Source organism: Ictalurus punctatus, chromosome 26 (genome assembly GCF_001660625.3).
Source record: "Ictalurus punctatus breed USDA103 chromosome 26, Coco_2.0, whole genome shotgun sequence".
Lineage (NCBI taxonomy): Eukaryota > Metazoa > Chordata > Actinopteri > Siluriformes > Ictaluridae > Ictalurus > Ictalurus punctatus.
Window position 1 is genome coordinate 19,767,315 of NC_030441.2, and position 62,307 is coordinate 19,829,621.

The following is a 62,307-nucleotide window of genomic DNA, read 5'->3' on the forward strand; positions in this document are numbered from 1 at the left end:
TCCTGACTCCTACTGATTCTCTGATTCATTTACATATTGAATGACTGTGAACCGCTTGTATTTGACTCCAAATGAAGACTGTCATCAACTCACTGATTCGTTTAGACAGTGACTCTTTGAATCTCTCATTTCCGACTTCATTTATAGACCCTTTGCACTTCTGGTTTCCAAGTTCACTTTAAAGATAGCGGGTATCATGTGACAGTTTTAATGAGATTTTATTGGTTGAATGTTTATTATGCTATTTGCTTTTATTATTATTACTTTTTTAAATATCCAATAGAAAGTTAATAGTGTACAGTGTTTGTGAATCTGCAGTTTTTCATAAAGCTTATTTTAGTTTCTGATTTGCATCATTATGACTCTCAGTCTCTCTCTCACCACACACACACACACACACACACACACACACACACACACACACACACACACACACTTAGTTTACCAGGTAATTATATTATTCTTTATAATTACCTGACAACACTGAATTATTACCAAAACGGACATTTACACAGATTTACATGATGACATCATCAAGAGAAAACCAGCCAATCACATAAAGCCATTACGTCATCATTGTTTATCCATACGCCAACTGTGGGTTGATGTTTTTATTTATTTATTTTTGATCCTGCTCTGAAACTGAGATGCATATGTATTCTGACTGGTTTGACTTTCAAATGTTAAACCTAGAATTGATCTATCTTTCTCCATTATAACCACGACACGCACCCAGAGCTCCCACTGACCTGACCTGACCCCATTTCATTTACACATCTGCAGAGAAAACACATGTGGCTAATAACACAGCTGCTGTATAAAACTAGCAATGCAGGATGATATCAGAGGAATTTTACTCACACATCATGTGACTGTTAGGAAAAATTATATTCCACTAAAAGTCCAACCTGATATTCCAGAATGTGTAAGGTAAATGATGATGGAATATCTAATCGCAGGAAGTGTCCGAGTTTAAAGAGTTATTTATCGGTTATCAGTTAGATGTGTCTTTGATGTTCATGTGAACCTAAAATAAATAAACATAACGATAACGATGGACTTTCTATTCCAATATTTTCTATTGATGAATGTCTGTGTATCAGAATATCATCGACAATTCCAGTTTTATGTGAAAAAGGTTACGATGTTAAGATCTCACTCGTATAATAAACGGATACGACTTAACTTTAGATTTTGTTTTACTTTTAGCTAACAAATCACTGTAAAACTTCATATATTTCCAGTTGGATGTAAAGTTTTTTTTTTTTAATAATAAGTTTACAACATACAGAGATGAAGACTAATAAAAAATATTACAAGAAAAATAGTAAGGTTTCAACACCACTGTGTGTATAAAGACCTCACACATTTCACTCAAAATCAGTAACTATATCAATAAACAATAACAATAAACAGCAATTAGACCTATTAAATAATGTATTTAGTCTGGTCACTTATAAATCTCCGTTACGGTCTGTTTTTGTTTCTTTGGTGGCATCATTTTCACACAACAAAGAAACATGGACGTTAATAAACGACAAACACCTTTATTAACGATACATTTTTAAAATAATTAAGAAAGAACCAAACTTACTAATTTGTGACTCATACTGTGGTTGGTTTAACATTTAATAAAAGAAAAATCTCGTATTATACACTTAAAAAAAGACAAAAAAACCTTCTCTATTATTATTTCTCTATTTATTTTCTTATTATGGTTTTGACCCCATGTAGTGTGACCTGTTGTTTTGTTTTTTATTTATTAATATTTTTTATTTATTTATTTTTTTGCTCAGGTTGTTTCACCTTGATCCTGTCTGTAGTTGTATAATCAACTCCACACCGCCCCCTGCTGGATCACTCACTTTGACACATTTAACACTCTATCCTGGACAATCTGCAGAATGCAGCTCATTTCATTCAGGGTGAAGTATACAAAAGTGGGACAGTTTTTGGTAGCGTCACCGTGCCACAATGACAAAAGCTTTATACTGCTAACCTTTGATTATTATTTATTTTATATTTTTGTAAAGGCAAAACCTTAGATGTAAATGTATTGAATAAATATTTGATATAGCTTTAATGTGATAATGATAGACATGTGAACACCCTTAGGCGCTGCTTTACACTGAGGAAAAATATTTTTGTTTCAATTTAAGACACAAACACACATAATTGTCCTTTTAAAATAGTGGGTAACTCTGCTCTGACTGAAAAACTGACTAGCTCAGAATAGTAGGATAATCAATAATCATAATCCATAACATTGCCTTTAAACAGTGTCCCTGATGACCTGAAAGCGTGTTAGATAAAATGGAACGGTACTTAAAACACACATTCACAGAATGGGAATTAAATGCGAAGTTTGCAACAATACATTTATATATATATATATATATATATATATATATATATATATATATATATATATATATATATATATATATATATATATAAAATTGACCATCCAAGAATCATTGAATAAACACAGTAAAAGTTTTGTTTGATTTCTGTTCTTTATAGAGGCGTATGTTTAAGAAGTTCTCATTCGTCTGTGGACTTACCAAGTTCTTTCTGACACCAGGTAGATTTTGAAACTAGACCACACCCACAACAGTGTTGTAAGGCACATGAAAACATTTGGGCAATGATAAAGACTCTTGTGGTAATCATTCATGGCTATAAAAATGGATTGGAGCCTGATATTTAAATGGATACGGAAGGATCACTGATTTCCTGTTTGCGGATGAGTCTGAGGGCTCCGAGGAAGAGAGGGAGGAATGTAGAACATAGTTAAGACAATACAAGATGGGGTCAAACAGGTTGAAATGTGGGGGACGAGGTGGGGATTTACATTCTCGGTGGAAAAGACCAAATCGATGCCTTTCACAAGAAAGAACCCCCGGAAGGTGATCATCTGAAACAATATGGAGGTAACTTGGAGAGAGTTGAAAGCGGTGTTTTTTGGGATGGCATTTTGACTCGAGATTAACGCAGAGAGAGGATATATTATACATGTGGAGGATAAGTGTACATAAGTGATCAATGTAAGGATATACAGTCGTGTGAAAAAATAAGTACACCCCATGGAAAGTGTTGACTTTTTGACATATTTGGACAAGCAAACATTTGATCATCTTTGGAACGGTGCCTGTTAATAAAGTCAAACAAAACCACAATGAAAATTGACTTTCTCAATCATTTACTCAATAGAAATATCTATAGATGAATTCATATTCATTTGGGTTCACACTAGGCATTATGGGTAATGGAAGAGTGGACAAACTAGCCAAACATACTGGGGAAAAAAGGAGAGAAGAAAACAGACATGAGTCTCTCAAAGCCAGAAGGAAATTGTTAGTGGAAGCAGCAGTGGGACCGGGAGATAAAAGGAAGACATTTATACTCCATAATGATACACAGCACCCTCCATTAATATTGGCACCCTTGGTAAATATGAGCATTAAAAAAATTCACAGAAATACTCTGCTCTCATGGACATCAAACAATTGAAATACAACTCAGGTTTATATATATTTAAAAAAACAAACAAAAAAAACCACCTTGTTAAATATAGGTGTGTATGTGCAACAATTATTGGCACCCCTATGAATTCATGGTGCCAATATTAATGGAGGGCATTGTAGAATCGGTATTGTGGAAAGTAAGGGAAGAAACAGAAAAGAGGAGACAATCATGACTAGATTGAGAATAATACACAGAATAGTTCACTTCACATTATAAGGAAGCAGCCAGCTGGTTTGTGATCATTGCCAGACGGCAGAATCTGTAGAACATGTGCTGCAGAAAATATAAAGTAGAAAGAAAGGACATGACGGAAGAAATGGAAAGAGTAGGAATAGTACAGCCTCATACCCACAACGAAGGTCCGCTGTTTTTCAAACAACAAGCCATGGATCAACAATGACATTAAAGCCCTCCTAAGCAGGAAAAAAGAGGGTACTCATGGCAGGAGACAGTGAGGAGGTCAGGTCAGTCCAAAATGAGCTGGGGGGTGTGGCTGAGGAAAGCAAAAAACAGCTACTGGGAGAGGCTAGCTGGAAAAAAACTGTGCAAGCTGGAAAAAAAACTGTGCCAAAGAGGTATGGGACAGCATGAACAGGATTACTGGACTTAAAAATTCCAGACCAGCCATGGAGGGCAGCCTGGAACATGCAGAAGAGCTAAACCGGTTTTTCAACAGGTTTGACTCAGCCCCCCACCCCTGAGAGCTGAGAAACATATCAGAGCCTAGAATCTATAAGGTTTATATTCTGTGATACTACATTATTTTATTTCACCATTGCTTCAACTTCTTCTGACAATCCTAAAGACAAAAAATCAGAACATAACAACAGAAACAATATGTTCCTTCGGTTGACTGTTAGGGTCCAATACATGTGCAACCTGGAAAAAAAAATACAAATAAGCATAAACTATCATCATGTTTTAAGATTTTTAGCATGGCCAGAATCAAATGACTACCATTCTCTGAAGATGTTCTGGTAATGGTTGGCACACACTGCTTTATTTGGAAGCATGTCCTCCACTGCCAAGAAGGGCTTGTGGCTTGTAGTCACAGCGTGACATGTGTGCTCTTCAAAAGATAAAAAGGGGAAAAAACCAACAACATGAATTATCACATCATCTCAATCAAAGATGACTAAACTTCCAACCACTACAGGGTCTTCACACCTAAAATTTGGCTGCATACTAAACCTACACCAACTAGAACATGATTAGCCGGTTAAGGTACTTGGCACTTAAATTTAAGCGCGGACACAAAAATAAACCTTCAAAACCCCACCCAAATCGTGTAGGGCGACACGCGTCATCCACACCCTACACTCAGTCAGTCGCTCTTTTGCTTTACGGCGGAGTACAACACAGAAAACGGCTCTCCTTTGTCGGAAGACTTTAAACAAGGTACTGTTCTTTATTATTGAACCCTCTAGAATAGCTCTTTTTCACTGCATGATTTGATTATTTTACATTTATGTAGTGTCATTTATTTATTATTTACTCAAGAGCTGTGTTTTACTGTTTAGTGGTGGATGCATGTAGAAATTTAATTAACTGTGGTTTTCTTTTAAACTGCAGAGTCTAATGTCACTAGATATTAAGTCTTATCTGAAAAATGTACAAGTAAAAGGATTAGATTTCATGCTGATTTATAGGGGCTCTGTGGAAACCGTTGCGTCATCTTCAAATTAATCAGAAGACAACACGTTAATGTTTTGTTCAGATCATATAGAACTTATAGTATAGTATTTATACATTAGAAAGACTATTGGCATAAGGCACGGTTTTGAAGCTGTTATTTTATTTTATATTTATTTCTTTTAACTGTTCAGCCATGAGGCTGAACTCTGAGCATTCCCGCGCTTTCACGTGTCTGTCCGCTATGTCACTTCCGCAAGTCGCAGTGAACTAGGCGCGAATTCTTCACAGCGCCATCTTTGGTTCGGGTTTAGGGCGCGGTCCTAACCGAACTGTTACAACAAAAACTCAGCCGTTAACTTGTCCCCCCCCCCCCCGGAACCCAAAATTTATTACAATAATTGTAAACGTTTGTCTGGACACATGATATTTAAACTGGTATCTTATTGTAGTATTAAAGAAAAATAGATTAAAGAAAAAAAAATCAGGTTTTACATTATCTGAATCTCAATTAAACAATTTGAAACAGTTATCATTTTCTCTACATGTTTTAGAGCATTAAATGATTTTATCTGACTAAAATAAACAGTATATATATTAAAAAAACTTTGTCTGACTTATTTTTGCTGTTAACAGTCACACTGTCTGTGGTGGTACAAATCATAATAGGTATGATTCGCCTTTGTAGTATTCTATAGTAGGAGAGTGATTTTAGTTTCTAACCAGTGTAACTGTAATTCTGTAAAAAAAAAAAAAAAAACCTGTAAAAATATAGAGCAGTGGTTTTCAAAGTGGGGGCCAATAGGTACATGATTTATTTATATATATGCATGCATTACTGTAACATGTTATTTGTAACAATACATTAAAATCACATTTGCTATTATTATTATTGCTAAACTGACAAAACATCGACGTAAAAAAGGGGGATATATTCAGAAGTCTGTATTTTTTATGCGTTTTAAAGACATCTTGCAAAATGGTGGCCTCAGTCAAATGTTAATGCCATTTGGGGGGCCTTGACCTGGAAAAGTTTGGGAACTTCTGATATTGAGCCTGCACAAAGAAATGTGTATCTGAGATGTAATCCTCAACACATCGCAAGAGGGCAAGTGAGACAGTAACACAGTCTACACTCAAAAACCTGGTTTTCTTTATAAAAATAAGTTTTCTTCCGTACACTAATTTTCTTTTAAAAATCAATTTCATATTCTAAGCGTATTAATATAATTTTGATGCATTCTAAGCTAAACGTGTTTCTTCAGATTAATTTAAAGACTTCATTTCCAGTGTCTCAATGAAGTGATTGTTAGAGCACGTGTCATAAGACTTCAACATCTCCCACAAAACAACAGAACATAGGTCTTACTGACACTTACTCCCGAATTCTGCTTGTACTGCACGATGCCATCCTGTTAAGTTTAATGTAACATTCATTGGGTTTACGTGTAATAAAACAAGATTTAAACACTAACCTGTGCCGTTCCAGTAGAACGAAGGAGGGTGTGTTAACTCTTTGAGGTCGAGAGCATCGCCGATGATATTCAGCATGGTCAGGTGAACATCTCTTGTCTCTTTCTCTTCATAAACTGGTAGGATTTGATCATACCCATTCAACAAAAACACCACCAGAATCTGTAAAGTCTCCACTTTCCAGTTATTCCACTTCCAAATAAGATGAACATTTAATAAAGCAGGTAAATGCCAGAAAATACAGCTTGTCCCTGTACCGAGAAAGTGCTCTGAGTAAAGTGAAACCTCCTCTCCTCCCCCTGTTCACATATTAACAACATGCTAATTGGTGCCTCCCTATGGGAGGAGAGACACCACACCTGTGGACAGGAGAGAATTTCATTGGACATAGGCCTGCTTTTCAGCCTACTTCCTGATTTTTATAATCAGGTCTAAAGCTTGTATAACATTGTTTACAGGAATCATAGCATTCTTAATCCTGAGGCTACAGAGGAAGCACACTCGTTAAGCTTGATTATATAGGTTTAATATTTGTGCTATATAAGCTTAAATCTGCAACTTTTATTGTTCTAATAATCATGTTTATTTCATCGCTGCAACAAATGTGCCTGTCATGGTTTCATTTTGTATGTGTAAAATTATTCCAATAAAGTGATTAAATTGGATAAAACTGTGGTTGGTCATTATTGTAAACTGTATGAAAGTAGTATAATCTATCATTTATATTTATGAGTTTTTAAAAAAAAAAAAAAATAATGAAAAGGAACACAGTTGACATGGTGTTGATACTTCGTTGATACTGTGTTGTATTTCACATATTAACAGTATGATTATTTTTCACTGCTATAGTGGTAAAGTAAATCATAAGAGGTGTTCTCAATAATCCTCAATTAAAATACTGCTATACCCATCTAGTGATTCTGGTCCTCTCTGTAAATGACCTCGTTAGATTACTCTGTGTGGCAATGGTACACTGTATTGTACTAGTTAAATGACTTTCCCAAGCAAGTTTTTAAATGATTAAAACAGTGAAATCACTTTTAAATATTTCATTCTGTTTCCAGAAAGATCCTGCACTTACATCTACATTAAGAACCTAATCTACTGATGGAGGAACAGCATTACTGATGCACTGTACAGAATGAAAAGTTTACATTGGGGAAATGAGATCTCTTGTTAATGAGCACCATACACATCATTCTGTCTCATTACATTAAAGTCACTTGAGAAACCTGAGGAAATTAATCACTGATCTGTTCACTCACTCCTGTTCTGTTGGATCAATTTGTTGTCTTTTTTTTCAGTATTTTAAACTTTGTGTGGTCTGAGTGTGTAAGCTCTCTTCTTGAGGTGTATAAGCCTGTAGTCAAACAGCAGCCTGTCACCACCAAGTTCGTAAAGGTGTGGTCCAGTGAGGCTGAAAAGGCCCTGCAGGACTGGTGCGAGACCACAGACTGGCACCTGTTCCTTGAAGATCACGCAGAGGACATTGAGGGACTCTCCCAGTGTATTACGGACTACATATGCTTCTTTGAGTACAGCCTCATACCCACAACGAAGGTCCGCTGTTTTTCAAACAACAAGCCATGGATCAACAAAGACATTAAAGCCCTCCTAAGCAGGAAATAAGAGAGTACTCATGACAATGAGTAGGTCAGGTCAGTCCAAAATGCGCTAAAGGGGAGGGGCTGAGGAAAGCAAAAAACAGCTACCGGGAGAGGCTAGAGTGCAAGCTGGAAAAAAAACTGTGCCAAAGAGGCATGGGAGGGCATGAACAGGATTACTGGGCTTAAAAATTCCAGGGCAGCCTGGAACATGCAAATGAGCTAAACAGGTTCGATTCAGTCCCCACCCTTGAGAGCTCAAAAGAACAGTCACACACTCCCAATGATGGACAATACAGGAATCATCACAGACACAGGCACCCTAACGACCCCCTCCCCCTCCACCAGCCCATTAATAACATCGAGCCAGGTGAGACGGGAGCTAGCCAAGCTCCGAATCAACAAATCTATGGGCCCAGACAACATCAACCCTAGGCTGCTCAAGGTGTGTGCCACACAGCTTGCAGGTGTGTTTCAACCTCTTCAGTCTTTCCCTAAGGCTGAAAAAGGTGCCCCAACTGTGGAAGACGTCCTGCATTGTTCCGGTACCCAAGAAAAGTCATCCCAAAACCTCAAATGACTACAGACCAATTGTGCTGACCTCACATGTCACGAAGACCTTTGAGAGACTGGTCCTGAGGCACATGAAGCTAGCACCTGAAGCTGATCATAAGTGACTCCCTTGATCCGCTACAGTTTGCATACCAGACCCAAATCAGTGTGGACAACACGATCATCTAGGGCTTACTCACACCTGGAGCAGCCAGGAAGCACATCAAGAATAATGTTTTTCGATTTTTCTAGTGCATTTACACCACTAGATGCGAACATGAGTTCTATCGATGGCACCATCAACCCTGGGGAAGACCGCAATCCTCATAAAAGCAGCTTGCTTTTGTGTATGGTTTGAAGGTAAGTTGGGAAGTCAATGAACTGCCTTATTATGTTTGATGTGGTTACTGCTGTAGTTTAAGACCCTGCTTACTGTGGGCTGTGATGGGCCAAAGTCATCACTGGTGCACTGCTGCATTTTTCCAGTCGCTAAAAAAGGCAGTCATTATTACTTTCATTTCTGCAGTTAGAGCATTGTTTTGTAAAGTGGGAGAATTTACTGAATTTCTTACTAGATCAGTAACAAATATAACACCATGACGATCAAGCCTGTATCATTTTATCAACTCCCCATCATTGTATAATTCCAAGACATTCTTTCTTAGTTGGAAAGTACGTGGTCTCCACCTCTCTGCTGCCGTCTTGTTATGCCTAACTAGGTTAGGATACCTCTCCAGCACTCAAATAATTTAGACCTAGTCTTAACACTTTGGAATCTTTATTAAATCACACTTATTCTTAAGTCTAGGTTTTATGGCCCAGTCTAGGTTATGCCGCACAGAGTAACCAGCTCGCAATTCAGTGTAATTGACCTTTAAAAAAGGGAAGCCAGGAATAACAAACACAATAGGTTTGTTCAAAAAGTTGTGGTATATTGTAAAACACAAATATATATACAATTAACTGTACAAAGAACCAACACCAAGTGTGCCTTCGGGGTGGGCCAAGGCCAAAATAATAAACAAAAGGATTCTTTGTTTGGTAGCTATTTTACATGAAAGGAAAATAACAAAGATAAACAAGTATCCTTCCTTAACTCCCTAACCAAAGACAGAGACAAAAAGAACCTCTCCCCCAAAAGAAATGGCAGCCGCATCCCTAAAGCCGGTGAACCGAGTGCTAAACTTAATCAGTGGTGAATAGAATATACAAATGGGCACAGGGACATCCAAACTCACAGTAAAAAACCAGAACAGCAGTCAGAATACAGCAGCACAGCAAAAACAATCTCTGACCACCAAAGCATGCATAACCACCCCCAACATCATTCTCACTCCTCTTCCTCTTTAAATAGGGTCGTCACTGAGTGTTCTCATCCTGGGAGGTGGAAGCAAGGCAGGCTAGGGCAGGCTGGAGTTCGGATCTGCACACAAAAATATGACACAATACACAGAAACAACTTCCCATCCCAAAGATAGCGGGTTGTAACACTAGGAATAAGACTAAAATTATGTCATTCTTGGAACTGTTTCACAGTTAAGACAAAAATTTTACTCTGAGTGGCTTTATGCATACGACCCCTGAACTGCTTTTACAGTGAGATCTCACTGTTTTGGTGTTATGGATCCTCAGTGAAATGATCTTCCATCTTCACTTAACCATTTGTTTGTATTCCACCTACAGAGGTCTAAACACCTTCTTCTCCAGACAGTATTTACAATAAAAATACTTTCTGTTTCACTGCACTTCATTTTGTATGATATTTTCTTGTTGACCTTTTTTCATTTATTGTTTATGCATTTACTCAGTTCCACATGGGGGTTTGTGCTTTTGTTAATAACTAGACCACTCCAGCACTAGGTTCTAGTGTTTCAGGCTATGAAATCTTACAGATTCTCTGGGTACATTTGATCACTTGTACCTTCAAGTCTGTGAGTTTCTGCACGTTTTGTAAGTCAGGAGACTGCATTTAAATGATGATGGAAATGGTCATGCAAATGTAATTAAAATGATCTCACCTGAAAACCTGCCTTTCTGTTCTACGTCATTCTGTAAAATCAGCCCAGACAAATTATGTGATCTGGCCACGCCTTCAAAAGCTTGTTTCTTTTTCTCTTTTAACAACACCCATCACTACTACAGGACTTTGTGTCTAACTATGAGCGTTGGTGTTTGATGCCTCGGTTCACTAGAACACCTTCACAGTAAAACATCATTTACCTTGTTTCAGGTATTGCTTAATTTTGGAAGATGGCACACCGTAGGCTCCTGGACAATGACTTTCTTCTTTTGCTTTTGCTTCTTCGGTAAGTATAACATAATTGCACACAGTATAATACTACAGTGTAACATGGTATTAACTTTGTTAATTAACTTTAAAACATGTAAAAGTTGGTAAAGGGCAATGACTTAATTATAATAGCAATGCTAATTTGGCATAGGCTACCTATTTGCTACATGTGACAGGACAAACATTTTCCCATTTGATAAAAACTTAGTTGTGAAAAGGGTGGGGGTGTTACCTGAGCTCATGTATGAATAGTAAACAACTCACCTCATGCATATTCAATGAAGATGAGTGTTAGATTACACAAGTAGTAAAGAAGTGAGGACATGACTAACCTTTTATCCATTTATTGATCCAACCAAATGGAGTCAGTGGAACAATTTTACACATTTATTTCCCCAAGACCTTTATGGACGCAGTTTATTAACCAAAAAGCTTTTTTCCAGCTGGAAAACATATGTTTTTACAAGATTTCTGCACATGTTCAAAACTGCAGTTTACATTCTGTGTGATTTTAGAGTAAATTCAAAAGTGCAAATCAACCCAACCTACTTACTATTTTAAGATTATTGTAGCTAACTGTGTGCTAAAAACAAAAATATATAACATTTTGGAATCACTGTATGTAAAGTTAATCAGAATTCAACATATGACACACCATGATATAACCACAACAGTCACTCAGTTTACACCTTTGTCCCCAGAGAGTTAAAGGTGTATGTAATGTGTCCATTTATAACAGGAACAAAACTAATGTGGTTGCTATGCTTGTATTCCTCAGGAAATTATGCTTGGATTACTCCGAAAAGCCAACACTCTGTCTGCCTATGGTAAATATATGGTCAATAATGTTACTAATTATCTCATATTTTTTACTTATCTCACATTTGTTTTATTATTTTAAACATTTTCTTTATCTTTATTAGAACTGCAACAACTAATCGATAAAATTGATAATAATAAGTAAATACTAACGTATTGTCCAAAATGACATACTGCACACTTACACTGTGCACTCTGCACTACTGTCTAGTGAATTTTAGATGTTAATATCGTCTCAAATAGAACACACTAGTTTTTTCCTAACCTGAAAGTTTGCCCTGTCTGATTAATCGATTAATCGAAAAAATAATCGACCAACTAATTGATTATGAAAATAATCATTAGTTGCAGCCTTAATTTTTATTTTCCTCTTTGCAGTGAGCTATGTCTTCAGGCTGAGGAAATTTAATATTGCAGGTCACCTAAAGGGCGGTTTAGAGTACACTGCGAAAGGCTCTCAGGTCAAATTAACCACCAATTTGGGTCTGAACTTCACCAAGAGTGGAAACACAAATGTGAGTAAATATTTTCACAAATGAAATCACACACACACACACACACACACACACACACACACACACACACACACACACACACACACAACAAATCATTAATTTCTCACATAACATTTGAAAAAAAAAAATCACTAAAAAAACCCCCCTAATTTTCTGATTGTGTGTGTGTGTGTGTGACAGATTTGGCCTGTGAATGAACAACAAACACAGGTTAATTTCCTGTTGAAGAACAGCATCCAGTTTAATAGACCTGGGCTTCTGATACAGGTGTGTGGCAATCAGTGTTCCTCAGTATGTCCATGGTTAACAGAAACTATGTTGTAATGTGGCTGCTATGCTTGTATTCCTCAGAAACTTAGGCTTGGAGAACTACGAAAAGGAACCAATCTCATGGCTTCTGGTAAATATTTGACATACATCAATCAGCTGTAAATATCTTTCTAGGATAGGGCTTATTTAACATAGTCTTAATGAACCAGAAAAGTTAATTGTCACTGTCCCTTACAGAAGACATTAGAAATGTTTTTAATCTTATCTGGTAAAATCTGTTAAGAAGATGAGATAAGATTCAAGATTTTTATTTGTTGCATACACAGTTTTATACAGTATATATCTTGCAGTGAAATGAATCAGAGATCATTTCACTCAGCTCAGACGTTTATTCAGCTCAGTGTTTATTTAAAAGTTATTCAGAGATAGCTGTTGAAATGATGTGCCATTTGGCAGTTGGGAAAGTCTAAAAAGTCAAGATAATACATCATTCATTTTGAGACAGTAAGTCAGAATTTTTAAATAAATAAAAATTTTGAGATATGTCAGAATTGTCATGTAATATGTACAAAAATTGAGATAAGTCAGGACATAAATAAAGGATAAAGGATAATAAATAAAGTTGAAATTCTAAGATAATAGAGATTATACATCAAAATGTTGTCATAGTACTTCTGCAACCTGGGAACCGAATTGGACATAATCGGGATTATATGTTATGAACCTACACAAAATATCCTATAGAATGAAGTGGGTAAAAGTCGGTGTAGTTTGCACAATTCACAAATAAAATGTAACTATTGTAATCACATAAATATTCAATCCTATTGCTGTGAAACCTCTAAATTAGTTTTGGTACAGCCAGTTACCTTTTAAAAGCTAGTTAGAACCAATTAGAAGCTAAGGCTAATTTCAAATGAGCTAGTGACATATACATCTTAGATGGGAAAAGCTGTACTAAAAGACAACCATATTTAAACATTTTGGCTATTGCACAGTGTGCTACCTTTAATAAATCTAGATAAAATAGCTTGATGATCTCTTATCAACGAGGCAGTCCTGACTTGAACCAATTGAGATGCTGTGGCAGGACCTTAAACAGGCAGTTCATGCTCAAAAACCCTCCAGTGAGGCTGAACTAAAGCGGTTCTGCAAATAAGAGTGGGCCAAAATTCCACCACAGTGCCATGAAAGTCTGATCTCCAGTTATTGGAAGAGTTTGGTTGCTGCTAAAGGTGGCACAACCAGATTTAACGTTTAAGGGTGCAATTAGTTTTTCACATGGTTAATGCTTCAATTAAAAATAAATAAATAAACTGTATTATGTGTTTACTCAGGTTGCCTTTGTTTTATGTTGTATTTCGCTTGAAGATCTAAAACTATTTAATATGAGATACACACAAAACAGAAGAAATCAGGAGTGTTCCTAATATAGTGGACAGTGGGTGTATTGAGAAAATTGCAAAATACCAATTAAGCCAATCTCAGTTCCAGGTTGTAACACTACAAATGACTGTGAAACCAAGTGTATTAATTGTGTGTTTAACTGTATGTTCCTCTCTGCAGTGAGGTATCAGAAATATGATGTGCCCGTTGAGATAACGTACAGCTACACCACCAAAGAAGCATGGTTCTACAAATTCGATAGCAGAGCAGTTCTAAACTGCACCACCAGTAGCAACACCACTGTGAGTAAAGCAAGCTTTTTAATACGTTCATGATATTTTCCAATGAAATTTCTCATATACACACACACACACACACGACAAATTATGAATTTCTCGCATAACATTCTGAAAAAAATCACAGTAAAAAAAGTTCAATTCCCTGTATTTATGTAAGTATGTGTGTGTGTTTGACAGTTTTGTCCGGTGTATACACAGGATAGTTTCTCTATGGAAGTCAGCATCCTGTTTTCTAAGCTGGGCTACTAAGGTCTGTGCCAATCAACATACCTGTGTAAATATTGCATTGTTCATCTTTGGAACGGTGCCTGTTAATAAAGTAAAACAAAACCACAAGGAAAATTGACTTTCTCAATCATTTACTCAATAGAAATATCTATAGATGAATTCATATTCATTTGGGTTCACACTAGGCATTATGGGTAATGGAAGAGTGGACAAACTAGCCAAACATACTGGGGAAAAAAGGAGAGAAGAAAACAGACATGAGTCTCTCAAAGCCAGAAGGAAATTGTTAGAGTGGAAGCAGCAGTGGGACCGGGAGATAAAAGGAAGACATTTATACTCCATAATGATACACAGCACCCTCCATTAATATTGGCACCCTTGGTAAATATGAGCATTAAAAAAATTCACAGAAATACTCTGCTCTCATGGACATCAAACAATTGAAATACAACTCAGGTTTATATATATATATATATATATATATATATATATATATATATATATATATATATATATATATATATATATATTTTTTTTTTTTTTTTTTTAAAAACATTGTTAAATATAGATGTGTATGTGCAACAATTATTGGCACCCCTATGAATTCATGGTGCCAATATTAATGGAGGGCATTGTAGAATCGGTATTGTGGAAAGTAAGGGAAGAAACAGAAAAGAGGAGACAATCATGACTAGATTGAGAATAATACACGGAATAGTTCACTTCACATTATAAGGAAGCAGCCAACTGGTTTGTGATCATTGCCAGACGGCAGAATCTGTAGAACATGTGCTGCAGAAAATATAAAGTAGAAAGAAAGGACATGACGGAAGAAATGGAAAGAGTAGGAATAGCAGGAATAGGGATAAAGAGTATACTGAAATGTGATGAGAGTGGACAAGGTAGAAGATGCTTGAACAGCTTCCTAATAAGAACAGGATCCATGAAGAAAATATGAGATACTGGACAAATAGAAGTTAACTAACACCAGAAGATGGCAGTAGTGCAAAACCCAAAGAAGAGGAAGAACACCTCCATGAAAAGCAGCTATCTAAAGGTTACACCTAAATAAAATTAAATAGAAATACTAATAAAAGACAGCAGGTAACATTAAGTAACGCGATGTATTACTTGAAAAACAAAAAGACATTCCGCTTTAAATGTATCTATTTTATTTTACAGTACAGGCAAAGCTAAGATCAACCTTAACACAAATTTCTTATGATATAAATCCTCAGTTAATACGAGTTAAAATTCTTCACACTTATTTCTTTGTTGGTTCAAATGACCTTCAGAGACACGCCAGGGTTTAACACACGTCTTGGAGCTGGAGTGTCCGGGGTCACATCACATCCTCACTCCCATTCTCTTACACACTCATTTACAGCTTTCCATCATTAGCAGTGTCGCGCCGCAAAATCAGGAATCTGCTTTTATGAAGCTACAATGAATCAGTCGTTTGATATAAATATCTTTATTTCCAAATAACAAAAAAACACAACAATTCAAATGAAATGAATAACTAATGTTTCCTGCTCTAAGGCATGCTCTCACATATTCATATTCATGTATGTAATGTGTGTTAAGTGGAGAAGTACATGTGTGTAAGATGTCCTGGCTGTACTCTGTGTGTGTGTGTGTGTGTGTGTGTGTCTGTGTGTGTGTGTGTGTCTGTGTGTGTGTGTGTGTGTGTGTGTGTGTGTTGGGTCTAAGTGCCTCTACTGGTAATACAGCTCCAGGTTCATCCCATCGTGGATCTCATCTGATGCTTATCGTCAAGAGATATACAGATAAAAGCATGTCCACTCAAAACGACCCGATTTATCAGATGACATCATCAGGAGAGAAGCAGTCTATCAATTTAAACCTTCATCCACACACTAACTTTTATACTTCATACCTCAATCTTCATACCTCAATCCTGAACGTCAATCCTTTCTCTAACTGAAGTCTGATACACCTTTACAAGTAAGTGTTTTAGGATAAGATTTTTTAAATATCATTTATCATACTGCTACTGAAACCAGCTCAGCCGTCTGACTCGGTAACGACGACGTACAGATCAGTGTGTGAAAGGATACAGTCTGCCAGTGACACATGATCCTTAAAAATGGTGTACCTGCAGCAGGAACACAGGAAGAACAAACATCAGAGAAAGCAACAGGTTTAAACACAGAGTCATGAAGTTCGTTAATAATAAATAACACATTATACACCACAGTTACGATGAATTCGGGACAGTTTTCAAGTATAAACTTGAAGATAGACCATGTGACGTTTCTCAATCTTTTACGGTCCAGTTTCTGAGACCCCATGTCTACTGTACAGTCAGATTCCTGTTCTTCACTGACAGGAGTGGAACCTGATGAGATCTGCTGCTGCTGTAGCCCATCCACCCCAAGCTTCGACATGTTGTTGTGTTCCGAGATGCTTTTCTGCTCACCACAGCAGAGGCTGCGTTACATCACTACCTGTCATATTGATGGACGAGGTTGTGTTTTTTATGTCATTTCTTTTTGTTTTACCAAAAAGTAATTGTGTGGTGATAGTTTGGCCACTCAGGGTGTCCCCCACCTTCTCCGTCCCTCCCACGCACCCAAAAGCCTGTATCTGCATGATTTTACGCATCGTGCTGCTGCCACATGATTGGCTGCCTGGATAACTTCATGAATGAGCAGGTGTACAGGTGTACCTAAAAAAGTGTGTGTGTTTCTCACCATTTCTTCAGGACGATTTTGTCCCACCTGGTTCCCGTCTGAGCAGCGATCAGTTTCTTCAGATCCCCGATTGTGTCCTCTGAACTGCACACACACTGTTAAGGCTCACACATGCGCACACACAATGCTACAAACACACACGTCGTTTCCCACTGCTGCAGGAGCGACAACGTGGGACTGATCGTTAGATGAGGAATCGACGTGGAATTAGAGCGTGTCCCGTTCAGGTGGGAAGCTAAAATGGTGGAAGTTATTAAACAATATTTATATCACATTTTGGAAGGGGGCTGAAATAAACTGATTTCATTCTCTTTGGTTTTTCTCGTTCATTGAGTGAGTTTCTTTCTGCTGCTGTTACACTTTAAAGGATACTTGCATTTGACTCGGACTTTTTTGCCCAGTCGATCATTACACACCACCTCAATCATCTCTGCACTGCTGTCCTGTTACACACACACACACACACACACACACACACACACACACACACACACACACACAGAACATCAGGTTTTTGTGTTGTTTATGTAACGTGTATGGAAGGAGTCTCCAATGTCAGCATTGTGTAAGATTCCGAGGTAAAACTGGAACTTGAAGTTTTCCCACATGTTCAGCAGAGGAGTTTACACTTATTTACTCTCGCTAACAAACAATGACAAGCTGCAATCTCTTTCTCTTATTAAATTCAAGACAGAGAATAAAGAGAGAGAATAAAACGAGGGCTGGTGAGGGAACGACTGTTTATAGCTGCTATAACGTAAGTGACAACACAAACTAAATCACAGGACATTAAACCTAACTATAAATGGATCAGAAGCATTGCGCGGTTCTTTAATAAGTAAAAAATTCTAATAGTTGTCGAACAGCTGTGGTGTAAGAGGAATAAAACACTTGGGAATGTGCCGTTATAGTCTGCTCTTCAATACACCATGCCATCATTGACTGCTTTCCTGTAACAGCACCAGACACACAGTGTTTATTCCTTACTTAACACCACACACACAGTGTTTATTCCTTACTTAACACCACACACACGGTGTTTATTCCTTACTTAACACCACACACACGGTGTTTATTCCTTACTTAACACCACACACACAGTGTTTATTCCTTACTTAACACCACACACACGGTGTTTATTCCTTACTTAACACCACACACACAGTGTTTATTCCTTACTTAACACACCAACACACACAGTGTTTATTCCTTACTTAACACCACACACACCGTGTTTATTCCTTACTTAACACACCAACACACACGAATAGATCTGCAGCTCTTTTCTTATTTCTAAATCTCAGGCAGATAATCAGAGAGATGAGTGATTCAATAATCTTTAGAGTTTTCTCGTAAAGTGTCTGAGCTCCTCATATTAGCTTTCATCTGCAGCTCCTGCTTTATAAAACGGCGTCTCACGTCACTTCCGAACGCATTACTCACCAACTCCACGCAAATAAATCTATACATTAGTACACACATTTATATATAAATAAATAAATAACAATAAAGAAGAAGCTTTCACCAAAACCGGAGATTTGTTCTCGGTAAAATAAACACACTCACGTTTTGGAGACGCTCTGCCGTAAACGAGTATCGTAAAGATAACGAATGAAATATCTAAACCAATCAAATCGCAGGAAACCCAGATTGACGTTCGGAACGCGCTAATAGAATACAGATCTCCTCGATAAAGGGCGGGACTAATGTGGCTGTCGTCAAACGCATTCAAACGTCGTAAAAAGAAGGGGTAAGGGGCGAGAAAACATGAACAGCATCGTTTCTGGTGTAAAGGATAAATAAAACACGTATGTAATATATAATAATGTGACGTAAGACACAATATTTACGTTAAGGAGTCGATTCTTTTATGAAAAACGTACCTTTAAGAGGTTTGAAGGCTTAATGTGTTAATTTAGGCACGAGTCGATATTATTTGAAAGCAGAATGATTTTAATTTCGGTTTTATCCTCATTTATTACACACAATAAAGAGTTTCGTGCTTTCGTTGCAGTATTGGTGTATTTACGTCTTTGTGATGGTTTTTTGAAGCGTTAAAATTAATTGACAGGTGAATTAGCGCCACCTGCGGGACTGCGCTTTACTGGCAGTTTCCAGTAATTATGTTCGAACAAAAATATCAATAGTGTGTATACATTATATTTATATATCACGGGTGACATGTAGAAATATATGAAGTCTTTAACAAAGCACGTTTTGTTAAAATCTGTTAAATATAAAGTGAGTTTTAGCCGATTTTATGAACGTAGACACGCATCACTTTATACACCTCATTGACTTCACGACTACACCTGACCTTTCCAATATGGCAGGCGTGTTGTCGTGACCTAACAGATAGCGCCTGCAATATGGCGGGAGTTTAAGTTCTCTGCCCTCTGGCGGATTGAGGCGGAAGTGCAGCGGAATGAAAACGCCATCAGTGAGGGGAGTGACTGTGACCAGCTGCAGTTAGCATCAATCTACTGTTTTAGAAAAATAAAAATTAAATTAAATAAAATGTCTGACGATGAGAAGTTACCGCCCGGGTGGGAGAAGCGTATGAGCCGGAGTTCAGGTGAGTGTAACATGCAGGTATAAATTACTGCCGTGTTTTTGGCTTTTACAAGGCGCGAGAAAAAAATCAAATAAAATCCGCAAAGCTAGCTATGCTAACTAGCCACTGCAGTGGTTTCCATTCAGGCGTTAGCATCACAGCTAGCTAGTGATAAAGTTTTGAGTAATTATCTTCACTTTTATTTTTTTATCTAAATGTTCGGTGTCTGAACGGCAGATTTTTTTTATTGATAAACAGGGTGAAATAATCGGCGTTGATTCTGAGACATGGAGCTACAGCTAGCAGGCTAACTCCCGCTAAAGTGCAGCAGTTTAATAACTAGCTCATAAGCTAATAATGTTCATAATATCATTTACTGATATATATCTTTTCATCTCTCACTCCATCCTGCTCGAGTTCTTTTTTCCTCTCTTTTTCCCGCCTGTCTCAATTTCTGTCTTGCACTTTATTCTTCTATTATTTTCCCTGCATTCTCTCTCTCTCTCTCTCTCTCTCTCTCTCTCTCTCCCCGAGTCTCTCTCTCTCTCTCTCTCTCTCTCTCTCTCTCTCTCTCTCTCCCCGAGTCTCTCTCTCTCTCTCTCTCTCTCTCTCTCTCTCTCTCTCTCTCTCTCTCTCTCCCCGAGTCTCTCTCTCTCTCTCTCTCTCTCTCTCTCTCTCTCTCCCTCTCTCTCCCTCTGAGTCTCTCTCAGTTCAGAGTTCTTTATTAGCGTGACTGTTATAACGATGTTAAATGAGTAAATTAATAACAACAAATAAAGGAATAGAGAACAATAAATAATAATAAATGTTTATTCTAACAATAATTAGATTAACAGGTGTATTACTGGAAGATATGCAGTGTTTGATTAATTTGTATAAATACACACATGAACTATTATAATAATAGACAGTGTTAGGATTAGATTAGATTAGAGGAGGTGTGTGTATGATGGACTGGATATGAGCTGCACTTCCTGCATGTTCCTCTAAAACACAGTTCAGTTTGTGTTCAGGTCTCAGAGAGAAGTTTTGCCTGGGAATTTATGCTAATGTTCCTGTCTGATGCGCTTATATTTTGGACAGATCAGAGTGAAGAGCAGATCAGGTCAGTGAAGTGAAGAGCAGATCAGGTCAGAGAAGAGCAGATCAGGTCAGAGAAGAGCAGATCAGGTCAGTGAAGTGAAGAGCAGATCAGGTCAGAGAAGAGCAGATCAGGTCAGAGAAGAGCAGATCAGGTCAGTGAAGTGAAGAGCAGGTCAGTGAAGAGCAGATCAGGTCAGTGAAGTGAAGAGCAGATCAGGTCAGTGAAGAGCAGATCAGGTCAGAGAAGAGCAGATCAGGTCAGAGTGAAGAGCAGGTCAGTGAAGTGAAGAGCAGATCAAGATCAGGTCATTCTGAAGATTAGGTCAGAGTGTAGATCAGGTCAGAGTGAAGAGCAGGTCAGTGAAGTGAAGAGCAGGTCAGTGAAGTGAAGAGCAGATCAAGATCAGGTCAGAGTGAAGAGCAGATCAGGTCAGAGTGAAGAGCAGATCAGGTCAGAGTGAAGAGCAGATCAGGTCAGAGAAGAGCAGATCAGGTCAGAGTGAAGAGCAGGTCAGTGAAGTGAAGAGCAGATCAAGATCAGGTCATTCTGAAGATTAGGTCAGAGTGAAGATCAGATCGGGTCAGAGTGAAGAGCAGATCAGGTCAGAGAAGATCAGGTCAGTGAAGTGAAGAGCAGATCAGGTCAGAGTGAAGATCAGGTCAGAGTGAAGATCAGGTCAGAGAAGAGCAGATCAGGTCAGTGAAGTGAAGAGCAGATCAGGTCAGTCTGAAGATCAGGTCAGCGTGAAGAGCAGATCAGGTCAGCGTGAAGAGCAGATCAGGTCAGCGTGAAGAGCAGATCAGGTCAGCGTGAAGAGCAGATCAGGTCAGCGTGAAGAGCAGTTCAGGTCAGTGTGAAGAGCAGTTCAGGTCAGTGTGAAGAGCAGTTCAGGTCAGTGTGAAGAGCAGATCAGGTCAGTGTGAAGAGCAGATCAGGTCAGTGAAGTGAAGAGCAGGTCAGAGTGAAGAGCAGATCGGGTCAGAGTGTTTCTACTTCCTGTTTCTCACAGTGTTTAGAGTCTTTATTCTCTGAGGTTATGGGTGTTAGTGTGTGCTCCTGTTTCAGTTTATAAACTGTGATCACTCGCTCTATATTTACTCAGAATTTATCTTTCTATCAGCGTCGTCTTCTTCAGATCTTCAGATAATTGGATGTGTTTGTTTAGGGGTGTGTACGTGTTTAATTTGTTTTGGGATTTAATTTCTTTTTTATTCTCTCTCTCTCTCTCTCTCTCTCTCTGTCCCTCTTTGATTCCCCCCGCCCCCCCAGTGCTGGGAGATCGGACAGTAAGTTGTCAGCTCAGGTCTAATGCATCCTGAAGACGTGTTGAGATCGGATGTGTTAATTTTTAAATTTTTTAATTGTCCTAATGAAGGAAAACAAAACTGCAGCTGTAACGTATTGTAAATGTTCGGTGGTCTGAAGAACAGAAGCTGAACCGAGTGTGAATCATAAATGACCAGTAGGTGGCAGAGTAACGTGTCGGAGATCCTCGGCACCTCAGCTGTTTAGTAACTTTCGCTAATGGCCAAATTAATAGGTAGGAGAAGACTGAGCCCAGTGTGGGATTATTTTGAGTATTATTACTCTGATATTAAAAACTAAAACAATCAGTAATGATTTTCACAAGATAAAAACAAAACTATTTACCCAACATACAAAAGGAAATAAAAATAAAAAACTAGCAGTATATTTAAAGCTATAATAACCCTGGATCGGATCACTGGACCCGCGTTGGGAGTTGATCTGGGATGTGTGCGGCCACGCCCTGCCTTTACCTAGTCAGGTGTTGATATTTGTAAATAATTAAGATGATGAGGACCTGCGAGAATGAGAAACTCCGCCCGGGTGAAGAATACAGTAGAGCTGAGGACAGAAGGAAAGAAGAGGAACAAAGCTGGAGAAGGTTTAGACTGAGCAGACAGACATTGAATTAAGACATGAGGGGTGTGTTGGTTGAGTGGGTGGAGCCTGCGGGTTCAGCGTGGGTGGAGCCTGCGGGTTCAGCGTGGGTGGAGGGTCTGATGGGTTTTTTAAATTTTAAACTTATGCGTTAAAGGCATCTTAAATATCAAAATATCTCTCATTCTCTCTCCTTCTCTCTCTCAATGCCCGCCCTCTTTTCCAGGCAGGGTGTACTACTTTAACCACAGTACGAATGCGAGTCAGTGGGAGCGGCCGAGTGGGGGCGGTGGTGGGGGGGCGGCGGTGGAAAAGGTGCGCTGCTCTCACCTGCTGGTCAAACACAATCAGTCGCGCCGACCGTCGTCATGGAGACAAGAGAACATCACACGCACCAAAGAGGAAGCTCTGCAGCTTATACATGGTGAGTGCGTGATGAATATTCATGAGTATATGATGTTACTGCAGAGCCAGATTATTGTGTGTTTGTGCTTAACCAATCAGCATTGAGCTGTGTGGCTAGCTCCACCCACAAGTACTGTTAGTTCTGATTTTGAGCAGGAACGAGAACCACCAGCTGTAACCTTTTCAGAGTACGTTTTTGTAATATGTGTGTGTGTGTGTGTGTGTAGGGTATATAGATCAGATAAAGTCCGGTGAGGAGGACTTCGAGACATTGGCGTCTCAGTTCAGTGACTGCAGCTCTGCACGCAACGGAGGAGACCTCGGCATGTTCGGCAGGGGTAACTCTCTCTCTCTCTCTCTCACACACACACACACACACACACACACACACACACACACACACACACCTAATCAATTTTCTACCTGAGGGTGTGGTTTGATGACAGCACTTCCCACTTGACCATGTTAAACAGTGGGGCAGCTTCAAGGACCAATCAGTGATCTGCAAGGCTCATAGCTCCGCCCACACCACGTGTCCCTGTTCGGGCCCCTGCAGGAACCCAGTTCAGTCCAGGAACTTATTTATACTTACACACTGTGGGGCGCTGTTGAGTTTGGGGGACCACGAGGTCGCTTTACGGTTTTGGAACAGAAACGCAAAATAACAACAAAACAAACCGACATTAGAAGGTTTATTCTCACACAGTATTATGCTTTTTAAATTATTCCCCTGTTCTAAACTGTGTGTGTGTGTGTGTGTGTGTGTGTATATGTAACAGGTCAGATGCAGAAGCCTTTTGAAGAAGCCTCATTTGCGCTGAAGGTCGGAGACATGAGCGGTCCGGTGTTTACTGACTCCGGGGTTCACATCATCCTGCGTACAGGATAACTCTCATCCCTTCCTTCATCAATCCCTCCATCCATCCATCTCTCTCTTTCTGTCTCTTGTTCCACTTTACTTAAGTCCATGGACTTCAATCTAACACACACACGCGTGCGCTTTTCCCCTTGAGTTACACACACACACACCACACACACACACACACACACACACCACACAGTCACTTTCAAGTTGTTTACAATAAAGCATCTGTAATAAAAATAAAAATAGTAGAATGAAAGTCACTAGATCAGATTTCATCAAAGCCCTGATTGGATTTTCCTGCTCACCTTCATCACGATGTGTCCTGGACACGACATGTCCAACCTGCAGCCGTGGAGAATGACCAATAAATATGATCACATGATGAACACAGGTTTGTCTTTGAGTTTAAAACGCGCACACACACACACACCCGCATGATAAAACGGCAGTAAACTGTATTAGATGAAGTTATGTCTTGTTCTATATAAACACAGGACGGTGTTTTCCCGCCCCGCTCACCTGTTCACGCACCTGTTCATTTTAGGAGCGCTGCATTTTAACAGCGGCGTTATCGCTCAGAAATGTACAGAAAGAGCGGTCTTCTCCTTCCTTCTTCCCCTCCCTCCTTAAAATCAAAACCGCAGATGAGCCAATCGACGTGACTCCGGAACGAATGACAGTCACGTAGGTGTATCGGACTTCCTGATATTTTCGACTTGGGGCCGAGATTGAAATCCTGCACCTCGGTGCCATGGTGTTCTCGAAACTGTCCAGTCGGTGTTTATAGATTTCACCGACTCGTGATGATTGATCTAACGTAAATAAATAAACTTATTTAAAGTAGTGAAGTGATGTTTTATTTACTGTTGATGATGTGAGTGGCCATGCCTCAGCACCTCTGATGTCCCTCGTCCTCGGTCATATGCTGAACTCAGGGTCGAGGACACTAAGCCCCGCCCCCTTTCCCAGCTTTTCATCTGACAGAAATGTTTTCCCTGGTGCTCTGGTATCAGCTTGATTTTCCTTCTGGAAACGTCCTGACAACACTTTCTGTCTCTGTTTAATATGAAAACAAAAAAGTCTATAAGTGTGTGTGTTCGCTTCAGCTAACGTTAAACACACACACAGCTAAACTGATTTATTAGGAATGTGACAAAAAAATTATTTGCAAAATGGCAGTTTGAGTAAAACGAAACAGTAATAATGTCAATAGATTTTTTCCACAGTGTTTCAGAGTGAGTTTTATTTTTTGAACATTTATGGAAGGAGTCTCCAGTGTCAGTGCTTTTTAACAGTAACGCTGTTACTATCTTAACTTTTCTGATATGGAAAAGTCTACATTTTTGCAGCTTTTTTTTTTTTTGCCACCCAACGTGTGCCCTGATTAAAAACATGATTAAAAAGATTTTCTGTAAATCTACAACACACTGGTGGCTTAGAAACAAAAAGTCTGTGTGTGAAAGCAGCTTTACGTTGTGTTAACGCTTTAATAAACTGCACAGGCTCTCAAGTGGTACGACTGTCCAGCGCATACTGTCTCATTGGCGCCACAGCTGTCTATACCTGCTGTGATGATGTGGTGAGAAGGACAGGGTTAAGCTCGGATGGTTTCTAATACTCTTCTGGGTGTCAGAGGAGACATGTCACCCTCGCAGCTCGGTGGGATTCATGGTGAACTAACTGCTGGATGTTACTGATGAAACTGGGAGAAAAGTGGGTTTGGACGCATGTTCTGTTCTGGTTCTGTGATTCCGGTTAGAGAACATGTTGACATTGTTCTTTCACAAGAAGTGTATAATACTGGTGATTTCACTGGCTGTGTTTCCACATCCCTCTTCCTTACCGTCAATCGACTGACTTTCTTCCAACATTTGCAGTGTCGCAATCACGGAGTTTCCAGTAAAATCTGAGTGTACACCATGTTTTTTTCCCCTTCTTATTCCTTAGATATCATTTATTATAGCTGTGTTTAACAGCTTAAAGTCAGAGTACCAAAAAATAAAGGTACAAGACTATCTGATTATGTGTGTGTAGTCACAGAAGATAAACATGACTACGGAGAAATCCAAGAATGTGTTAAATTATCCACCCGGCCGCTGAGGTCATGAAATGGTACGGGAATTTCTTCAGGAATTTGCACACACACACACACACACACACATGTTAGAAGGAGTTCTGGAGTCCAGCGGGGTTTAAAAGTGTGAGAGGATGAACCAAGAATCAGAGAAACACTGCAGGTAAGTTATATTTTTGTACTCATTTCTCCGTGGATCTATGAGGTCCTGAAATTGGCTTTAGGAACAAAATGTAGTTCTTTTTGAAATCCATGAATTTTTCTATGAAAATTGATCTGCTTCTGCAGATATGTTTACAAATATGCCCATGTTTTCATACTGAACAAACATTAAACTTGCTTGAAATCGTTCTTTTATTCGTTGTCTAGGTCTAGAAGTTGAACCTCTGCTTCAGATTCAAGCTAAAATGATTGTAAGTCATAGTAGTGTGAGTTAATGGGACTTTCTTTCTTTTTTATGTATATAATTTAATACATTCTTTCAGTTCACTATTTGTTGGATATTATTATTATTATATTATTTGGGTGATACTTTGCTAAGAAATCACACATTGTGGCCATAAACCTGGACGACTGGTCTTGTCTTTTAATCTTGAAGAGCTTTCTATATGTAGTTCTGCCCCTCAGAAGTCTATCAATATTTTCCTTTAATGTTTTATACATGTAAACCATATCATTGTGTGTTGTATCTCTTTTCCCCAGGGTGCTGTGGTTTCAGTGATTTCAGTGTTCTGGACGCTCCTGCTCCCTCTGCTGGTTGGAAGTACTCCTATTTCTCAGGAGCTTTTTCCGACAGACTGCTCTGATGTATACGCTAACGGACAAACACTCAGTGGCGTGTACACAATCTACCCTACAGCGGACACACCTGTCCAGGTGTACTGCGACATGGGATGTTTGGAAAGCAAAACAGAGGATGGAAACTGGACGGTATGTTAGAGATATTGGTTTTGGTGTCTTTTCTGGTGAGAGGTCATACTGCCTTTTGCTTCTGCTAAAGTTTTGAACATTACCTTCACACCAGGTGTTTCAGAGGAGAATGGATGGCAGTGTGAATTTCTACAGACCATGGGGACACTACAAGAAAGGGTTTGGGAACAAGTACGGAGAATACTGGCTAGGTGAGAAGCTACAGCAGTGAGTTGTTCTTTGGCTGTGAGAGAAATAATAAACAGATTCACTGTATTCTGAGCCGAAATGTTGGATAAATAAATACGAACACTAAAAGTGCAAGAGATGAAACACACACACACACACACACACACACACACACACACACACACGCGTGTCTGTTGAAATTGAATTTGGTCACATTTGAAATGGACCCTGATGAAGCAATTGTTGGTATTAATTTTACACTTACTATACACTGACTGAGGTATTAATACTGTCTTATACGTCATGTGTGTATTGCTCACATCCTGACAGGATTGGAGAATCTCTACCAGCTCACACGGAACAGGAAATACGAGCTGAGGGTGGACCTGCAGGACTTTGATGGAGTTTCAGTTTACGCTCAGTATTCGTATTTCTCTGTCGAATCCGAAGCTGAAGGCTACAAACTCCACGTTAGCGGTTTTATCAATGGAGGCGCAGGTGAGAATGAGTAATCATAAACAGACTCAAATGGCAATGCTGGTTACATCCTTTATAACTCTTAAAATTACATCCATGTAATGAAAATATTCATTTCTGGGACAATTTTGTAAGGCTTTTTAATGAATCTGGTAATTGTGTCCACAATCTGCAGGTGATTCTCTGGAGTTCATCAATGGTCAGAAATTCTCCACCTTTGATAAAGACCAGGACTTGAATGAGGAGGGAAACTGCGCTAAATCCTACCTTGGGGCTTTTTGGTACAACAAGTGCCACCATGCTAACCCTAACGGGATATACCTGTGGGGACGTGACGCTACTCACTTTGCCATTGGAAATGTGTGGCATCATTGGAAAGGCTACGATTATGGTTTGAAGTTCATCACTATGAAGATCAGACCTGTGTCGTAGACTCTTGCGCCCACGTGACACAACGATGAGTTTGATAGAGTCTGATACTGTCTTGTCATCTGTCGTGATAAAATATTGTCACTGTATTTTTTTTACCATATGATTTTGCAGAATTATATAAATTAAATATATATATATATATATATATATATATATATATATATATATATATATATGTTTCTTTACTTGCTGGAGTCTGTGTCTTTCTTAAAGTTGTAGGAAAATAAGAATAAAAAAATAAGGAACATACTGAAATACAATTTCTTGCATGTAGTTATGTGGACAGCATGTTGATTCCGCTTGTGGATAACGGCCCGGATGGTGCTTACTGGAGGATTCAGAAGTTTTGAAATACGTCTGTATCCGATTCCATCAATATGTTTCACAACAATACGGTTGTGAAGGTCTTGGGAGAGCTCTTTGCTTTTACCCATCATGAGAGGTTTCTTGTGTGACACCTTGGTAACGAAAAGCCTTTTTATAGACCGTCAATGTACTGACCCAGCTGATATTCATTTACACAGATAGGGGGTGTAATTACTTACGGATTTCAGCTGGTTCCTTGCCTTACCTTGCCATGGAGAACTGCGATTTCTTAGCATGTTCAATACTTTTTTCCCGTGTCATTCCACTTTATTACACATAATTTTATTTATGGACTTTAATGTTGTGAATTCTTTATATTTCCAGATTTCTTGAGCTAATACTGATATCTGGTGAAAATTTCATGTGAATAACATTTGAAATAAATATATATATCCATTAACATTGGAAATATATTTACTGAAAAAAATGTTGATTCAATTCAATTCAATTCAATTTTATTTGTATAGCGCTTTTTACAATAGACATTGTCTCAAAGCAGCTTTACAGAAATATCAACACGGTATACAGATATTAAAGGTGTGAATTTATCCCAACTGAGCAAGCCACTGAGTGGCGACGGTGGCAAGGAAAAACTCCCTAAGATGTTTTAAGAGGAAGAAACCTTGAGAGGAACCCGACTCAGAAGGAACCCATCCTCCTCTGGGTAACAACAGTTAGTGTGAAAAAGTTCATTATGGATTTATATGAAGTCTGTATGGCGTTAGGAGCAGCCGTAGTCCCAGCAGTCTGGAATTAAAGAAGAAAACGTTGACACGTTGAACGTTGACACGTTCAATACTTATTTGACAGCATCGCTGTGTGGATGGGTGGATTTACTTTACTGATCCATGAGAGGAAATTTGGGAGTGTGTCGATAAGTCCAGCAGATCTTTATTGTGTATATAGGTTCCTCTGCACTTGAACTACGTCCTTTCATTTGAAAACTGTAATAAATAAACATTAATAAATCTAATGTCTAGTATAACACCTTGATACTGTTTTAGTGGTCAGTACAGTGAATCCGGAAAGTATTCACAGCGCTTCACTTTCTCCACATTTTACTGTGTTACAGTCTTATTCCAAAAATGGATTCAATTCATTATTTTCCTCAAAATTCTACAAACAACACCCCATAATGACAACGTGAAAGAAGTTCGTTTGAAATCTTTACAAATTTATTAAAAATAAAGAACAAAAAAAGCACATGTACATAAGTATTCACACCCTTTGCTCAACACTTTGTTGAAGCAGCTTTGGCACCGATTACAGCCTCAAGTCTTTTTGAGAATGATGCTACAGGCTTGGCACTCCTATTTTTGGGCAGTTTCTCCCATTCTTCTTTGCAGGACCTCTCAAGCTCCATCAGGTCGGATGGGGAGCGTCGGTGCACAGCCATTTTCAGATCTCTCCAGAGATGTTCAATCGGGTTCAAGTCTGGGCTCTGGCTGGGACACTCAAGGACATTCACAGAGTCGTCCTGTAGACACTCCTTCGTTATCTTGGCTGTGTGATTAGGGTCGTTGTCCTGTTGGAAGATGAACCTTCGCCCCAGTCTGAGGTCCAGAGCGCTCTGGAGCAGGTTTTCATCAAGGACGTCTCTGTACATTGCTGCATTCACCTTTCCCTCAATCCTGACTAGTCTCCCAGTTCCTGCCGCTGAAAAACATCCCCACAGCGTGATGCTTCCACCACCATGCTTCACTGTAGGAATGGTATTGGCCAGGTGATGAGTGGTGCCTGGTTTCCTCCAGACATGACGCTTGTCATTTAGGCCAAAGAGTTCAATCTTTGTTTCATCAGACCAGAGAATTTTGTTTCTCATGGTCTGAGAGTCCTTCAGGTGCCTTTTGGCAAACTCCAGGCGGGCTGTCATGTACCTTTCACTGAGGAGTGTCTTCCGTCTGGCCACTCTACCATACAGGCCTGATTGGTGGAGTGCTGCAGAGATGGTTGTTCTTCTGGAAGGTTCTCCTCTCTCCACAGACACACTCTGGAGCTCTGTCAGAGTGACCATCGGGTTTTTGGTCACCTCCCTGACTAAGGCCTTTCTCCCCCGATCGCTCAGTTTGGCCGGGTGGTCAGCTCTAGGAAGAGTCCTGGTGGTTCCAGACTTCTTCCATTTACGGATGATTGAGTCCACTGTGATCATTGGGACCTTCAATGCTGCAGAAATGTTTCTGTACCCTTCCCCAGATCAGTGCCTCGATACAGTCCTGTCTCGGAGGTCTACAGACAGTTCCTTGGACTCCATGGCTTGGTTTGTGCTCTGACATGCAGTGTTAACTGTGGGACCTTATACAGACAGGTGTGTGCCTTTCCGAATCATGTCCAATCAACTGAATTTATCACAGGTGCACTCTGATCACGTTGTAGAAACATCTAAGGATGATCAGTGGAAACAGGATGCACCTGAGCTCAATTTTGAGTGTCATGGCAAAGGGTGTGAATACTTCTATACATGTGCTTTTTTGTTTTTTTATTTTTAATAAATTTGTAAAGATTTGAAACAAACTTCTTTCACGTGGTCATTATGGGGTGTTGTTTGTAGAATTTTGAGGAAAATAATGAATTGAATCCATTTTGGAATAAGACTGTAACATCACACAATGTGGAGAAAGTGAAGCGCTGTGAACACTCTCCGGATGCACTATATTTTCATGGCCAAGTTCCAGAGCACAGTCCGTCATCTGTAGTTCTGTTTCACAATCCTGTAACTGCTGCAGAGTAAATATTGAACAAGTGTGTCATATGTTTACAGATTGGAGTAGTCCAAACTTTTGGATCGCTCCACAGGTAAACTGATGTTATGTTGATATTTACTAGTTTGTGTTTAAGGTACAATAACAACCTTATATTATATTATTATTATACTACTCTTTAATCATAATAGGCAACACAGAATACTTGGATGTGTAAATTCTTTTTTTTTTAAATAAGGTTTGAACAAATCCAATACCAAGTCCATCCATAAGGTCATGGACCCAGTGACTGGAACGTCCCTCAGGAATTTCCATTTAGACACACATATGACGTAGTTCTAGTCGAGGTTTGGGAGTTCAGCAGGGTTTAAAAGTATGGCAGAACGAACCTCTGAAAAAGAGAGAAGCACCTTAGGTATGTTCTATTGTTATCTTTCATTTACATGTTCTTTTGAGCTGTGCATCTTTGGGAACAAGAATATGAACTTAAAACATAAATATAATGGACAGTATGTGTAAAAAAGATCATGTTTTCTCAGAATGTACAGGTGTCTAGGGTCAAATCCACAATCTCTTTACAATCAAGGCATCGTTTTCTTGGAAAAATGTCAGAAGAGACCAAAATGGTTGTATGTCATAGTGTAATTACTGTATTTTAATTAGCTCTTGCTTTTATCTTTTTATTTAATCTCATTCAGTTCGCTGTGTTTGAAGGAAACATGTTTTATTTTTTTTTAGTTTAAAAGTCATTGTTTTTGTTTGTCTTTTTCTAGGACATGGTTTTTCCCTTGTCAGTGTTGTGTGTGCTCCCCCTGCTGGTTGGGAGTACTCCTGGTTCTCAGGAACTGTTTCCATCAGACTGCTCTGATGTCTACACTAACGGACAAACACTCAGTGGAGTGTACACAATCTACCCTACAGCAGAAACACCTGTCCAGGTGTACTGCGACATGGGATGTATGGGAAACGTAGCAGAAGATGGGAACTGGACGGTAGGTTTAGATGTGTGTCTCCTTTACAGGAATTATATAGTTGCACTTTTTTACATACAAGTTTTCTAACATTATTTCCATTTAAGTGAAATGTAATCCAGAGCAGTTTTGTGTGATAAACTCTCAGACCAACCTCAAAATAAACACTAGTGCCTGTGATTGCGCTAAAGTGTTGAACGTTACCTTCACACCAGGTGTTTCAGAGGAGAATGGATGGCAGTGTGAACTTCTACAGACCATGGGGATACTACAAGAAAGGGTTTGGGAACAAGTACGGAGAATACTGGCTAGGTGAGAAACTACAGCACAGATCACTCACTGGGATTTAATTACCGAATGAAAGACAGACCTACTACATTCACAAATTTTATTAAAGTAGATTTAGAAACAAAAATATTAGACTGTTAGAAATGATGTATACAGTAGATGCCAGTTAAACACTTAACCTTTAAGTTATTGACATAGGTGAGGGGTCACTTCTTCACCAAAAGCTTGTTGTGGATAAAAATGACATGAAATAAACACGAGGGAGGCCTAGTATGAGTAATATGTAATTTTATTGAAAATTCACATGACTGGTGGGTGCGTAATCGTGAGGAGAGCGGTAGGGGGAAGAAAATGGGGGGCGTCCTGGGGACATGGGATAGCCAGCAAGGGTGAAATAAGGAGAATACAGAGAATAAGGTGGACTGACAGGTGAGAAGAGGGAAGAATGGTCAGAGCCCAGATCAGAGAAGGCGATATCATCCTCAGACTGAAAGCTGTAGGGAGGGTCAGGCAGAGGGTCTGTTTGTGCCCCTCCAGTAAAGGAGAGAAGGAAAAATGACGACGGGCATCTAGACACACAGAAGCGGTATTAGGCGGATATTGACGAATTGGATTCACACTTTAAGATCTTTAAGAGTAACACACTATGGTTTATTAGTCACAGAGAAATAGAAGAGCTGAGGAGTGCAGGCTGAGAAACACACACACTCTCGTACAGTCAAGGGCGGGCGTGCAGACATAACACACACAAAGGCCCCAATGCACACACATAACATTATGAGATAACAACATGAGACCAAGGTCTCTCTAAATTGTTTTCTCTTTCTCCCACTTTCAATCCTAATGGTAGTCAGAAAGTCCTCTTTCAAAACATCATGGTAAATTTGATAAGCCTTTTTTTAAACATCATGGTAATGTAGATGAGCTCTTTTTTTAACCCTATTGGTATTGATCTCGTGAAGTGGAAATAAAATCTGGACCCTTGCTTCTTCTCACTCACGGCTGGTGTCTTTTTTTCTATCTCCAACTGGGTTCACAGATGTGAGTATTTGCTTCTATGTTGAATTTTAAGTGTCTTTGGGTAATAGGCAAAATTTTCAGTGTTTAAGTGATGTTTTGTTAAATCCGGTGTAAATGATTTCATCATGACCGCTGCAGTCGACCTGCACATTTGATTCAAGCTCATAGGTCTATTTTTAACATTCAATTAAAATCCCCATATTTCATATAAATACTGTGAGGTTTTTAAATATAATTTATTAGCACAGATACAGCAACGTAATTATTATCCATCCATCCCTTTTCTATACTGCTTAAAGTTTTTCTATTGTTTGATATTGAAAATGCCAAATGCTTAAGCTCAATGCTTCCCCCGTGCGGCCACACAGAGTAACACACTTTATTGTCTTTTTACTTTGTGAAATGGGGCATTTAATCTACCCTGTCTTTCTTTCTTTCTATCTTTCTTTCTTTCTTTCTTTCTTTCTTTCTTTCTTTCTTTCTTTCTGCCTTTCTTTCTTTCTGTCTTTCGCATGGTTTGTTTTGCAATTTCACACTTTTCATTTCACACTTTATTTTTGTCTTTCTTTCTTTCAGCATTTGTGTACTACAAATAGCCTCTGCGTTATATATAGTTTTGCATTTGAACCTGACTTTACATAAATATCTTTCATCATATGATATTGCTTTTTACCCCTAGGATTAGAACACATCTACCAACTCACACGTAAGAGGAAATATGAGCTGAAAGTGGACCTGCAGGATTTTGATGGAGTGTCGGTTTACGCTCGCTATTCTTCCTTCTCTATAGAATCTGAAGCTGATGGCTACAAACTCCATGTTAGCGGTTTCATCAATGGGGGTGCAGGTAAGGGAGAGTCAGAGATATCTCTGGATATCTACAGACAAGAAGGAGGATGAACATTGAAATGCAATAATGTAATATAATACAGAGAGTCTGTAGTGACCGGTTCTGCCATCTGCAGGTGATTCTATGGCGACAAACAACGGACAGAAATTCTCCACCTTTGATAAAGACCAGGACTCGAATGCAGAGGGGAACTGTGCTAAATCCTACCTCGGGGGTTTTTGGTACAGTCAGTGCCACCATACTAACCCTAACGGGATATACCTGTGGGGACGTGACAGCACTTATTACGCCATCGGGAATGTCTGGAACCACTGGAGAGGCTATGATTATGGTCTCAAATACATCGCTATGAAGATCAGACCTGTGTCTGCAGCACAGTGATGACTTTCTCTTTATAATATCGCTGTTGTTGATGGTGGAAGTGCTGGTGGTTTCTTCTCTCTCTCTCTCTCTCTCTCTCTCTCTCTCTCTCTCTCTCTCTCTCTCTCTCTATCATGAGAGGAGGCCCTGCAGCACATACACAGTGAGGTCATATGCTCACTACATAGGGTATAGCATAATGTGTAGTGCACTAGATGTCCAACAGAATGGAAATTGAGTCACAATCACAGAAAGGAAATTACTCCAATAATAAAAAACAACAACACTGAAAATCAACCTCAAGCATGCTGTATTTATTTATGTTGAGATTATTTAAAAAAAATCCATAATACAAAAAAGGTGATTAGGAAGTCATTAGGATTCAATTTAACTTTACTGTCATTACACCAGTACAGCATAAAGCTATACTGTATGGCCAAAAGTATGTGGACACCTGTCCATCACACTCGTACGTGGTTCTTCCCCAAACTGTCACCACAATGTCTGAAGCACATAATTATATAGAACGTCTCTGTACACTGTAGTATTAAACTTTCCCTTCACTGGAACTAAGGATCCCAAACCCTGTTCCATCATGACACACAGTGCACAAAGCGAGCTCCATGAAGACGTGGTGTGTGAAGGTTGGAAGAAGGTAGAACACTCGAGTGATCCCCACAACATCCCCACAGCCACGCCCCAAAATCCCCACAGCCACGCCCCAAAATCTAGGTCATTATAATAGCAAAGGTGGAATAAACATGGAATGGGATGTTCAACAAGCACATATGGGTGTGATGGTCAAGTGTCCACAAACTTTTGGCAAGTCTATCTCAATGCTCTTTCCAATGACACCTATAGTGTAAACACAACACAACCTTCTAAAGATTACTTACTACTTAGACTATTAATAACAGCTCACGCATTAATGCTTAGTAAGTTATGATTATTGCAGCAGAATAAATAAATAAACAAACAAACAAACAAACAAATAAATTGTCCTGTCCTGGAAAAAATAACAGTGTGAGAAATCAGCTTATATTGTTGTTTTGGCTTTATGTAAAGCAGGTTTAATGTTATGGCCTTACTTAACTGCTTAAGATCCAAATAAGTCAAAGTCTCAAGACCTGGGCTGGGTGTTGTAGTCGGGTTTATTACAAGGAAGTGTTCATGTTATGCCTTTGTTTATCAGTTTAAGGTCAAAGGATCTCAGTAATTTAGATGTTTATCAGGTAATACACAATATATGAGTGTATAACATCTGGTTAAAACAATAGGTCTTTGATGATCCAAAGTGAAAATATTTTGATTTTGGCCCAAGATCCAGGAACGTCCTTCAGACATTTTCCATAAATGGAATAATCAGGAGGTGTTTAGAAGCCCAACAAGGTTTATAAGTGTGGGAGTGTGAACGCTTCAGAGAGGATGCAGGAAGCAGCACAGGTAAGACTTTAGTTTTAATTTACAAGATCCGAACACACTGTTCTTCATCTGTGTGGTGAAGAAGATGGTTAACCTATTCAGTATTACTGCTCATAATCTATCACACTGTAAAACCCTCATACTTTTGTTTAGAAGAACAAACTATTAAAACAAATCACAAAGCAAAAACATACAGATTTTTATATGTCAGAGATTAATATTAAATGGTTTATTTATTTAATTATGTTGCATTTACTCTTCTCAGGTACTGCAGTTGAATTTCTGTGTTAAAATCCAGCTGCTGTTTACATGAACTACTGGAGGATATTAAAATGATTGTAAGTTACAGTGTAAGTTTACTTTGCTTCTTATGTCATATTATGTGTTTGCACACGTTGGGCCTCATTCATGAAACCTTCGTAAACATATGAGTAAATTCTTCTCTTCAGAATCCTCAGATTCAGTTGTTAAAAATGTGTGTGTGTGTGTGTGTGTGTGTGTGTGTGTGTGTATGTTAATAAATTCCAATTATTTGTAAATAAAGCATGTTATAATGCACACTCATTCACAATTAGCATAATCCCGCCCATGAATTACAACTGATATCCATATAATGATATCAACAGATACGTGAGAATGACGATCTCACCATGTTGACCCAAAAGTTTATTCGGTTGCAGAAACAGAAATTTCAAATGTCAACGTATCTTCCATGAGGTCACTGAACCAGTAACTGGACCCGGTCGGCCCGCCCCGCCCTGCAGTTCTAGCTCTGTAAAGAAGACCGTTAGACAAACTATCTGAAGCTGTGTTGGCAATAAATGACACTTTAAAAGAAATAAACCCAAGCCTAAGAAATATGTGACAACATTAAACATAAAAAAGTTTAATAGTAAGAATAATATTAATCTATAATAAAAAAGGAAAACGTGGTTGTTTTCAAACATTTTTGCTATGAATAATTTATTTTTACATTTAAATAATTAGTTAATTATCGTCCTCGGTTTCCTGAAAGAACACAAAATGTTCCAGCGTTTATGTGAGAACGGCTTTACGAAGTATTTACACAAAACATCGTTCTGCTTGTGTTTCATGAATGAAACACTGCTGGCTGCTGGGGAAGCCAAACAGAGGACGGGAATTGGACGGTATGTTAGGAGCTCCGCTTTGGAAAAATTAAATCATTTAACTTACTTTTCCAAAATAGATTTTCTATTGAATATGTAAAATAACAATAATAATAATAATAATAATAATAATAATAATAATAATAGTACAATAAAATTAGTTAAATGTTTATAAACGTCAGTTTAAATTAAGCTCAGGCTAAAGGTATTGTTTCCTAAATTTGCCTTTAGGCAATCTTACTTTAACGTGAGATAAAGATGAGATAAAGGATGAGGGTCTATGTGCAGAAGATTAATAAACAATGACGCATTCAAAGTTAAAGACGGGATCCAGTAGAATCCAATGTTCTTGTAACAAGCCGGAGTCAAAACAACAGCCAGTGGAGATTTCAAGGCCAAAGAAGAATAATGCCAAACACAACACCGGGAAACTAGGACAAGGTGATCAGGACAGACTTACACAATATGAGATATCATATGGAGTGGCTGAGGTTGTGGTAGAACTCCAGACAGTGTGACCTCTGCTGGTGGGGAGGGGAAAAGTCTGTTGTCCTTGTCACACTTACTATATGTACTGTTGCATAGGTATTCAGCTGGCATGTCATGGTCATAGATCTCCTTCTTGAGACATGAAACCACATAGATGCAATCATCTTGTCCACTGTGACATCCTCATCCTGGGATTGGTATCTCCACACCCACCTGAGGACTTGACAGGAGGATAGAGACTACCCCCACTCAAAGTAAGGCCAACTATACCTAGTCCATTCCTTTTAAATCTTACATGCTACCCCAGAGGCAGTTTCCATTGCAAGGGTCTAGTCTGTCTATGACTGTTCAGCACATGCCAGCTACCCATCTGGCATAGCACCTCACATCCATGGAAGGTATAAAATGAGCCTCCAGTTGGTTTCGAGCTATCTTCCAGGTTGAACACCTTCAAGATGAAGGTTGGGGATAAGTTTAAATGCCAGTTGGACAGCATCTATGCGATGGACAGTTGGGGAAATTGTACGTTGGGGGATGGGGAAGAGGGTGGGGAAAGAAAGAAAATCTGTACTTCAAAGTCTAGTATGCTCCCTTCAGGTCAAGAGAAAGACCTTGCCCCTGGTGGAGGACTTTATGTACCTCAGGATCTTATTCACACATTATGGAAAAAGAAAGTGTGAGAGCTAGGTCTACATCCCTATCCTCACCTATGGTCAGGACTACACATGGTGGAAATGAGGTTCCTCATTCCTCAGGGGCTTACCCGTCATAATATGGTGAGGATCTCAGCAATCTGGGAGAACCTGGGAGTAGAGCCACTGCTCCTCCAAAGTGAGAGGTGGTTTGGGCACCAATAAATAAATAAATATGAATAATTCTAATGTCTATGAATCAAATAAATCTATCATACAGTATAGTATCTTGATATATAGTATAGTATAGTATAGTATAGTACAGTATAGTATCTTATATAATTTCTTGATACTGTTTGAATGGTCAGCATATTTGCAGCAAAGTTTCAGAGTATGGTCCATCACATGTCACTCTATTTCACAATCCTGTTATGTCACATCTGTTGCAATGTTGTAATATCAGCGTAAATATTAAAGAAGAGTGTCATAATTGGACAGTTTCTGGTCGTCCAGTCTTTTGGATCACTCCACATATAAAATGATGTCATGCACATATTTACTCATTTGGGTTTAAGGTACATTGACAGTTTAAATATTTATTCTGCAATGCACCACCAGCTACATAGAATTATGGCATTGATTACTGGAATTGTCATCAGGACTTTCCATTCTGGCACATGTATGACGCAGTGAGGTGGAGTTTAGGAGTACAGCAGGATTTAAAAGTGTGGAGTAATGAACATCTGGAAATAGAATAGAGAAGCACCTTATGTGTGTTGTATCTTTAATTTACAAATACTTTCAGTTGAACTGTGTTAGTTTTGAAGGTGAGTATGGGAACAGGAATATGAACTTAAAAACATGAATGGCAAAGTGAAAGTAAAAAAAAAAATCAAATCCTTAAATTCATTGTTTCATTTACAGCTGTCTACGGCCAAATCCAGAACCTCTGCATCTGAATTGAAGTGTGTTCATGAACATCTGGAGCTGACTAACATTACTGTAAGTCATGGCTTAATTACTATATAGCTTATCTGTTTTTGATTAGCTTTATCTGACATATTGATTAGCTTTTTATTAAGATAATCTGAGTCAGTTTGCTCTCTTTACCATTTTCTAAATGATCTGGCTCTCGGTTTATAAAGGAACCTCAAAGCATGTTTGATGTCTCGAAAATGAATAGAACTGTGCATTAACTATATTTTTGTGTCTTTTTCCAGGACAAGATGTCTTCAGTGTTTTCAGTGTTCTGGACGCTCCTGCTCCCCCTGCTGGTTGGAAGTATTCCTATTTCTCAGGAGCTTTTTCCGACAGACTGCTCTGACATCTACGATAACGGACAAAATCTCAGTGGCATGTACACAATCTACCCTACAGCAGACACGCCTGTACAGGTGTACTGCGACATGGGATGTGGGGAAAGCCAAACAAAAGACGGAAAGTGGACGGTATGTTAGAATGCGTGTCTCCTTTCTCCTTTACAGGAATTTATGCTGTAGTGCAGGGGTGGGCAATCTTATCCGGAAAGGGCCGACGTGGGTGTAGGTTTTCATTCCAAACAAGGAGAAGCCACACCTGAATCTATTGAAAGCCAAGAATAACTGATTAAACAGGTGGAATCAGGTGTGCCTCCTGCTTGGTTTGAATGAAAACCTGCGCCCACACCGGCCCTTTCTGGATAAGATTTCACACCCCTGCTGTAGTGCCTCATTTTTCATCATAGCATGAAAATTTGGCCTGTATTCTTTTATTAAAATTAAAGTTTCAAATGTCATTTTCATTTAAATTAAATGTAGTCCAGAGCAGTTGTTTTGTGTGATAAACCATCAGACCAACTTGATATATGTAGATACTAGTGCTTCTGTTTGGACCTGGAAGTGGGTGCAAGTGTAAGCGGTTGTGGTAGAACTCCAGACAGTGTGACCTCTGCTGGTGGGGAGGGGAAAAGTCCGTAGTCCTTGTCACACTTACAATATGTACCGTTGCTTTGGGTTCCACTAAAGTGTTGAACGTTACCTTCACACCAGGTGTTTCAGAGGAGAATGGATGGCAGTGTGAACTTCTACAGACCATGGGGACACTACAAGAAAGGGTTTGGGAACAAGTACGGAGAATACTGGATAGGTGAGAAGCTACAGGACAGATCACTCACTGGCTAATAGGTAGTGATATGATGAACAGACCTACTACATTCAGAAATTTGATTAAGCCTGAAATCAGGATAACATATACATAACGAATTAAACAGTTTGGCATATCATGATATGGAAAAAAGAGATGGTATGATGTGGTCTGAAGCAAAGTAGAATAACTGTAAACACTCAAACATTGATTATTTTCCTATAACACCACATCCTGAAGTGTTTTATTCTTCTTATACCACAGCAAATTACCAAATATTACAGGTTTTAAATTTGTTAAAGGAAGGTTTGCCAAACTTTTTTTTAAAGATCAGTTTATAGTTACATTTATTGTTGTGGATTTTTTTCTCTCTCCTGAAGTTAAAAAAACACAGCTTGTCCAAGAAACCACAAAAATTTTTTATTTTATTTTACTAATCTCTAATTTACTAGCTAATAATCAGACATAAAAACACTAAGTTAATTTAGTTTTACACTGAAAATGCCAAATGTGCAGTTCCGTGCTGACTCCATGTGACTATACTGACTAATGCAGTTTGATTCACTTTAAATATAACACCACAGCACCACAACACCAAACTGACAGATTTAAGCCTGATTATATCTGAGACATTATCTGGTAGTAAATGATTATTATTGATTGTATAGTGTAAATAGTGTGTGAATACTTCTACAATACGGCATCTGTTCTGTTCTTTTATATTCCTTCGTGCTGCTATGTTGACCTAAATTTCCCCTACGGGGGATTAATAAAGTTATATCTTATGTTATCTTATTTTCTTTTCCCGCCTTTCATCCTTTCTTTCTTTCTTTATTTTTTTTAAATTGATCATTCACTCATTGTACATCTAGAATGAACTGCAAAAGGGATTATTACCTTGGACAGTCTTGCATATACAGTCATGGCCAAAAGTTTGCGATCACTGTAGTATATATTATATATGTAAAGTGATCGCGGACTTTTGGCCATGACTGTATATATATATATATATATATATATATATATATATATATATATATATATATATATATATATATATATATATATATAATTTTTTATTCTCATTCACTTCAAGGATTGGAGAATCTTTACCAACTCACACATAAGAGGAAATATGAGCTGAAAGTGGACCTGCAGGACTTTGAGGGCGTGTCGGTTTACGCTCAATACACTTCTTTCTCTGTGGAATCTGAAGCTGACGGCTACAAACTCCATATTAGCGGCTTCATCAATGGAGGTGCAGGTGAGAGAGAGAGAGAGAGAGAGAGAGAGAGTGAGAGAGAGAGAGTGTAAAAGATATGAAATAAATGAAGGATCAAAGAGAATGGACATTCAAATGCAATAACAAGGCATAGTCACGGTGTAGAAGCAGAACCAGACCCAGACACCGCTCTGTGCCAACACACTTCTGATGCCAAAATTCCATTCGACTCATCCCAAAAGTTTCCTCTAGCTATATTGTGTACGTAAATATCAGCAGTTGTTTGTTCTTGAAAACATACATGTAGAAGTCAGCACACGAGAGTCCAAATTTAAATCAAACACAGATTTTTGCGCTTCTTCTTCTTCATTTTGGACTGACACCGTGACTCCTGGGTAGTGGAGAGCTACATGACAGAAATATCAAATCACGATGCTAGTATATTTTAGAATTTACAAAATTACATCAAATCAGCTACTACCAATCAGAGTTTGTCAAGAATTAAAAAATAATTTATAAAACGATATCCTGATCATACTGTGGGAGACTTCATCAGAGCAACGCTCTACTTATAGTAGTACTCTTTACATTTGGCCATTGCTTTAAAGAAACCAACAGATGATAAAAAAATGTAGACAAACATTTGGCCTAAAATTGGTAGTGGGAGGAGGGAAGTGGAGATTATAGTGCTAGGTTTCCCATCCTCCATTCACTATGACAGTGTTACCTACATCTTAGATGCATGTTGATGAAACTGGTATACATTACCACGTTTCAGAAACAATGTACATTAGTAATGACAGCTTCTGATATCTGCAGGTGATTCCATGGCGACAAACAACGGACAGAAATTCTCCACCTTTGATAAAGACCAAGACTTGCATCCGTCAAACTGTGCTAAACGCTTCCTCGGGGGATTTTGGTATAGTGACTGTCACAGCTCTAACCCAAACGGGATATACCTGTGGGGACGTGACGAAACTCATTACGCCATCGGAAATGTGTGGTACCACTGGAAAGGCTATGATTATGGTCTCAAATACATCGCTATGAAGATCAGACCTGTGTCTGTAGCACAGTGATGACTTTCTCTTTATAACATCGCTGATGTTGATTGTGATCTTGGAGGAAGTGGTGTTGAAGTGAAGGTGATGTTCCTGGTGGTGGAGGATGCAGATGTTACCAACACAACAGTTTTACAGTGTTTTCTAATGCTTGCTAATAGTATGCAGATCCAATACATACTAAATGTAATATTTCGGAATGCCTTTGGTGTATTTAAATTGTAATTAAGCTATATGTAAATATATATGAAATGCATTTAGTTGTGCTTTTTTACACTCAAGATATTAGACTTATAATTTAATTTATAGATGCAGTTGTTATTATATACAGTGGCTTAGTGGTCATGTTTGCCTCACACCTCCAGGGTTGGGGGTTTGATTCCTGCCTTGTGAGCATGGAATTTCCATGTTTTCCTCCGGGCACTCCAGTTTCCTGATTGTTATTCCCAAATTGTCCATAGTGTGTGAATGGGTGTGTGAGTGTGTGTGCGATTGTGCCCTGAGGTGGGTTGGCACCTCGTCGCCTTGTGCCCCAAGTCCCCTGTGAAAGGCTCCAGGCTCCCTGCGACCCTGTGTAGGATGAATGATACAGAAAATGGATGGAAATAATTGAATTGTAGCTCTTTGGTGCAATTTAAATGTGAAACACAATTTGATGTGTAATTTTGAAAGGTATTACTGTGAAATGAACGACTGATACAGACGTACAGAGTATATACACTTAAACCTGCAGTACTGAACTTTTACTTTGGTTAAAATGAACAAAAATCAATTATTGAGCAAGTACAAATATTAATAGTAACGGTAAGATTAAAATAATAATTTATAAATCCTGGCGTCGGGTCGGATTTCGTGGGACATGTCAGTTTGACGTCATTCGTCTTTGCGTGGTTACGTCACGTCCGTAAACAGAAAGAAGAAGAGCAGGCTACTACTGTATAATGCGTTCGTGGGGGCTGAGGATGGTGGAGTGTTTGTAGCTTGTTCTTACAAGAGTTGCTTAGAATTTAAACTTGTCATCTCGATGACTGCTTTAATCTGGATAAGTTCTAAACACAATCATCGTTCACATCTCAGGAATCAGCTGCTGTCAAAACCAAGATGCCTCGAACTTCTGCGAGCCTGCAGTCAAAAAGAGAAAGCCACAGAGCCCGTGTTAAATGAGAATAAATATCGGCATGTCTTTCGAGAGCTGCTGAAAATGCAGGGATCTGAAGTGATTGAAGACTGACTCAGTGATGGCTTATTTTTCCAGACATTTCAGCGGCTCAATAGGTAGCTAGCTAACATTAGATTTATCTAGGTATCGAGTTCCTATGTTGTTGTTTTTGTTTGGTTGTTTGTTTTGCTGTGGTCAATGTGGTAAATTGCACTTATTTCTGCTAGCTTTTTTAGAGAGAGTAATTCACCTCTACTCCAAGAAAACCTTATCCACGGCCACCTCGGCTGTCAAGTATTGGAGCGAATATAAAACCCATACAAATACCTCAAACCATCAGATTAATCTGTAAAAGTTTTTTTTTTATGTACAACCCACATAAAAAAAGAACTCATGAATAAATAAGTTATTTTTTTAATGTGGGTTGTGCTTCAGCACTGCTCTACACAGATGAATCTGAGATGGCAATAGAGAGGTAAAAGTTCCGTACTGCAGCTTTAACTATGCCTAATTTTTGCAAGGAGATACAAAGTATTAATTCATTTGTACGTTTTATTTTAGGAAATAAACGTGTTTTAATAAACAGAATATTGGCCTTCATGTCTATGCTACTGATCCACATTTATACTTTTACTGTGTGTGTGTCCTAGTATCTTATCTTTTTCTTTTTATCTAATGTGATTTAGATTATTGCAGAAAGAATGATCAGATTTTTTATAGGTTACAGAATAGCTGCTATAATAAATTCTACACAAACACACCCTCATTTCGTTGGAATCTTGGCAATGTAAACCATTGTGCATGTATTGTTGCCAGATTATGGGAACTACCGCTGATGGTATGTTTCAGATTCCTCATAAATAAACTCTCACTTCCTTACAGAAAGAGACTGCATGCTTTAGAAAACCCGTTTACAGTGCCCAGCAAAAGTATTGGAACAGCAAGGCCAATTCTGTTGTTTTCATTTCCTCATATTTACATCTAGTTGTGTTAAACAATTTAGAACATGGCACCTTTTGTTTGTACCCACCTATTTATTCAAGTGATCAAATATATAGGAACATGTGACGTGTTTTCTGTGGCCCAGGTGTGTCCTGTTAAATTGATTGTTTAAAGTATTAATAGCTCTGAATGTCTACTCTTAGTTGACTCTTGGAAAATCAAGCTGTTTCGAAGCTGAGAAAAGAGGGAGAATCTTTCAGACGCATTGCACAAACATTGGGCATAGACAATACAATAATTAGGAATGCCCTGAAAAAGAAAGAAAACACTGGTGTACTGACAACCAGACATTGAACAGGTCGGCCATGGAAAACAACAGCATCTGATGACAGAATCAATGTGAGTTTGTGTGAAAAACCCAAAAACAACAGTCACTAACATCACCAACAACCTCCACAGGACAGGGGTGATGATATTATAATCCACTGCTTGAAGAAGACTTTGAGAGCAGAAATATTGAGGCCATACCACAAGATGCAAACCACTTATCAGCAGTAAGAATCAGAAAACCAGACTGGAATTCCCAAAGAAATACAGAGATGATCCACAAAAGTTCTGGAACCAAGATGAAGCTCTACCAAAGTGATGGAAAGGCCAAAGAATGGAGAAAGAAAAGATCTACTCGTGATCCAAAACACATGGGTCAAGCATGGTGGAGGTAGTGTCATGGCTTGGGCTTGCACGGCTGCTTCTGGAACATTCTCACTGATCTTTATTGATGATGAACTCATGATTGGGAGGAACTTCATCATGCAGCAAGATAACGATCCAAAACACACTTCCACCTCAACACAGGACTTCATCAGGAGGAAAAGTGGAAGGTTTTAGACTGGACAAGTCCATCACCAGACCTTCAAACAACTGATCAGCACCTCACCTCCTGAAGAGGAGACTGAAGGGAGAAACCCCCCGAAACAAACAACTACTGGAAGAAGCTGCAGTAAAAATCTGGAGAAGCTTCACAGAAGAAGAAACCAACAGTTTGATGTCAGTGAGTCGCAGGAGTGATGCAGTTATTACAAACAACAGATATGGAACCAAATATTAAGTATATTAATTAAATATTAATATTTTATTTCCTTTAAAACTATTTGTTCCTATACATTTGCTCACCTAAAAATTGAGTGGTCTGCCACCAAAGGTGCCATTTTTTATAGGAATTGACAGCAGAAATTCTGATCTATCGTCTCCATCTTTTGATCTCAAACCTAAATGTATTCCGTGTGTATTGAAAACAATAGAATTGGCCTTGCTGTTACAACACTGAACACTGAAGGAACTGAACACTCAGGCCCAAGCACATCTGAGTCAGGTGAACAAGAAAACACATTCGACTCAAATGCAGGAAGTAAAAGTGTTTTTTGGGCTGCAGCATTTTTAGTAGCTGGTAAACTGAGTTACGAGCGTGCTGTAGCGGTGCAGAAACACCATGCATTCAGGAGATTTGCAGAAAATAAACAGCAGAAGATACATAAAATGCCTGAATCTAGTTATTTATATAATTACCTAATCATTTATTTAGGTGATTAGTAAAAGTCGTAAAGGCTTTTTCCAGTGCTCTATATTTGCCCAGTATGAATAAAAGAGTTTTATTTGGACATTTTCATCCCTACACACACCTCAAATAACATGTTTCTCCTTTGCGGTTGTTAAATTATGTGCTGTGTGAAACCAAATCGCTACCAACAAACCAAAAGATCTGTATCTGGAATAACACGCATTCTACAGAACATTATCCGGCTCTAATCTACACTCTAAAGAACAAAGCAGCGGCTCAACACAAACAATTAAGGTCAAATTTGCACTGGGGTTTTTGAGTTTATGCCAACTGGTAGATTATGTTGATACAGCACACTGTTTTAACTAAGATTAATAAAATCTTTGGCTATAATAAAAAACATTTTTAAGTAACATGAACTTAATAACTTTCAACATTTCAACAAGTTTTTAAGTTGACTGCATATAAAAAAAATCATGTGCTGGTAGATCTGTCAGTGAAACGTGTACTGGGTAAACAAAGAGAACTTCTGAATGTAGTTGTACAGGTCTGTGAGGATAGACTACCCATATAAAAGACCAGACTATTTCTGAGACATAACGCACACAGTCTTGTCAGACACATTGTATGCACGCTTGCCACGAACTGACTTAAATAAAAAATGAACTATCAAGTATTCAGTCAGTAATGAAACAGGAGTAGTGTGATTTCAAACAATAAAGAACATACTGCTTAAGAATACGCTGCAAGATTTACTCGTTTGAAATTCTGATTTAAGTTACTGAATCAAATAAATCACATTTTATTAAGAATCATGTCAAAACCTGTTTGGTTCGGAAAAAAAAGTAAAGTTATCTGTAAATCTGTCTGACTGTGATGATTTTATTTAAAGCTACGTGATGCCACGAAGCTACACGATATCCTGAACCTTTCTATGACTTTAACTGAAAGTCCTAGCCGATATATGCCTTAAACAGTATATTTGTCAAATTCTATGTTTTACAACAAAACAATAATGTTTATTTTCATCACACAGTAGAAATCGATTTCTGGTTCTGGACCAGAGTGTGAGTGAACCGCACCGAGAGAGAGAACACACAGGGATCCTGCTCACACACACTAAACACAGACTATTTTGAATATATAAATAAACCCTTAGGAAGAAAATGTGTAAAATTCTTATAAAGTCGTCTAACGTTTATCTTGCTGTAAATGTTTCTCATTTAAATAACAACATAAATAAAACATGCAAAACTCAGACAGTTATACAGAAGATAGTCGCATAGATTCTTTCTTCTGTAAATGTGCGTCGTTAAAGGTGTACATCGCACAGGTTTAGAAACAAATGAAATTTAAATGGCACGAGTACAATAATAATCTATTTTAATTAAGATTATTCATTTAATTTAATGCATGCAGGAGGACATCATCTATTTCAGTTCAGTTGCAGTACGTGATACAATTATACTGTATAATTTTCCAATAAAGTTTTGCAAGGACACTTCGGCATGTGGAGTCAAGAGGAGTCATGAGGAGTCATGTGGGCTGGGAATCAAACCACTAACCCTACGATTAGTGGACAACCCGCTCTACCACCTGAGCCCCAGACGCCTCTACAGTGATGCGTTTTGTTTATCAGTGAGAAAATTCTATCCTACTACATAATACTAAGTAGTGTATATGGATCTGCTGTCTGCACATAGTCTATTACTTTTTATTTTTTCTACATATAAAAAACATGAAACAAGCATATAACCACATTTAAGAAAAACAAAAAACAAAAAAAACACCCATACCATGTTGTTCGCAAGAGTGCAGACAAAGCATACCTACTGTGTATCTGATGTCAGCATAAAGAAATGTGCTATCAATAGAAATCAGAAGATTGTTTGTAGTCATGTCCATCATTTCCATCAATGGTTCCGAGAAGGAATGGACAGAACTGTGGAATGTAGACTAGCATGTCTGTATTTCTTGTAAATAAACTGTTACTTCCTTATTGGATAAAAGCACATCCTCATATTTCAGCACAACAAAATGTACTTGAATGTACCCCAATTGTTTTCTCATACCTGTTTATTTTGCACATTCAAGACGTCATATAACCACCCTTTAAAAGAGACACACACACACACACACACACACATCTTGCTGGAAGCATCTGCTCCCCATCACTTGAATCATTCTGTTCTACACAGGCAAGTCCTTCTACCTCTGGTGTCTTTTCTCACCATGTTAATTGATAGTTACACATCAGTTCTGTTGAGTTCTGGATTGTGATTGGTCAGAATGTGTTGATTAATTTAATATAACAGCTATAACACATGATCGTTTCAACAGTAACAGCTCGTTCACAGTGACGTGTACAGCAGACGCTCCACACAAACACATTTAATCTGGAGAAGTTTTCTGTAAGGAGATGTTTATGTAACGTGTATGGAAGGAGTCTCCAGTATCAGTGCTTTGTAACAGTCAGAGGTAAAGCTGTAACTTTAAGTTTTTCGACATCTTCAGGACAGAGGAGTTTACGCTTTGCAGTTTCTCAGTAACATGAAAAACTGCGTTATTAACTTAAAGAGAGAGAATAAAGAGAGGCTGGTGGGGGTACGACTGTTTATAGCTGCTGCTGTAACGTAAGTGACAACAGGAACTAACCCGTTTCACTGAGATTCCTCAACAGATACAACCTGACAGGACATGTTCTTCATAAATTAATGATAAGTTTAATTGTTGGTAAATTACTGTGGTGTAAGAAGAATAAAACTCTTGCGCATGGGCTGTTATAGGAAAATAATCAATACACACACACACACACACACACACACACACACACACAAACTTTAACATGCTATAACATGACCTCTTCTGGTTGAAAAGGTATGCTGGCTGCCGCTCCCACCTGCCGTTTTTATTGTTTATATTGTTTTGAAATGATTGGTATGTTATTCGAGTGTTTGTGGGGTTCTGGAGTCTTTGAAGTCCGCCATGCGACTCCACCTATTGCTGTGCAGAAACACGTCTGTATTTTCATGCTTCTGTTTTTAACGCTCTCATTACTACATGGTTGATGTTTCCGTGGATTCCCTCTCCATGGCTTTAAGGTACACTGCTTGCACCCAGATTTACATCCATTCTAAACTGGGGACTGTGTGGCTGTTGCCTTTCTTGCACAGTGTATTACTGAGATAAAGAAATGGATGTCTCTAAATTTTCTTTGACTTAACAGTGACAAAACTTAGGTCATGCTCATTGGTCCTTTAACCTTAAATATGGATGTGTCTGCTCTGGACTATCAAACTAAATTGTAGAATTTAGTGGTGATCTATAACATAAGGGTGAAAATTTAACATTTGATCCTCATGTCAAGAATTTAGTAAAAATCTAAATTCATTCTTTCATCTCAAAAACACTGCAAAACTGTGCCCCATGTTATCTTTCTCTGTGGCTGAAAAAATTATCAATACTTTTGTATTCTCGCAAATTGAGTATTGTAATGCTTTACTTGTTGGGGTCTCCAAATCCAAATTAAATACATTGCAGTATGTGCAAAACTCTGCCGCTAGAATCTTGACCAGGACCAGGACCACATGGTGATCACGTCACTCCTATTTCAGAGTCCTTGCACTGGCTCCCTGTCAAGTTGCATGTAATTTTAAATTCTCATGCTTACCTACAAGGCTCTGCATTAACCCCTTACATTCCAAAACGTGGCCTTCGCTCCTCTGATGCTGGTTTGTTAACTGTTCCCACTTCTCACTTACACTCTGTGGGTGACAGGGCCTTCTCTTCTTTTGCTCCAAAACTATGGAACACTTCCCTCTCAGGTTAGGCGTGCTGAATATTTGAGTATTTTGAAATCTCCTCTGAAAACTCACTTTTTTAGAATTGATTTTCTGTGATTATGTGATTTTTATTGTATTTTTGAAAAAATTGTTCTTATTGGTTTCTTTTTCTTTATATTTCATTGCATTTTTATCTCTTTTGTTGTAAAAGAGCTTTGAGATGTAATTTTAAAAGTGCTATAGAAAATAAAGTTATTATTATTATTATTATTATTATTATTATTATTATTATTATTATTATGTCATTGAATGATGTAAGAAGTTTGATAAATTCTTTTGATACTCATTGCATTTTATTTTACAGAGAATAATAATGAGGACCGTCATTATGATGGTGAGCAGTTTTTCTGCTGTATTATTTCTTACTAGTTATTTTCTAGCTTTTTTGCTTAAATTTACCAAATAGCATTTTATTATTTTATTAAAAAAAGATCAAATATAAAATATAATTGGATGGCAGAGTGGTAGTGTTGCCAATTCTGGGGCTTATGAGGTTTGATTCTGAGCTTGTGTGATCTCATGTCACTACCTCAGACTAATGGAGAATTCCAAAATCCAATCCAATTTTATTTATAAAGCACATAATAAAACAACATAGTTGACCACAGTGCTGTACAATGTAATCAGCTACAATAAAAAAAATGAATAACCACATATTTAAAACATCAGCACACACCATTCAAAAAAGCTCCGATGAGTATCTACAGCGACAATACCTCAACACTCATACATGATCAAAAGCTAATGTAAAAAAAATGTTTTTAAATGCTTCTTAAATTCCTCTATGTAGGAGATTTTGCACATTAAATTGTCATGATCTCTTTGATTCATGAACATGAATAAGATCCACAGTGGCAGGGCTGTACCAAGCAAAGATTTAAAAACAAAGATTAGAATCTTAAAATGAATTCAATACGATATTGGTAACCAACGCAATGATCTCAAGACAAGGGTAATGTGGTTATATTTCCGAGTACCTATCAGTAGTCTATCAGTAGTCTATCAGTAATCTATCAGTAGTCTATCAGTAGTCTATCAGTAATCTATCAGTAGTCTATCAGTAGTCTATCAGTAATCTATCAGTAGTCTATCAGTAGTCTATCAGTAATCTATCAGTAGTCTATCAGTAGTCTATCAGTAATCTATCAGTAGTCATCTGCATTTTGGATAATCTGTAATTTGTCCATAAATTTTGTCTGAGTACCATAGTAAAGTGAGTTATAAATTGAGTTACCAATTAATCTAATTGAGAGAAAATAAAAACATGAATGATCTTCTCCAAAGAAAGGCTTTATCTTAGCAATCATTCTTAGTTGAATAAAAGTAGCTTTGACAACTTTGCTTATTTTAAAGTTAAATTTTAAAACACTATCACAGATCATACCCAAATTTTCCGGCCATATCACTCATTTCAGAGGGACCAAAAAAATAATCAGCGCTGTTTGCGATTTATTAAAACTCAAAAAGTTTGCAGCCATCCATGACTTTACCTCATCTACGCATGCCAATAAGTTTCCCAAGGCACTGGAAGAATTTGCGTTAAAAGACAAATACAATTGAATATCATCTGTGTAAGAATGAAATGCCACAGTATATATACTTCCAAATCATTCCTAATGGTTGCATATAAAGAGAAAAAAAGGGTGCTAAGATCGAACCGTGCGGGATACCACATGGTAGGGGTGCCGAGGGCGATGCAAACTCTCCCATGCAATCTGAAAAACTCCTGTTTTGAAAGTAAGACTTAATCCGTTTTAGGGCATTTCCATGAACATCCACACATGTATGAGATTTTCATAAACAGCTAAACAGGTATAACTAATTTTGTTGTGTATTGTGACACAAAGATGGACGTCATCGTTAAACCAAGTAAAATAATAAATTAAATAATAAGAAACTGGAGCTTTTGCAATGACAATACATTGAAGAAATCACTCAAAAAAGTAGGAAAATTAAAAACTGTCAAGTAACCTGCATAGGCAATTACTGGACCATATTAGCTGATGTGAAAAATCAATCAAGCACTTCAATAATCAAATCTCAGCTCTCAAAACATTTCATGGGGATTTGAAACAGACACGAATACTGTATATTCTCATTTAAAAAATGTCTCTCTCTCTCTCTCTCTCTCTCTTTCTCTATCTCTCTCTCTCTCTCTCTCTCTCTCAGACATGCTGCTTGTTAGCTCTGTCTCTCTCCGTTCTCTGTGCTGCTGCTCCTTTGTATGTGCGGCTCCTGCCACAGGACTGTCAAGAACTCTACAGGAGTGGTGTTAATCGTAGTGGAGTGTACACCATCTACCCTTCCGACACCACCCCTGTAGAGGTGTACTGTGAGGTGGGCTGCTCTGAGGATTCAGCCCGTGGATGGACAGTAAGAGATTCTTATTTTTTTATTTTTTTATTTTTTTTTTACAGTTTACGCTTTCAGACCTGTTGACCCAGAAGAGGAATAATGCGTAGTAAAAACCTCAGTAAACAGTAAATGAAAAACACATCTGTGTTACATAATCACTACAGTGAAGGAAACAATTGGCAATTTTAATCCCTATTTTACAGTAAAAAATAAACCCCTTTTCATTGCAAACCAAAAGTAGTTGTCTTGCTGCATGACCCACTTTCTCTTCAGATTCAGATCACAGACAGATGCTCTGACATTTTCCTTTAGAACTCACTGGTATAATTCAGAATTCATTGTTCCATCAATGATAAGTCGTCCTGGACCAGATGCAGCGAAACAGTCCCAAACCATGACACTACCACCACCATGTTTCATAGATGAGATAAGGATTTTATGCCAGAAATCAGTGTTTTCCTTTCTCCAAACATAACGCTTCTCATTTAAAGTTCTATTTTGGTCTCATCCGTCCACAAAACATTTTTCCAGGAGGCCTTCTGACTCGTCCCTGTGATCTTTAGCAAACTGCAGAAGGGCAACAATGTTGTTTTTGTAGAGAAGTGACTTTCACCTTGTAATGCTGCCATGTAAACCATTGTTGTTCAGTCTTCTCTTGATGGTGGACTCATGAACATTAACATTAGCCAATGTCAGAGAGTTCCTTTAAACTCATACATTTAAAATTTATATCCTGAATGTATTTATTCTTTAAAGCTTTTTTTTTTGCAATGTCCATTTTTAAAAGAACTTTACAAATAAAATTTAATTGAATTAAATTGATTTTACTTTTGATAAAATGTAGAAAATTCTAATGGGTTCACAAACTTTCAAGCACCACTGTATGATTCTATCATTGGCACCAACTTTATCCTGTTTTTGTAATTTTGAAGCCTTCTCAGACATCTCACATGAGAGGATGATCATTATAGCTGGAGATTTAAACTGCACTCTAGGTAACAGTGTAGAGAGGAGCCACAGCACACCGTATCCTCACTCAGCAGAGGAACCTTGAACTGTTGTACAACACCACAACCTAGTAGATGTGTGGAGGGAAGATCTTCCTCAGATAGTACACCTGTCTGAAATCTGCTCCTGATAAGATTAGACCGCTTTCCACTTAGAAGTTCCATAGAGGCAGGTTATTTTCTGGCTTACAATTCACTGAACTGTACAAACTGAATGTTGGACTTGTGTCGCTAGACCAACAGAAGGTTTACAAGAGAGTGGACCATGCCTAACGTTTTAAGACCCTCACCCTCTGGGGCCTCTGTGTCATGGACACTGAGAGATTGTACATGTCAATGTGGAATCAGCACGCTCTGTATCCTGAGGAAATACTGAACAAATACTTGCATGTATAAACTCATCTTAAATTTGGAAATCTGATTTTGATTTCTAGACTTCCTTCTAGACTTGCACAGACTTCTAAATGTGGTCTGAGTGTGGACTTTAATGTAAATATGTCACGGATTAATTAAAGGCATCTTAAAAGTCAAAGGACACATTCATTAATTGTTAATTGTTTTTTCCTGCCACATTTTTGATGTTTGTTCAGAAAGAATTCTCTCTCTCTCTCTCTCTCTCTCTCTCTCTCTCTCTCTCTCTCTCAGGTGATTCAGCGGAGAATAGATGGCAGTGTGAATTTCTACAGGCGTTGGCAGGAGTACAGGAATGGCTTTGGGAATAAGAGTGGAGAATACTGGCTGGGTGAGATTATTTTTTAACACTCATTTATATATTTTTAGCATCTTTTTATTGCACAATTCTACAGTCTAGTTGCTGTTCTTTGTAGTTGCCTGTGTTCATTGCATTGTGGGTGAATTGTTGTATTTGTAGAGGTGTAAGTGTCTTGTCAGACCCTCAGTCAGTCCACACCTGAGTTGTGGCCATACTTGCTACCGGAAGGAGATAAAGACAGCTGCACATTTTCTGCCATTTCTTTTCTTTCGTGAGAGACATTGACTTTTTCATTTTAATCAATTAACAAATCAGTCTATTTCAAGGGCTGTTTATGTAATCGCTTTCTATGGGAACTCCCACTGATAACCTCACCCCTTCTCAGGTACTTCTCCATCACCCACACCCCCTAAACCATTCCCCCTTCTCAGCCAAGCCAATCAAACCCCCCTGTTTACTCATTACCCTGACCTAGCGCTCTTCACCTTCTCAGATTTCTTTATAATTCTCACTCAATGTGTAACTCGCACTGCTGTACATCGCTAAGTCTTCCAGGATTGTGATTGTAAATAAAGGGCACAGTGTATAGGAAGGGAGGTTTGAGATTTCTGTGGATTTCTATGGAGTTTATGCTTCAAATCACAAGTGCAAAAAGAAAACCATTAAAGCGTAAAAGAAGATCTGAGTGACACGTGCTTTGGATGCTTTGTTGATGAGGCCTCTGTGGACTGAGACTCATCTTGAGGTTGTACTGTAGTGTTTGACACAACTCATCCAGTGTCAGTTGGCCTTTAGTCTTGTACGTAGTCCTATGTACTCACATTGGACATCTGCAGGTTTGGAGAACCTCTACATGATGACCCACAACAAGCTGTATGAGCTGAAAGTGGACATGGAGGACTATGATGGATCGAAAGCATCTGCAGTTTACACAGTGTTCTCTGTGGGCTCTGAAAGTAATGGAGGCTATGTGCTCCAAGTTGGCGGTTTCATCGACAAAGGAGCAGGTGAGAGATCTGATGTTAGTCAATGTTTGTGTACAAATAAGTGTGGATGAGTTTTTATTAAAAATATATGTACAATATGTGTAGTAAAAAATGCTTCTGTCTGCAGGTGATTCTCTATCTCATCACAATGGAGTAGGATTCTCCACTTACGATAAGGAACAGAATCCTTATTTCTGTGCTAAATATTACCTCGGGGGGTTTTGGTACAATGCTTGCCACACGACAAACCCCAATGGTATATATCTGGGGAGACGGGACGGCACGCATTATGCCATTGGTAACGTGTGGCTCACTTGGAGAGGCTCTGATTATGGCCTGAAATCCATCACTATGAAAATCAGGCCTGCCTCTTAAACATGCAGTGGAAAAGCCAGGATATTTCCACCCTGGAAATAAAACAACACCATCAGCTGTTATTGTCTAGTTTTCCAGAGTGATTCTGTTCATTGGGACCAATTATGTAATTCTCTCCTTTATATAGGTATACCATGTATCACTTTAATCAAGTGATATAAAAAAATAAATACTAAATCACTATGTGTATGTTGTTTTTTTGTTCGTTTGTATATGACCAGAAAAATAAAATGTGTGGTGGATATTTTATAACTTTCTTAACCATGTCATTGGTAATTCAATTTATAAAAGCAGAACCAGTAAATCTCTCTCTCTCTCTCTCTCTCTCTCTCTCTCTCTATATATATATATATATATATATATATATATATATATATATATATATATATATATATATATATATATATATATTAAACAAACATAAATATTACATGTAAATGCTGAATTTTTTTCATTCATATGCTAATTGAAATATGAACAAATGTTCAAAAGTAAGTCGGAAAGAATATAAAACTTTCTACTTTTCCTGCCCCATAGGAGTGAGAAATACTGTATCTGCAGTTGAGATTGCCCAGCTGCCCCTGTTGGGCCCTTGATCAAGGCCCTTAACTCTTAACTGCTCAGCTGTATAAATGAGATAACTCTAAGTCACTCTGGAAAAAGGCTTCTGCTAAATGCCACAAATGTAAATGTAATTTACATCACGTGACTGGACAGGTCATACAATTATTATTATTATTATTATTATTATTAGTGTTTTTTAAATATCACATTATATGATCAATTATACAGTTGTCATGAAATTATAATGTGTCATAGATGCTGTAGCATGCATAATGCATATTCTGTCTCTTTACATGATTTTGTGTTTAATCAGCATGCACTCCTCCACAAGGGGGAGCTAATTACTTACGTATATTTTGTGTGTGTGTGTCAAGGAGCGACATTAACATGAACCAGCAGAGTGATGAATACACACTCAGTCACTCCCAGATATGAAGTGAAATGTCTAAAACATAGCACATATACTTTTTTTTTGCATCTCAGCTTGTTAGGAGGCTGGGGCCAGAGTGCAGGGTCTGCCATGATGAAGTGCCCATGGAGCAGATAGGGTTAATGGCCTTGCTCAGGGGCCCAACAGTGGCAGTGCTGGTGTTTGAACCTTTGACCATCTTGATCAGTAACCCAGACCCTAAACCGCTGAGCCACCACTGCCACATATATAAAGTCGCTCACATATCTCAGATAAATTATACCCAAATTATTATATCTGATGCAATTATTATATCTGATGCATGTGAGCCAGCTTTAGTTATATTTGCCACTGAACATGGCCAGCTGATTCACAGTTACAGAGAAACCCTTCCAAGCCTGACAAGGTTCTGTACCTTCTGACGATTAAACTCATTGCTCAAGATGTGCTGTCATAGTGTCTAAAACAGAGTTTGTCTAAAAGAGCGGCATGTCTCAGTTACACTTGATTCTGACCTTGAAATTAAACACATTTTTCTTCCATGACATCAGCTCAGGTGAGGAACAGTATAAAGTCCAGTGCCACTGACTGACAGTTTGATGTATAGCAACAATATGTCACACTGAAATTTATATTTTGGCTGTAACTACATAACTGCAAAAATTATAGAATGCCATTTGAGGCCAATATTAAATCCGTATGCTGGTAATTTGCATAATCTGGATAGTATGGATGTAACCGAATACAAATACTTAACTGGGATTGATCAGATAATGTGTTTTAAATGAATACACATACAGATACAAATAGGAGGGTTGTTATACTCTCTCTCTCTTCTTTTTTTTTTTTTTGGCAAAGTTGTCCTCTGGTTGACATTTGTGATTTTAGTGGCATGGTGTAAAGGTTGAAACACACCTATTAGACAGAGGTGGTGACTTGTTCCAACTCTCATTTTGATTGGCCATTGCTTTAAAAACACCACACATCATTCATGGTGGATCAAGGCCTGGGGAAATCCACCACTCGAGATGTGGAGCTCCACCACAACCAGCAGACCAGCGGACAAACAACCAAAAACAAAACAATAAAACAGAACACAAACATCAAACCTACAAACATGGGAATAAACTTAAAAAGAAAAGAGAGAAAAAAAAGAAAATGCCCCAGTGAAAAGAGTCAGCTAAAACATACACTCTCAGCTGGAAACAGAAAACATAGTCACACCTCTCAGCTATCATTGTGGCACACCAGAGTGTACATTTTTACATCGCTTGTTTGCTTTTTATCAGTTGTTTGCTGTTTGCTATTTATCTTGCCAGACTTGTTTACATTTACATTTACATTACTGTCAAAACCCTTCACAAATACCTTCCAGTTTTCTGAAGTGAGTTCTGTATGTTTAGCTCATGCAGATGTTTTCTTTGACACAGTAAAAGCACCACAGCCCTTTCAATCAAAGACAAAACTAAACCAGCTCTTTTGTGATCATTATAATTAGATAATTATATTAATTATATTTTCAGATGCCTCAATTAATTATTCTAATAGATCACTATGTACAATGTGTACTGTCATTTTCTCAAAAATGTGTTTGGTGTATCTAAGGACAATTAAAGCGTCCTTTTATATTTGTATGCAATACAACACCATAATGTTTGTGGTAAATAAATTCATGATCCAACCTCATTCATGATCAACAGATATTTATTTATTTATTTATTTAAGGGGTGTGCATTGTAGACATTTTTCTGTTTTACACACTTTCATTGTGTTCACATTTTGTCTTGTGTTATGTGGTGATGCTGCCAATCAATCTATCAGATCTTCATGTGCCCTCACCTTGTAAGTCCTCTGCAGGTTTTAATTTAAAATGTACATACATGTATGAACTGTATTACTATTGACATTTAAATTTCATATAGCTTATTTAACACCCCCTAATGTTCCAGTGGAATTTTAACACACTTTGTTGCAATGTTATTAGGAGAACTTTGCCATCTACACAGCGTATGTACTCATGCAATATACCGTTGGAAAGTTAAGAATCTTGTGATTCGAATGATATAAACTATTTAAAAATACAATCACAACTGCGGCTACAATCAACGTCTATATCAGACCACCAACATATAAACAAACACGAAACGGAGGCAACTCTCCCTTAAAGCCTCATAGCAGTCCACTGATCCGTAACATCCCAATTAAGTCTTGTTACATTGGCAAAGGGCCAAATAATACAAATATGCAAAAATATTTAGTCCAAAACAAATTTTATATAAGTAAATCCCCATGCGCTGCTGCTGAGTAATTCCAAATTATCTCAGAAGATTAACTTTTCTCCTTATATCCTCAGCGCGCAAGTGAAAATGCCTAATTGGTAGATCTCAAAATGGCCGCCAGGTTGTGGCCTATCAAATGTCACTTCATTTGAACCAATGGGAGCTTCCATATCCTGGCTATAGAATTCAAAAACCAATGAAGAGAAGCTCCTTCCCCCATTCCTATGTGAAAAACGCGAGCTGAATGCCCCCGGTTGTGGAAATGTCTGGCCCATCGAATAGCCACTGAACTGCTGAAAACAATGATATCTTCATGGGTGTATTTCAACACTTCAAGTTAAAAGTCCCTGTGTAAAGACCTTTAGAGTCTCCAAAATGTTTTGGTAAAATAAAAATGCTTCATGCTGTGGTCCAGTTGTTTTTTCCAGCTAATAGCTCCCAGCTGTAGGCATCTGTAGGTAAAAAAAAAAAGAGAGAGAGAGAGAGAGAAAAAAACCCTTTTGTTTCAGTGTGTTCAAACTTCAATTACTCAATACCAGTAGCACTTACAGTGATTCTGACTTCTTGGGGGGAAAACTTCAGTGTCGTCATTTAAAAGAGACCAGAACCATGCATGTACTCCAAATGGTTCAAGAACAAATTTAATTTGACTTTGGGTATGCCATGCATAGGTGTTTTAGGTCAATTTTACTGAAACTCTAATGCCTTAGAAATAAATAAAAAATCTATTCAAACATTAATAATATGATAAAGCTAAAATGGATGGAAGACTGATACAAAAGCGGTAAAAAATAATAATAAATAAGTAAATAAATAAATAATATATCCATTTCTCCAAGATTTCATTTCGTACTGTGTTTTAGTTTCTCAACAGGGACATACCTGCCACAAACCACATAAGTATTGTCTTTCAACTGTTTTTACTGTTGCCAAGTTACCAGGCTATGTGTTTGTTAGTATGAACAGGGAACAATAGTGTAGCTGACGTCTTGTGCTTTAATTTCTGTTTCCGCATGACAAACTACAACACTCTCCAACTTCACTTCACAAAGTGCTACTTCGTAAACACTTTAAGCAAAAATATACAATTTAAAGAATACAATGGTGCAGTGTTTTCTTCTACCTTGCCTTCACTGAGCACAAGATTACATTAAATAAAACAGTGGTGTATTTATTCTATGTTTGTGTCTTTTAGGTCTCTTTCCTCCTCATTTTATCATATGTTACCCTATTGACCTCGGTGTGAGAGAAGCCGGACACAGATGAACGATAGACTCTTGATGACTCATGACCAAATGCAATTCATGCATGGATATACAGGGTAAGTGACTTATACACACAGATGTTTAAAAAAACACATAAAGATAAATGTATAGGGATGTTTTAAAACACTCAACATAAAAAAGTTTAACATTGCTTAATGCACCAATACAATGACCAAGTGACAGCAAATCTCTGACACACTTAATCTGTAATAGAAACTCTCCACTGCTTAAAGTACACACAAAGCACACAGTCCTATCCATCACGGGATAGTAAGCATACCTAACAATCTCTCCATCTCTTTACCTCCCTCTCCCTCGCTCCTTCTGTCAAGCTACACATGATATTATGGAGATGCCAGTGATCCTGACCCTTTCTGCTCTCCGGACCTGTCTGATCCATCCTGATGTCCTACTTCTGGATGGAGCTCTCATCAACTGGAGGCTACATTCTGGAGATCGCTGAGGATGGTACCGCTTGAAGGACCATTCAAATGATTTTGGACCTCAGTTTCACATGGACGTTCTTGCTGTGGTTGCCGGGACTACGGTTGCTGCGATGGCCTTGGGACTGCAATTACCACATGCAGTTTTACACTCAGGTCTCCTTTAGTGAACAGTGGACTAGTTCAACACACAGACTTCATATTAAACCATAATGAACTTTATTTTACTTTCACACTATCCGTCGTTCCCCAGATGAGGACGGGTTCCCTTCTGAGTCCGGTTCCTCTCAAGGTTTCTCCCTCATATCATCTCAGGGAGTTTTTCCTCACCACCGTCACCACCGGCTCACTCAACAGGGATAAATTCACACATTTAAAATCTCTATCCTGTGTTTATATGTTTCTGTAAAGCTGCTTTGAGACAATGTCCATTGTTAAAAGTGATGTACAAATAAAATGTAATTTAATTTAATTTAATTAAAGGACAAAACAGCAATCAAATACTGTTTTGTTTCTAGGTCCCAATTTTAAAATCTTAATTAACTTGAAGCTGTTTATTATAATGAATTTATAATGGGTGCGTTATATTCTGTTTATGGGGTCGCTCCTTAGTAGACATTAATAATTCCAGCTCCTCCTGAAGGGTCATCAGATCCTTCACAGATATAATCTCTCCAGCACATCCTTGGATCTGTTTCCTTGGGTCTCTCTTTCTAGTGGTACATACCTGATACAGTTCTACCAGGAGTCAACCAGGAGACATCCTGGAAAGGTGTCTGAACTACCTCAACTGGTTTCTCTCAGTTTGGAGGATCAATGCTTCTACTCAGAGGTTCTCCCAGACTCTTACGCTCCACATTCTATCAAAGAAAGTAAGCAAGGGAACCTGTGGAGGATCTTCATTTCGTACTCCAAGCACCTGCTTCACCACCACAGCCTGATACAGTTACTGAGGGACTGCTGCTGCAGAACTAATCTGTTTGTCAGTATCATGCTCTCTTTTTCTATTTCTATGAACACGATCCCAAGATACTCCTCCAAAAGGGCCAAGGTTTATCCCCTAATCCAAAGGGTGCATCCCACTCCCTCTTAGCAGCAAAATATTCGAGCTCATATCAACATTTATTTGGGATAGTACCAAAAGAACATCAACAAAGAAGACATTAGAGTATTTTATTGTCATTAGAAACATAAATAATTATACACTAGAACAAAATAGTGTTCTCCAAGGACTTGGAGCAACATACCGGAAGAGATAGAATGCAGTGGACACACCCAACAATGTGTACTACAAAATTAGAAGAAAAAATCTGCAGTGCACAATGGACAAAATAAAAAATAGATGCTGAGCAGAGAGCGAGAGCGACTTACCCACAAGTCTCAGCTGAACCGTCTGGTGCACACAGCAATGAAGGTGACCACCCTACATTCAATAAAAATGTTCTCAGACTGGGAAGGAAAATGTCTCTGGACCCGTCTGAGCTGCTCTATCCAAAATTTGAACTATTCCCATCTGGTCAACATTTCTGCACTCCATGGTTTATATACTCATTTGTTCATTTGGCTACGAAACTGT

At 38.3% G+C, this 62,307-nt stretch overlaps 7 protein-coding genes and 2 long non-coding RNA genes across 12 annotated transcripts in view; 6 read left to right on the forward strand and 3 right to left on the reverse strand.

Annotated features, from left to right (window-relative positions):
- The window catches only part of LOC108258736 (proto-oncogene vav), a 26,376-nt gene extending 26,023 nt beyond the window's left edge, over positions 1–353 (forward strand). Inside the window, exon 28 of the mRNA XM_017457599.3 lies at positions 1–353. This exon is cut by the window's left edge and continues 333 nt beyond it. The gene's annotated coding sequence lies outside the window, so the exon portion shown is untranslated.
- Positions 354–3,185: 2,832 nt separating this feature from the next.
- LOC108258829 (uncharacterized) lies at positions 3,186–6,769 on the reverse strand. Its single transcript, XR_001810746.3, has 3 exons — positions 6,636–6,769; positions 4,486–4,597; positions 3,186–4,407 (listed from the first exon to the last, which is right to left on the reverse strand). It is a non-coding gene; the product is annotated as an uncharacterized LOC108258829 (long non-coding RNA).
- A 9,285-nt stretch (positions 6,770–16,054) lies between these two features.
- Positions 16,055–18,987, reverse strand: ubl5 (ubiquitin like 5). Its single transcript, XM_053676035.1, has 5 exons — positions 18,880–18,987; positions 17,686–17,756; positions 17,314–17,397; positions 16,678–16,715; positions 16,055–16,358 (listed from the first exon to the last, which is right to left on the reverse strand). Exons 2-5 carry the CDS (start codon positions 17,739–17,741, stop codon positions 16,315–16,317), a joined length of 222 nt encoding a protein of 73 aa, XP_053532010.1. The 5' UTR covers positions 17,742–17,756; positions 18,880–18,987; the 3' UTR covers positions 16,055–16,314.
- A 728-nt stretch (positions 18,988–19,715) lies between these two features.
- On the forward strand, positions 19,716–24,509 carry pin1 (peptidylprolyl cis/trans isomerase, NIMA-interacting 1). The gene is made up of 4 exons (XM_017457764.3): positions 19,716–19,888; positions 23,080–23,277; positions 23,486–23,596; positions 24,038–24,509. The coding sequence occupies exons 1-4, from the start codon at positions 19,831–19,833 to the stop codon at positions 24,145–24,147; spliced, it is 477 nt and encodes a 158-aa protein (XP_017313253.1). The 5' UTR covers positions 19,716–19,830; the 3' UTR covers positions 24,148–24,509.
- On the reverse strand, positions 24,052–25,025 carry LOC124626384 (uncharacterized). Its single transcript, XR_006981162.2, has 2 exons — positions 24,655–25,025; positions 24,052–24,465 (listed from the first exon to the last, which is right to left on the reverse strand). It is a non-coding gene; the product is annotated as an uncharacterized LOC124626384 (long non-coding RNA).
- A 1,127-nt stretch (positions 25,026–26,152) lies between these two features.
- On the forward strand, positions 26,153–28,367 carry LOC108258806 (microfibril-associated glycoprotein 4). The gene is made up of 6 exons (XM_017457743.3): positions 26,153–26,360; positions 26,567–26,610; positions 26,900–27,127; positions 27,222–27,318; positions 27,626–27,793; positions 27,948–28,367. Exons 2-6 carry the CDS (start codon positions 26,605–26,607, stop codon positions 28,202–28,204), a joined length of 756 nt encoding a protein of 251 aa, XP_017313232.1. The 5' UTR covers positions 26,153–26,360; positions 26,567–26,604; the 3' UTR covers positions 28,205–28,367.
- A 3,189-nt stretch (positions 28,368–31,556) lies between these two features.
- On the forward strand, positions 31,557–35,055 carry LOC108258789 (microfibril-associated glycoprotein 4). 4 transcript variants are annotated; one of them, XM_017457706.3, is made up of 5 exons: positions 31,557–31,684; positions 32,043–32,261; positions 32,456–32,552; positions 34,228–34,395; positions 34,514–35,055. In XM_017457706.3, the coding sequence occupies exons 2-5, from the start codon at positions 32,046–32,048 to the stop codon at positions 34,777–34,779; spliced, it is 747 nt and encodes a 248-aa protein (XP_017313195.1). In that variant the 5' UTR covers positions 31,557–31,684; positions 32,043–32,045; the 3' UTR covers positions 34,780–35,055. The 4 variants fall into 4 exon arrangements, with proteins under 4 accessions (XP_017313195.1, XP_017313193.1, XP_047007401.1 ...); XM_017457704.3 differs by lacking the exon at positions 31,557–31,684 and adding an exon at positions 31,814–31,898; XM_047151445.2 differs by lacking the exon at positions 31,557–31,684 and adding an exon at positions 31,860–31,910.
- A 4,048-nt stretch (positions 35,056–39,103) lies between these two features.
- Positions 39,104–44,594, forward strand: LOC108258809 (microfibril-associated glycoprotein 4). The gene is made up of 6 exons (XM_017457746.3): positions 39,104–39,255; positions 39,353–39,430; positions 39,649–39,876; positions 40,456–40,552; positions 41,646–41,813; positions 42,591–44,594. The coding sequence occupies exons 3-6, from the start codon at positions 39,655–39,657 to the stop codon at positions 42,851–42,853; spliced, it is 750 nt and encodes a 249-aa protein (XP_017313235.1). The 5' UTR covers positions 39,104–39,255; positions 39,353–39,430; positions 39,649–39,654; the 3' UTR covers positions 42,854–44,594.
- Positions 44,595–48,571: 3,977 nt separating this feature from the next.
- Positions 48,572–55,956, forward strand: LOC108258810 (microfibril-associated glycoprotein 4). Its single transcript, XM_017457750.3, has 6 exons — positions 48,572–48,692; positions 50,641–50,670; positions 52,506–52,709; positions 54,344–54,440; positions 55,247–55,417; positions 55,524–55,956. Exons 2-6 carry the CDS (start codon positions 50,650–50,652, stop codon positions 55,769–55,771), a joined length of 741 nt encoding a protein of 246 aa, XP_017313239.1. The 5' UTR covers positions 48,572–48,692; positions 50,641–50,649; the 3' UTR covers positions 55,772–55,956.
- Positions 55,957–62,307: the final 6,351 nt, after the last annotated feature.

Coding starts and splice junctions, on each gene's coding strand:
- ubl5 (XM_053676035.1), bottom strand. CDS start 17,741: ATGATTGAGGTGGTGTGTAATGATCGACTGGGCAAAAAAGTCCGAGTC. Junction 17,398..17,685: donor AAAGTCCGAGTCAAATGCAA/GTATCCTTTAAA, acceptor GTGTGTGTGCAG/TTCAGAGGACACAATCGGGG. Junction 16,716..17,313: donor AAAATCGTCCTGAAGAAATG/GTGAGAAACACA, acceptor TTCCTGCTGCAG/GTACACCATTTTTAAGGATC.
- LOC108258789 (XM_047151445.2), top strand. CDS start 31,875: ATGTCAGAAGAGACCAAAATGGTTGTATGTCATAGT. Junction 31,911..32,042: donor AAATGGTTGTATGTCATAGT/GTAATTACTGTA, acceptor GTCTTTTTCTAG/GACATGGTTTTTCCCTTGTC. Junction 34,396..34,513: donor TTTCATCAATGGGGGTGCAG/GTAAGGGAGAGT, acceptor TGCCATCTGCAG/GTGATTCTATGGCGACAAAC.
- LOC108258806 (XM_017457743.3), top strand. Junction 27,128..27,221: donor CAGAGGATGGAAACTGGACG/GTATGTTAGAGA, acceptor CCTTCACACCAG/GTGTTTCAGAGGAGAATGGA. Junction 27,794..27,947: donor TTTTATCAATGGAGGCGCAG/GTGAGAATGAGT, acceptor CACAATCTGCAG/GTGATTCTCTGGAGTTCATC.
- LOC108258810 (XM_017457750.3), top strand. CDS start 50,650: ATGAGGACCGTCATTATGATG. Junction 52,710..54,343: donor ATTCAGCCCGTGGATGGACA/GTAAGAGATTCT, acceptor TCTCTCTCTCAG/GTGATTCAGCGGAGAATAGA. Junction 55,418..55,523: donor TTTCATCGACAAAGGAGCAG/GTGAGAGATCTG, acceptor TTCTGTCTGCAG/GTGATTCTCTATCTCATCAC.
- LOC108258809 (XM_017457746.3), top strand. CDS start 39,655: ATGTCTTCAGTGTTTTCAGTGTTCTGGACGCTCCTGCTCCCCCTGCTG. Junction 40,553..41,645: donor GTACGGAGAATACTGGATAG/GTGAGAAGCTAC, acceptor ATTCACTTCAAG/GATTGGAGAATCTTTACCAA. Junction 41,814..42,590: donor CTTCATCAATGGAGGTGCAG/GTGAGAGAGAGA, acceptor TGATATCTGCAG/GTGATTCCATGGCGACAAAC.
- pin1 (XM_017457764.3), top strand. CDS start 19,831: ATGTCTGACGATGAGAAGTTACCGCCCGGGTGGGAGAAGCGTATGAGC. Junction 23,278..23,485: donor AGCTCTGCAGCTTATACATG/GTGAGTGCGTGA, acceptor GTGTGTGTGTAG/GGTATATAGATCAGATAAAG. Junction 23,597..24,037: donor CCTCGGCATGTTCGGCAGGG/GTAACTCTCTCT, acceptor TATATGTAACAG/GTCAGATGCAGAAGCCTTTT.